Below are 72089 nucleotides of genomic sequence, written 5' to 3' on the forward strand. Positions count from 1 at the left end.
AGCCCTTGAAGACTGATCTTGATTATGTGAGTGGGAGATCTGAGTTTCAAGGTATCAGAATGCTGTTAGGTGGTAGTACCAACTATAAAATGACCTGAGGGCTGGTTCTGTTACTAAAGGCAGGGGTAAGGAAGATATAGAATTAGAAATACTTTCATTTGGGGGAAGAAAAAAATGAGTTGAGGTTGGAAGATTTAAAAAAAAGGTGTGTGATTTGCCCAAGATCACAGGTAGTAACTGGAAGAGTTAGGATGTGAATTCAATTCTTAAGACTTCAAAATCAGGGTTCTTTCTAGTATAGAACATTGGTCATTTTTTTTTGTTTGTTTGTTTTGAGGCAATTGGGGTTAAGTGACTTGCCCATAGTCACACAGCTAGTGAATACCATATGTCTGAGGCTGGATTTGAGCTCAGGTCCTCCTGACTCCAGGGCCAGTGCTTTATCCACTGTGCCACCTATCTTCCCCAACACATTGTTTTTTTAAGCAGATGTGATTCAGACAGGCGAAGTCATCTGCCCAAGATCACATAGCTAGTTTTGAAAAGGCAGATCTAGCTGTGAGGGAGGTCTTCAAATATTTTAAATATTTGAATTTAAAATTCAAATTTTGTTTATATATTTATAATTTTAAATATTTTTATATCTGTCATGAGAGAAAGGAATGAGAACTGTTCTTTGATCCTAGAAGACAGAACCAGGAACAATCAGTGAAAGTTTCAGAGAGGCATATTTAGGAATTGAGGTAAGAAAAAAAAAAAACCTTTTGATTAGAACTATCCCAAAGTGGAATGAACTGTTTTGAAAGGTCATAGGATCAGAAATTTAGACCTTATACAGCACCTTAGAGATCATAGAATCTAACCCCCTCATGTTACAGATGAGAAAACTGAAGGTCACATGAGTACTACATAGCAGAGCTGAAGTTCAAATGCAAATTCTCTGACTCTGAACCAGATGTTCTTTCCATGACGCCATAGTAATTGGTTTCTCCATCCTGAAGGTCTTTAAGCAAAGGCTGGAATACTACATATCAGATATGTCATAGAGGGGATTCTTGTCCATATGAATTGGAATTGGCATTGGAATTGATACTGGCATTGAATTTTGAGGTGCCTTCCAGACTTGACATCTTGTGGTAACCTCTACTCCATGTTGAAGAGGACTTTAGAGGAGAAAGAAAGTGGGGACTTGCAAAGAGTGATATGAGATTTCACTTAACTCCTCAGTGCCCCATGTAAATCTCTAGAACTATAACTTGCATAACAAGTTTCTATCAACACTGGTAGAAATGGTTTCTTCACTGGGAGTTCTCTACCTCAGTGAAATCACAGCTCTGGGGGAAAAAAAAACAAAAGAAAATAAATTCTAGCTGCAAGAAGCCCAAGTGTTGAAAGGAGGCAAAGTGGAAGTATTGTCCCTTGCTAGAGAGGTCAGAGGAACCATCACCACCTCCAGTTTTGGTGAAGCTGAGTCATAATTGGGCACCATGACCACAGCAATATGAAATAAGATGGCTAGGGCAGCAGTTGCTCTACATGGTGGCACATACCCACCGTATGAGGCAAACTCTAAGGGAAGGCAGTCATTCCCTGGATGTCTCCTTATAGGGAGGAAGCCTACTCCCTGAATATAGAAGAAATCTGTCTCATACGTCAGTACTCAGTGGCAAATCCCCACTAGCCATATGTTGTAACAATTCTGACGTAGTAGATGATTAGAGCAGGGATTCATAACTTTTTTATCTGATAAACCCTTCTCAGAATATTGTTTGTAAATGAATAACTTTTAAATATACAGGATTGCAAAGGAAACCAATTGTATTGAAACACAGTTATAAAAATATTTAAATAAAACAAATTCATGGTCCCCCTGAAATTAGCCATGGACTCTTGAAAACCAGAATTCCTGGACTAGAATCTTCTCCGAGTGAGAGGGAGGTTAGAGGATTTAAAAAAAAAAAAAGGTTTGATACCCACGGATTTCGCATAAAGGCAACTCCAGACAATATCAATATATATTATAAATCTGCTTTATTAGACAAGTATAAGAGATGGAAGGGACCAAAGAAACATGCCACAGGGATACAGTTTCTGTATTTTATCTGCTTGTATCACCTCTGCTTTCAGGGACACTGCAAGAAAACACCAGTACCACTTCTTTTTAGAACACAGAGATTCAATAGAGGTGCAGTTCCAGATGGCCAGCTGAAGGTGGCCAAGTACACGATGCTTCTTTCAGACCCAAAGTGAGTGTCTGTTCCTAAAAAGAACACTTGAGTGTTTTTCCAAGTCCTCTGACTTAGGAACTTAATGACAATAGGTGGATATTCTGATAGCTGGACAGGAGGGTCAGATAGAACTTGTGTGACCCCACACACTGATGATATTCTCAACAATTTTATGACTGAAAGTTCACGCTCAGGGAATGTAATCCAGTTGGTAAATATGTGGCATTTAAAATTTTGGACCCAACCCTGGGTGGAAGTGAAGATCAAAGGCTGGAGTCAGGGGGGCCATCTAGAAATCAACCCCAACATCTTCAGCAGCCAAAAGGATAGCAGCCTTGATGCTAAGGGTTAGGAACAGGAAGGAGGGGCTTGAGGCATTCCGGAGCCAAGAATCTGGTAGACACGTTAGTGCTTGTAGCTCTTCTTAGTGGAAGATGTGGTTGTGGTGTACTTTACGCTGGTGCTGCTGCCCCCCAGGGAGCCTCTCCCACTGCCAGTGCTGAAGCCACCTCCAACGCTGAGTCCTCCTCCCACACTGTAGCTGCCACTGCTACCATAGGAATAACCACTTCCTCCACCCAGACCAAAACCACTGCCAACGCCACTGCCACTGCCACTTCCATACCCACTGGAGACTGTGGAGCTCACGACAGCTGTGGAAGGAATGAAAAAAAAATGTACATTGAGACCCCACTAAGCCAGAAAGCTATGGAAAAGTGAAAGCAAAAGTGAGAACAATCAAAGATACTTACAGATGTTGACTGGTCCAACACCCTCTCCACTCATTCTGTGTGTGGAGGAAACAAAAGATTATATTTCAGAAGACTGAATTTGCAACAAAATGGGATGATTCCAGAAGTTTCCCCAGTGGCCCTTAGGGTAACCAGTTTACTCTGTGTTTTCTCAAAAAGAGCTCAATGCTCCTGAGATTCTGCTCAGTGTTTTAATGCCTGAGGCGACCCACCACGCAAAGCCCAAAGAACAAGTACCCACCTGCACTCCTCTCCCTCCAGCAGTTTCTTGTAGGTGGCGATCTCTATATCCAGAGCCAGCTTGACATTCATCAGCTCCTGGTACTCGCGCAGCTGGTGGGCCATGTCCTGTTTGGCTCTCTGAAGAGCATTTTCCAGCTCTTCTAATTTGGTCCTGGCATCCTTGAGGGCCATCTCACCCTTCTGCTCAGCTTCAGCAATGGCATTCTGCAGGTTAGCACACTGCAAAAGAAAGAGATCTTACTCTTTCTTCATTTCTACCAGGATACAATTAGGAAAGCAGCTGGAACTCATCAATTCCAGCCCTTCTCCCTACCACCAATCCTTGTTATCAGCAAGCCCCAATTTAATGCTGTTCTGTGTTAGCAATGTCAAATGTGTAAATGAATGGCAACTGGTAGGAGATGGGCCAGGCATAGTAAGGACAGGACTCTTTAATTGCTAGAATCATATGGATAGATTAGTTGTGAGGAAAGAGCTTAGTAGTTCCTACCATGGTACATGGACTGAGTTGTCACGGTAACAGTGAAGAAGATGTCCAGAAAAGAAGTGCAATCTTGGCCCAGAAAAATGGCTATAGCCTACCTGCTTCTTGACGTTATCAATCTCGGCTCTTAGCCTTTGGATCATTCGATTTATTTCAGAGATCTCATGCTTGGTATTGCGGAGGTCATCCCCGTGGCGGCCAGCTGTGATCTGTAGTTCCTCATACTTAAGGGACAGAAAAAGGAAAAGAAAGAGAGAAAGACAGCATCAGTATCACACTGAAATGCTTCCCAGATTGTCTCAGTGTTTCTTCATGGAATTCTCTCTAAATGCTCACTAGGACAATTTAACTCATCCTTCATAAGCCAGCTATTAGGGGGAATGGCTTTTCACATCACAATGTTCTATTTCCCAAATGAAAAAAGGGGTGGGGGAAGACTCTAACCTGCCCTCAACTATCTGGTAGGTTAGTATGGTGATTATAAACAACTCAGTTACTTCCCCCTTATCTCACCTTGGTCTGGTACCAGGACTCAGCCTCAGCCCTGCTCCTCTGAGCAATATCTTCATACTGAGCCTTGACTTCAGCAATGATGCTATTCAGATCCAGAGAGCGGTTGTTGTCCATGGACAGAATAACAGAGGTGTCAGAGATGTGGGTCTGCATCTGGGCCAGCTCCTAGAGGATAGAGACATTCAGTTGTGCCATCTTTAGTGAGTAGGAAGCATTCCCAGGGCACCTGAGAATTCTCCCAACAGGTCCTCTAGCCCAAACCTTTATTAGATGATATTTCAGGGCCTAATGGACCTGAGATGCCAGGCTTAAAGTTTTAATATTGAATATTCAGCATGCTTCCTTTGGCACCTGTCCTTTAGTAAACAACTTTTTTTTTTTCGGAGAACAAAGATAGAATTCTTACTGCTTCATATAAGACTTTCAAGAAGTTGATCTCATCTTGGAGGGTGTCTGCATTGGCTTGAAGTTCAACCTTATTCATATAGGCAGCATCAACATCCTGTATGGGAAAAACACAAGAAATTAGCCAATGAGATCTTCTTTCTCCTACAGCCAAACACAGAATGTTTGCCTGGACACAGGCTTCCTCTTTCTGCAGCCTGTCCCCTAGAATCAATCAACTCACCTTCTTTAGTGTCACAAATTCATTCTCTGCTGCTGTGCGCTTGTTGATTTCATCTTCAAACCTAGATAGCAGCAGAAAGGAAAGATGGTTGAGCCAATGGCCAATAGGACAGGCTGAAACCAGCCTGAAATCCAAGATCTCCCACAAAATGGACCATTCCCATGTGGATTATGAATTTCCTTTCATTGATATGAAGAGGTGAACTAACACAGGGTACGCTAGGAAATCTAAGAGATAGAGTTGTGGTCTCTGACCTTCTTTACTACTCCATCACTCCCTTTTTGTCCTCTTAGGGATGCTATGGAATAGTGTGAGATATATCCTTCCTCTATGAATCTTTTATAGTCTAGACACCAGCTGTTTCCCCCTTTCTTCTGGTCTTCATCCATCCCACACACTTTTTCTCTTGACTACTCTAGCCCTCTCACTTACTTGTTCTTGAAGTCTTCCACTTGATCTTGCATGTTTCTCAGATCAGCATCCAGAGAACCTTTCTCACGTACGAGTCTGTCCAGTTGCCCCCTGAGTTGGCTAATATAGGCCTCAAACAATGGCTCCATATTTTGCTTCACAGTCTTGGTGCCCTGTTCCTGGAGCAGTGTCCATTTGGTATCCAAAACCTTGTTTTGTTGTTCAAGAAATCGTACCTAGAGTACGAAAGAGAAAGTCAGTCCCATAAAGTGTTGCCTGAGCTGGTGGAAGTCAGTGGAAGAAGGCAATAATGCCATCAATGGTTGTATGACCTTCCCCAAATTCTAGCAGGGCAGCAAATACTTATGATGTCATATTGTGAAGAGAGGTTTTGACCATGGCAATTCTCTACTCAAATTCTACTGGCAACCCCTAATTTTCCTGTGGGGGTTACCCAATCACCATGACTACCAACAGATTTAAACAAAACCTACCCTCTTCTGCCTCTCCCTTATCTCATCACTTTAGGTTTTTTAGCTGTAATTGAATTTTAAGAAGACAATTTATCCACTCTGGAGTACAAAGTGGGTCCTAGAATCTTAATGTTGGAAGTGACTTTAGAAGACAGCTAAGTCACACTTCCCACCCAATGCAGGAATCCCTTTATACAGAACCCTTTCAAGCCTCTGATTGAAAGCAATAGTTAATTTCAATTCATTTCTATGTTTTAAAGTGTCCAAGAATTCATTGCTTCCCATCATGATGCTTCTTGAGTTAACCGAATATATCTTTTGTTTTACTTGTGTCTATCCATAATAAGATCAGAGAATTATAGTCTTAGATGAGATGAAAGGGCTCTTAGAGGTCAATCAGTGCAATCCCCTCCTTTTACAGGTGGGGACCCTGAGACTCAGAAAGGGTGACTTGCCTAAGATCACACAGGTTGTAAATAGTAGCCCTGGGATTCAAAGGCTGGTCTTCTGACTCCCAATTGGGTAGAACTTTCTCTGTACCATGCTGCCTTACTGTGCCATAGGAGCTCAATTATTATTGGCTGACAATAAAAATTTCTCACCACTCTTCTGCATATTTCAGCAATGAAAGAGCAACCCACATTTTAACTTGCTCTCTTCACATGCCATAGGGTTATTGACATCTGTGAATTCTCCCCATCCATGGAGAAGAGGAAAAGTTTCCAAGAAACTAAACTTAGGGATGTTGTTACCCTTCTTGGTAATCATCAGGCAATCATCAGTTGGGCAAGCTTCTCAATGCAGAGAGAATTTGAGTCTTTCTTCTCTCTCATTCCCAAGTTCATCTTTGGCAGGAAGTTAAGTACAGAGATATACACTGATTTTCAGGGGACTCTGAAATACCTGATGGTGGGTATGTCTTAGTGTCTTACCTTGTCAATGAAGGAAGCAAACTTGTTGTTGAGGGTCTTGATCTGCTCCCGCTCTTCACTCTTCACCCTCTGGATGGTGGGGTCAATTTGGAGGTTGAGGGGAGTCAGAAGACTCTGGTTGATAGTGACTTCTTGGATTCCACCAGGGGGGCAGACAGGAAACCCAGCTCCTCCATAGCCACCACCAAAGCCAGCTCCACCACCAAATCCGAAGCCACCGCTGACTCCACTGCCGAAACCAAATCCACCTCCTATTCTTCCGCCATATCCACTCTGGAAGCCACCGCTGCTTCCTGCCATGGAGATCCTCTTGGACCTCCCTAGGTTGTAAAGGCTTCGGCTGCCGAAACCAGCTCCCCCAGAGATTCCACAAGCCCTTCCAAAGCCACCACTGCCCCCAGAACGGCACACAGACACAGAGCTGAAACCTGACCGGTTAATGCCAGGGATGATGGCAGAGTTAGCACTGAAGCCACACCGGCCACTTCTTTGAATCCTGACTGTAGACTGAGAAGACATGATAGCTTGGTTTTGCTCAAAAATGAGAAGACTGAAGAGAGAAAGTTAAAGCCAAAGAGGACCAGAGAGGAGGAGAAGGACTGTGTGAGACTGAGATCCCAGCAATGGTTTTATATAGGGAGAAAAAATAGGGTTGGGTCCAATGTATGAAGATGAGCTTGCAGGTGGGGAAGGGCTGGGCTTTACAAATAGTGACATCACTCCCACCTTGCTGGAAAAGGTATGAAAGACCAAGGTTGCTTTTTTGGCTTCCGTTAGTCATAGAGAAATTCTCTAGCCTTCCAGCCTTAACTTGATCCCTAGACAATAAAGGCAGTATGCAAATTCACTGAAGTCATCTACGAGTCATGTTTCTAAACAAAGGAGACAAGGAGCTGATCTGTGGTAATTGTGCTCTCCTCTGCTTACTCAGATGTGTCCCCCCAAGTCTCTCCCTCTACCAGCACCACCCTCCACCCAGGTAGGGTGGGACTTTGCCATAGGGCAGTTAGGCATTTACTCAATGGTTAATGTGTGTGTGTGTGTGTGTGTGTGTGTGTGTGTGTGTGTTTGTGTTTCTAAGGAGGCAAAGAATAACTTCTCCCTAACATCCTGGTGATTTTACTTGGGTAGAGAGAAGGAGGGAGAGAGGGCACAGTTTGATGATGCCTGACAGCAAGGGAGCCCGGTGTTGCCCTCCACCCATTTTCAGCAGGTCTTTGGGGAACTTTTCCAAGACAAAAGGCAGACTTAGCCTGAACTGGGACTCTCTGACCTGGCATTTGAAGGAAGGGGTTCAATTCAATTCAGCAACCATTTATTATGCATTATCATGTGCAGTGCGTTCTGCCTTAACATTTTACTGGAATGCTATGCCATGTGTACTCCTAGGTGAATACAAGGTAACTTAGGGAGAGAATAATCACTAACAATTCTAAGATGTAATGTGAGCCCTTTAAGGAAAAGGTCAGGAGTGGACATTGTCCATTGTTCTTTCCACTTAACTCCCCACCTTAGCTTTTCTGCTAAACTATCATAGCACATTTTCCTCTCCACTTTCTGCTTCCTCGGATTGTCCACCTGCAGCTAGCATGATGAGGAGAACACAAAATGAGTTAATGGAGCAACATATCATTAAAGAAACCACTAGTGATTGAGGCATATCTTCAGAATCCGGTGTCAAGAAGGGGCATGGAGGGGCAAAAGGGTATTCAGCCATGAGTCATAGGTATTTGTCCTTACAAGTAGAGTCATTTTAGAGGCACATATCAACCATATACTTCTGATCTTGCTTGCAAATTCAAATCCTAGCAGAGCTGCTCAGGGAAGTGTGTTGGGTAGGAGGGAGGGGGAGTACTGCAATTTGAAACTGACAACTCTTTTGCTGAGGAAAGGAGTTACATGTTATTATCTCTTTCCTGACAGTATTAGCCTTCAGTGCTTTGTATCAATGTTTTTGAGAACAGTTCCAGAGATGCCCATATTCTAGGAGCAAATGAGAGAAATAAGGAAATTTGAGTGATCTTGTTTCATTCAGCACAGTGAATTTTTCTGCTACAATCTTCAACTTTTAACCAAGCAATTGGATGTTTCCAGCCCTTTTGGGTGGTCATCACCACCACCACCCGCATGGGTGGAACATTCTCTGCCACCAAAGAAGGTGCCAACTCAGCGTCTGGCTTGGCAAATGGCTCCTGAGGATGTTGGAAACAGCATTCTTCCCTCCACCCTAGTTGCCCAACGGGATTCCAAGAATGCGCTTCCACCCAGTTCTGGGAAAGAAATGTTCCTTCTCGGGGCAGGGTGTCCCTGACTAGGATCAGCGGTAAGGGACTTCAGAGACAATCTATTCCAACACCCTCATTTTACAGATGAGGAAACAAAAATATAAAGAATTTCAACGACTTGGCTAAGGTCATAGAGGTAGTAAGTGGCCGAAATAGAATTTAAATTCAGATCCTCTATCCTAAGTCCACTAATCAACCTAGCATTTACCACTCTACCAAATAGATTCTACCCCCATTGTTTTGAGATCAGTGCCTTAGACTTGACTTCAGCATCAAAAAGAAGGTAGGAAGACCTGATAAGAAGGATGATACAATGTCAGATAGCCCATGGGATATTTAGCCAACAACATGGAATAGACTTTGGGAACAAACTTTCTCTGGGTGGGGGTGGGGGAGGAGGAGCAGCCCATACCCACAAACTTGTTTCTAGGAATCTGGTATCTGAATGGCCCTAATGTGCTTGTCAAAGGCCCCATATCCCTGCTGATTGCACTCTCACATCAACACCCTGCTTCTCCTTTTCTTTCTTTATAAAAAATTAAATGGATAATATTATATTATGATAATATTATATATTGATAATATATAAATTTCTGATACTTCTTTCCTTTTTTTTTAACATCGTTGTCACTTTCCGTTGACTGTCCTTTCCTCCCTAAAATACATCATCCTTTTATAACAAATAAGTACAGTCAAGCAAAACAAATATGCCTGAAAATGTTTGCTTCACTCTTCATCTCTAAGTCACCACTCATCTGCTGAGAAGTGGAAGGCACACATGACTTAAAATCATGATTCATTAGACAGAACTTGGAAATCTTTCGATGTTGTTTTCCTATACATTATTATAGTCAGCATGTAAATTGTTCTCCAGGTTCTGCTTATTTCACTCTGAATTAGTTCAGAAAGTCTTTCCAGATCCCCCTTAATTTTAATGCCTTCACTCTCTCTGTTCGTCATCTCCAACTTATCTTGTACATAGCTTGTTTGCACACAGTTGTTTTGTTTGCAAGTTGACTCCCCCATTATGGTGTGAGTTTCTTCAGAGCAAAGACTGTTATTTTTTTGGTTTTCTTTGTATTCCCAGCACTTAGTATAGTGCCTAACACATAGTGGAAACTTAAATAAATGTTTGTTGACTATCTGACACATCTTCCCAATTTTCTCTGAATGCTTTGTAACCATCATTTCTTAAGGTATAATGCCATTTCATTATATATTACAGTATGATTTGTTTAATCATCGCTTTACTGATGGACACCTATTTTGTTTTGTGTTCTTACTGATCTAAAAAGGATCCTTATAAATATTTTTACACCTATAGGATGTCCCAAAAGTCTTAGTGCAGTTTTCAACTTTAATTACTTTAGAAGTACAAATGCTATATACCTGTAAAACATCACTTAAAAGTTTAATTATTAGGGGAGGAAGGGGGAGAGAATTTGGAACTCAAAATTTTAAAAAATCAATGTTAAAAATAGTTTTAGGTGTGATTGGGAAAAAATGAAATATTAAAAAAATAAAAAAGAAAGTTTAATTATTTAAATTTCTTGTACATGTGTTTAGTTTTGTGGCTTTTGAATAATACATTTTAATGCTAATTTAACCAGGATGGGGCATTGTATATACGACAGTTTCTGGTTACCACATTCTGAGACCAGTGAATTGGTAGCAGAGATCCATTTGCTTGGTCCAACCACTCTGGAAAGAAATTTGGTACTATACCAATGACATTATTACTAGGCACATATCCCCAAAGGTCAAAGTCAAAGGGAAATGACTTGTATGTACAGAGATATTGACAGCAGCACTTTTTGTTGTAGCCCAGAACTACATAAACATTTGGACAAATTTAAAATTTTTCTAAGAAGGCATTGGTATCTGTGTATGCCTGTGCCTCTGTAATGTTTCTCGCCCTGATTTTTTCCAAGGCTATGTTTACATAACACGGGGTACAGATTAAATGAAAAGTTTTTAAAAATCCGTCATTCCTCTGGCCAATAAATTCAATCCAACAAACACTTAAGTGCCTGCTACATGCAAAATTACTGGGCTAAGTGCTGGGAGATAGGAAGACGAATAGGATGGAGTCCCTGTCCTCAAGGAGTTTACAATCTAGTAGGGGAGCCAACATGCAAACAAATATCTACAAAGTAAGCTATACACAGGATAAATAGGAAATAGTTAAAAGAGGGAAGGAACTGGAATGAAGGGGTTAGGGAAGCCTTCCTGTAGAAGAGGGGATTTTAGTTGGGACTTAAAGAAAGTCAGGGAGATCAGTAGTCAGAGTGATGGAGGGAGAAGGGAGAAGATACAACTTCGTTCCAATCTAGAAGCCCCCACTTGCCCCCAGCAGGCCCTGACTGAGTTGTGCCCTTGAAGGAAATGGTAGTTTTAATAAAAGAGCCCCTTCTCTGCCTCCTATCCCTCATTACTCCCAATCCAATTCATCACATTGCTTAGATGATGGTCTGAATTTCTCCTGATTCCCAAGTCAAATCTTGGCAAACTTGCCAATAAAACTCATAAAAAATTTGTTGAATGAATGAATGGTATGGTAGACCCAAAATCTTTCACACCTGAAGATTAAGTCCAGGGAATCTAATTAGTAATAATTTAGGTGGAGGGGGAAAGGCAGGAAGCATCAGTTTCTTCCCTGTCCTAAGCCCTACTCCTTAGTGACATCGGGGAAATAATCTTCTTTCCAGAAGCCTCACCCCTGGAATCCTCACTAAGTGCCTGAGAATCATGAGAATGTGCCCATCTTGCTAGAGATGAGTTCATTATTCCACCCCAACATTATTTCCAAAGAGCTACAGTATTCTGGGTGTGCTACCTAGACTGTCACCTCCTTTCGTCGTTGTTATTTCCACCACCCTGCTCTTTTAAAATGCTGTTAATGACCAACTTCTGCCTCCCCTCAATCCTTGACTTACTTAGAACTGGGAAGGGAAGAGTTGGTCAAAGTACCTGGTACGGTAGGTGCTTAATAAATGTTTTTTGATTGATTCATTCTTTGAGCTTTCCAACTGGACCACAAGGCTAAGACCACAACGCTGCTAGGTTCGTCCCAACTCACAAGAACAGAGCAGATCAGTCAGTTGAAGGTTATGCCAATATAGACATTGACCCTGAACCTTCTAATCACCTGCCTCCATCAGCAGACCCCCTCAGTTACTCTGCCTAGATTTATTCCTCAGTAGTGAGCATACACCCACTCCCTCCTACTCTCCCCATCACTATGATTTTGAATCTCTAGCTGCTGAAAAACAAACTTCACTTCCCAACCTCAGTTGTCTGCTCCCTCATTCCAAACTCCCTTAACCCTAAGCTGCCCCCAATGCCACACTCCAGAGCTGCCTACCCCATCCACTATGCTCCCAGGAATACCTGCCTACATTTTGCCTTTTCCTTTTCTCACTCCTTGAACATTTTGGCACTCCCTGAAACCTGACTCCCTCCTGACAGTACTGCTGTCCTTGCTACCTTTTTCTGCACTTTCACTCATACCCCTGACTCACTGCTTGTGGTGCTGGTGACAGAGTACTCCTGGCTCCCAATTGACATTTCCACACTCTCCCTTTACCCTCATCACTCCTACTTCTTTTCCTCTGAAGATCTTTCAATCTAAATTTACCACCCAATTTAGATTCTAGTAGCTGTTACCTACTAACCATATCTCCCCCCAGACCCAGGACATTCTCCTTCCTTTCTCAATGATTTCAGTGCCTGGCTCATGCTTTTGCTCCCCACACTCTAATTTCTTCCCTTATTCTAAGGGACTTCAACATACACCTTGAGTGTTCTTTCAAATACCCAAACTTTCCCTTTCCTCACTCTATTCATACTTCCCCATTCTACCTCATCTGGTCAAACAATGTCCCACTTCCATGTTCATGAACTCAGAAATCCCCTTACCTGATCATAATCTTGTGTCTTTCCATTTCTCCCTCATTTATCCTAAACCTATTCTTCATTCTCCTCATGCCCTCTAATCCCAGCATCCCTCACGGCTATTCCAGGGTATCATTCCTGCTCTGGCAATGTTCCCTTCCCAATCTTGATGTTTTGCCAAACCAGTTCAAATCTATGTTGTCTTCTACTCTTATTTTTTGAAATTCGACTTATTATTTTCATAAAATCAGAATATGCACAGCATATGCATCTAAATGAATATAATGAGCAATTGTTAAATGTGACTTGAAATTCAATATTTAAATTCAGCAAATTGAAATCCATTCTTGCATACAACTTTTCAGTCGTTGTTTATGAATAGAAGATATTACTGGCAGATGAAATTTGCTAAAATGTTACCACTGAATGTACAAGTCACTGATGATGCCAATACAAGAAAGATAACTACATATCTGAGGTTTGCAATGTGCCAGGCATTCAGGGGAGAGGAAAGGAATCCCTCTCAAAACACACAACATATGAGAATATCAGTGTTTTAAAGTGTTTAATATCTTAAGAAAAATTTGTCAAAACTTTAGCAAGTTCAGTTTTCTATTCTGAAACCCTTGCTCCCTTATCCTATTAATATACCTTACCCATCCCAGCCTTGGTCACTCCTGCTATCTGCCTCCTTCACTCTTAACTCTAGTGCAGCTGAATGAAACTGGAGGAAATCACAGAACTGTGCTGCACTCTCAGTTCATACTAGTTAATCTAAACTGGGACTTTTCCTATCTTCTTACATTCCAGCCTTATTTATTCTACTTGCTGTTCTTTGTATGATCCTTCATCTCCACCTCTCTGCCTTTGCACTGGCTGTTCCTCATGTTTACAATACTCTCCTTCTCTGCCTCTGACTCTTAGAATCAATTCCTGGTTTCCTTTAAGATCCGGCTCAAGCTCCATCTCTACCAGGAGGCCTTTTCTGGTCTCCCCAGCTGATAATTCCATACCCTCTAAGTTTATCTTCCATCTACTCTGTATTTATTGTATATGGTCTGATGTATATATGCTATCTCTCCCATTAGAATGTAAGCTCCTTGTGGGCAAGGACTGTTTTTGCTTTTTCTCTCTCCCCAGTGATTAGCACAGTGATTAGTACTATTAGCACATAGTAAGTTCTCAACAAATACTTGTTAATTGATTAATTATTGATATGCTGTAAAATGACCTCATTTTAAATAGTATTTTATTTCTCCCAACTACACATGAAGACAATTTTAGCATTGATTTTTACAAGATTTTTAGTTCCAAATTTTTCTCCCTCCCTCTCCTCCCCTCCCCTCTTCCTAAAATGTACACAATTTGATATAGGTTATGCATGTGCTATCATGTAAAGCATATTTCCATATTAGTCACAGTTGTGAAAGAAGAAATATATCAAAAGGAAAAAGACCATGAAAAAGAATAAAGTAAGTGAAAAAAGTGTGCTTCAATCTACAGAGTACATCAGTTCTTTATCTCTATGTGAACAGCATTTTCCTTCATGAGTCCTGTGTCCTTGTCTTGAATCATTGTGTTGCTGAGAAGAGATGAGTCATTCATAGTTAATCATCACACAATGTTGCTGGTATTGTGTACAATCTTTTCCTAGTTCTGCTCATTTCACTTTGCATCAGTTCATACAAGTCTTTCCATGTCTTTCTGAAATCTGCATGTTCATCATTTCTTATTGCACAATAGTATTCAATTATATTCATATACCACAGCTTGTTCAGCCATTCCCCAGTTGATGGGCATCCCCTCAATTTCCAATATTTTGCCACCATGAAAAGGGCTGCTCTTATTTTTGCACACATAGGTCCTTTTCCCTTTTTATGGTCTCTTTGGGATACAGGGAGTATCCCTGTAGTAGTGGGATTACTAAGTCAAAGAGTATGCAGAATTTGATTGCCCTTTGGGCATAGTTCCAAATTGCTCTCCAAAATGGTTGTATCAGTTCAAAACTCAATCAACAGTGCATTAGTGTCTCAATTTTCCCACATCATCTCCAACATTTATCATTTTCCTTTTTTTTGTCACATTAGCCAATCTAATACATGTGTGAGGTGGTACCTCAGAGTTGTTTTTATTTGCATTTATCTAATCAAAAGTGATTTAGAACACTTCTTCATGTGTCTATAGACATCTTTGATTTCTTCATCTGAAAACTGCCCATTTACATCCTTTGACTGTTTATCAATTGGGAAATGGCTTGTATTATAAATTTGACTCAGTTCTCTGGATATTTGAGGAATGAGGCCTTTCTTGATCAGAAACACTTGCTATAAAGATTGTTTCCCAGCTCTCTGCTTTCCTTCTAATCTTGGTTACATTTGGTTTTGCTTGTGCAAAAATCTTTTGATTTAATATAATCAAAATTGTCTATTTTACACTTCATAATGCTCTCAATTTCTTGTTTGGTCATGAGTTTGTAACTTACTTAACTTCTCCTTTAAGGATTTGGATGCTGTACCACTTGGTGCATATATGTTTAGTATTGATATTACTTCATTGTCTATGGTACCTTTTAGCAAGATGTAGTTTCCTTCCTCACCTCTTTTAATTAGTTCTATTTTTATTTTGCTTTGTCTGAGATCAGGATTGCTACCCTTGATTTTTTTTCTCTTCAGTTGAAGAATAATATATTCTGCTCCAGCCCCTTACCTTTATTCTGTGTGTGTCTCTCCATTTCAAATGTGTTTCTTGTAAACAACATGTTGTAGGATTCTGGTTTTTGATCCACTCTGCTACCGATTTCTTTTTATGGGAGATTTCATCCCATTCATATTCACAGTTATGATTACTAGCTGTGTATTTACCTTCATCCTATTTTTCTTCCTGTTTGTCCTCTCTCTCCTGTCACACTTTCCCTCCTTCACAGTGTTTTGCTTCTGTCGACCACCTTCCTCAGTCTACCCTCTCTTCTGTCAGTTCCCCTTTTGTCCTTTACTTAATCTCCTCCACTCTTACTTTCCTGTCGGGTAAGATATTCTATATTCAACTTAGTGTGTATATTATTCCCCTTTTGAGTCAAAACTGATAAGAGTAAGGTTCAAGCAATACACATTGCCAACCCTCATCTTTCCCCTCCACTGTAACAGATTTTTTGTGCCTCTTCATGTGAAATAATTTATCCCATTCTACCTCTGCCTTACTTCTGCATCCAGTGTACTCCTTTTCTCAGCCCTTCATTATTTTTATGTCATTCCTTCAAATTTACCTTATACCCATACCCTCTATCTATGTATATTTCTTCTAGCTGTATATTAGTGGTACAATTTATAAGAATTACAAGTATCAGCTTCCCATGTAGGGATGTAAACAGTTCAGCCCCATTGAATCCCTTATATTTTCTTTCCCCTTTCTCCCTTTCTAGATTTCTCTTGGGTCTTGATGTTGGAAATCAAATTTTTGGTTCAGTTATGGTCTTCTTATGAAAGCTTGAAATCCTTCTATTTCATTGAATGACCATTTTTTCCCTTGGAATATTATGCTTAATTTCTCTGGGTACATGATTCTTGGTTGTAGTTGTAGCTTCTTTGCCTTTTGGAATATCATATTCCATGACCTCCAGTCCTTTAATGTTGTAGCTGCTAAGAATTGTATAATCCTGATTGTGGCTCCCCGATATTTGAATTCTTTCTTTCCAGTCACTTGCAATATTTTTTCCTTGACATGATAGTTCTTTAATTTGGCTATAATGTTCTTTGGACTTTTTATTTTGGGATCTCTTTCCTAAGGTGATTGGTGGATTCTTTCAATGCCTATTTTGCCATCTGATTCCAGGATATCAGGGCAGTTCTCCTTCATAATTTCTTGAAAGATACTTCCCACATACTCATTTTGATTATGCCTTTCAGGTAGTCCAATGATTCTGACCTGTTTTCTAGGTCAGTTGTTTTTTCCAATGAGGTATTTTACATTTTCTTCTATTTTTTCATTCTTTTGAATTTGTTCAATTGATTCTTGATGTTCCATAGAGTCATTAGCTTCTACTCGCCCAATTCTAACTTTTAAGGAGTTAGCTTTTATCCTTCCTTTTCCATTTGGCCAATTGTACTTTTTAGGGAGTTGTTTTCTTCAGTGGATTTTTGTAGCTCCTTTTCCATTTGGCCAGTTCTACTTTTTAAGCAGTTGTTTTCTTTTTCCAAGCAGTTGACTCTTTTTCATAATTTTTTTGTATCACTCTCATTTCTTTTCCCAATTTTTCTTCTACCTCTCATATGATTTTTAAGCTCCTCTTTGAGCTCTTCCATGAGTTCTTTTTTTCATTAATTTATTTTAAATCTAAATACTCAAACTCAAATACACAACAAGACAAAAAAAGAAACATTATAAACTGAAATACAAAATAAGAGGAAAAAAAAAGCATTGCCATGTGCACAGCAGAACATAAGAGAGGATTCAAAATATACAGCGATAAATTTCCTTTTCAAGAAAGCCTGTATAATAAATACTACACATTGTGTTCAGAACAGTCCATCTTTTCTTTGCATCCTTGTCAGTTTTCTTTTGTTCTCTACTGTGAACTTTTGACTTTGCTCTTTTTTTCCTCCTTTCTCCTCCCTTTCCCCAATAAGGCTACATATAATTAAGCATGGATACACACACATGCATATGTATATATATATGTATATATATATATATATATATTCACATATGCACATACATACATGCACTTACATATACATACATATACTTAGATATCTATAATCACACTCATCTATAGATATATACATTCACATGCATCTATGTAAGACCATACTATCCTCGTTTGTCCTCTGTGTCTCTGAGGGTGGATAACAACTTCCTTCATAAGTCCAAGTCTTTCCATATTTTTCTAAGTCCACCAACTCATCATTTCCCACACCATGGCAATACCCCAACCTTCTACTGTCTAGTTAAATAGTCTAAAACAATATTGATTAATATGGCTGATATATAGTGTAGTTCCCCTATTTTTCTCTTTTGACCACATCTATTTTAGCTTTAACTTTGTCTGAGATCACAATTACTACCCCTGCTTTTTTATAATAAATTCCACTTCTGATCTTTATTTTATGTTTGTAAATATCTCTTATTTCCTATCCCTCCTGACTCGTCTACTTTACTTCTACTAGCCACCTTGCCCTCCTATTACTTAACCTACTCTCCCTCCAAAGATCCCTTCCTTATCCTCTCCATCCACCCTTTTCCCTTACCCTCTTGTTCTTATCTGAATTTAGAAGACTTTTTATAGCTTTCAAATATATATGTTATTCCCTCTTTATCCCATTCCCATTAATTTAAACACTCTTCTATATCTCCCCTTATCCTATTCCCTCATGCTCTTATTTCTTTATAAATTTAGAAGACTTTTATTCCCTTCTAAATGTATATATTGTTCTCTTTAACCCAGATTCCATGTAAGTAGAGTTCCCTTTAAAAATCTCTCCCTTATCCTCTCCTCATCCCCATCCCTTTAGTCTTTTATTTCTTTCTGAATTTAGAAGACTTTTATACCCTTTTTAGATACATATGTATTTGTTCCCTCTTTAACCTATTCCTAATGAGAATATGATTCCAGAACTACCAGCCTTCTTCCCCATATTTAATTCCTCTGCATTAGTTCTTCCTCTCACACCTCATTTGGATAAAATGATTACTCTTTTTACCTTTTCCTAAACAATTTCACTTTTTAGAATCACATCATACTCAGGTCTACCCCAATCTTTCTTTCAAACTACTCAATTACTAATAACAATCTTAGACATATGTTTTACATTTCCTCATATAAAAAGTAAACAGTCCTTATTGAATCCCTTGTAATTAGTCTTTGATGTGTACCTTATATTTCTCTTGGATCTTGTATGTCAAATTTTCTATTAAGTTCAGGTTTTTGTTTTTGTTTTGCTTTGGTAACAAAATCTTGGAAGTCTCGCAATTCATTTAATATCCATTTCTTTTCATTCAGGATTATGCTTAACTTTGTTGAGTATGATATTTTTTGCCACAACCACAGTTCTTTTGCTCTTTGATGTGTTTCAAGGCCTATGGTCTTTTAGCATGGCTGCTGCTAGGTCTTTGTGTGATTCTAAATGTGGCTCCACCATATTTTAATTGTTTTTTTTTCTTGTTGCTCATAATATTTTATCCTTGAGCTGGGGGTTTCAGAATTTGACTATGTTATTTCTGTAGGTTTTCCTCATAGGATCTCTTTCAGGTGGTGATCAGTGGATTTTTTCATATTCCTACTTTCCCGTCTTGTTCTAATGCTTCGGGACAATTTTCCTTTATTATTTTTTTGTATTATTGTATCCAGATTCTTTTTTTTTGATCATAGGTTTCAGGTAGTTCAATTATTCTTATGTTTCTTCTTGATCTGTTCTCCAGATCAGTTATTTTTCTTATGAAATGTTTCACATTCTTTTCTATTTGTTCATTCTTTATATTTTGTTTTACTATTTCTTGGTCTCTTATAACTTCACTGGCTTCCCCTTGCCTAATTCTAATTTGCAAGGAGTCATTTTCTTCCTTAAGATTCTGGATCTCCTTTTCCAGTTGGTTGACTTTCTTTTCATAATCTTCTTGTTTTTCTTGGATTGTTCTTATTTTTGCTCCATCTCTTCCATTTGAGTTTTAAAGTGTTTTTTAAAGTTTTATGAATTCATTGTGGGAACGTGACCATTTGATGTCACTTTTTGGGGTAGGAGAGGCTTTTTTGCTTCAGTATCCTCCTCTGAAGATAAACCCAGATTTTCTCTATTCCCATAGTAACTTTCTATAGTTGGGCTCTTTCTCCTTTGCCTACTCTTTTTTAATTATTATTTGTAGCTGCTTATTATTGTAATCATCTCTAGTCCTAGGGGATGCGGGATGGTGCTTCTAGCCTCAGATCCTTCTTCAGTTCTCCCCTCTGGCCTGTAACAGAAACCAAGAACTCCACTCTCCTGTAAGTACCCACAGTCAGTGGTGTCCCTGCCCCACTACTTCTGTACTCACTGACAGACATCCGACTCCCCACACTGTCTCAGAGGCAAAAATTCTTGTGGCTGGGGCTGAGGCTACCTCCCAACCCAGCTAGCCCCAGGGCTTACAGCTTGCTGTTTCAGTGGAACTTGCTTGGAGGTGTTTACACTTCACAGGGACCAAACCTCAGTCCTGAGATTTTTCTTTGGATCTTCTGCAATTGTCCCAGGAGACCCACTCTTCTGCCCCAACTCTTGTTTATTTTTGCCACTCTACATTCATCCTGAGGTGCTATTTTGTCTTGTTTGTGGGAAAAATCTGGAGACCTTGGAATTTTCTAACCTACTCTGCCATCTACCCAGAATCCTCTCTTCCTATGAGTTCTTTCTGGGTTTGAGACCACTTCCCATTTTTCTTTGGGGTTTTGCCTATAGGTGTTTTGATATTGTTGTCCTCTTCTGAGTTTGTGTCTTAATCTTCCCCATCACCATAATAACTTTCAATTATCAGATTATTTTCTTTTTTCGGTTGTTGTTATTGTTGTTGGTTTTTGCTCATCTTTTTTGGCCTTTTTCCTTTCTTTTAAGATTGACCTCTGCTCCCAGGGCAGATGGGGCACAGTCTCAGGGTTCTTGTGCCAGTGGCTGTAGGCCCCCTCTGTTTATCTCGTGCTACCCTGATTTTATCCTGAGGCCCATGGAGGACCCTCATGTCTAGTGCTACACTGAGGGGGGTGGGGTGGGGGTGGCTGGTGCTGCTGGAGGCCAAATGGGTATCACAGGTTACCTGGTGCTAAGCTGGGGTCCTAGTGCTGGGATCTGGTGTGTGCTGAGGCTGGCAGGGTGTTTCTGCGTTTTCCTGGGACTACACTGAAGCATGTCATGGTCTGGCCTCTGGAGGCAGCCTATTTGCCCAAAGCTGTCATGGCCTCATTTTTAGGTTTTGATTTGGGTAAATCCTATATGTTAGCCACTGTGCTACCTGGGGCTCATAACTTGGCCTCCCTACTCCAAATTTGCTCCAGGAATGGGGAATCTGCAGCCTAGAGGCCACATGTGTCCCCCTAGGTCCTCAAGTGCAGCCCTGAGACTAGGGTTTCCCACCCCTGTACTAGATAGATACTGCTGGGGATAGGAAAAAAAAAATAAGATATAGCTCCCACCCTCTTGGATTTTATGTTAGCAACAGACGTGTAGGCAGAGAAATACAACTAAGGCCCCAGACTAGGGATAAGTTTCAGGGGCTCTACCTGTTCCTGGGTCAGGGAAAAGGAAGCAATTAAGTCAGGTTTATGTCAAATTTGGTGCTGGCACATAAAGGTCAGACTAGCGCCCAGCATGGAAATGTGTATATCAATGGCTCAAATGACTCCAAGAAGTTTGGAGCTGCCCAGTCAGAGGAGGCTCAGCTTCCTTCTCCTTTCTTTTTGTTTAGTGTGACCAGGCTGCTTACTATGGTTTATTTTTCTTTACTTAGTTTTAAAATATTTATTGTATTTGCACTAATTTTGTTAAATACTTCTGATTACATTTTTTTTGTTGTTGGTATACATACAAGCTCTTTTTAAAAAGTCTTTTATTTTCAATTTATGGAATAAAACAAGCATTTCCATAAAGGAGTATAATTTTTTTTAAAAATGTGCTGGCACATAAAACTGCAAATCTATTATGTGCAACTTGCTGTTCCTTTTAAATATACAATAAAGGTAGGGGCAGCTAGGTGGAGCCATGGATAGTTGGAGTCAGAAGGACCTGAGTTCAAAACCAACCTCAGACACTTGACATTTACTAGCTATGTGACCCTGGGCAAGTGACTTAACCCTGATTGCCTCACCATAAAAAGCAAAAAAAAACACAAAAAACACAAAAAACACACACATATAAAATAAAATTATCATGTAAATTTCTTTTTTTCCCTTTTTTCTCCCCCCACTCCACCCTAGAGATGGCTATCATTAGACACAAATAGGTGTGTATGTGTGTGTGTGTGTATGTGTGTGTGTGTAAAATTGTCATATACATATTTCTATTTATCAGTTCTTTCTCTGGATGTAGATAGCACCTTTCTTCACATGTCTTTTATTTTTAATTTGTGTATTTATAATAAAATGACTTAGCCTCTCAAAGTCCTTCTTAAAACAATGGTATATTAACTTATTTAGGTTTCTGATTTTGAGTTATATATAGATTCATTTTTGAAACCCAAAAGCAATTATTAGGGAACCCAAACAAATGTATATATATTTTTTGATACTTAGTAAAACAGCAAGCATATTGTCCATGTGATTTTGGAAGGGTATCGATTATAGCATCGTAGAGTAAGTGTGCTAATATCTGGACTGATGGTGCCTTTTAAATAGTTCTGAGCTAAAAAACTTTGCAAAGATGCCCTGGACTCTAGCTGGTCCATCTGTGGAAATGAGGCTAATTTCAAATAGGTTGAGAGTTAAGGCCAGGCATCATACAGACCATCAGTCTCTGACCAGCTAGGTGGCACCATGGATAGAAAGCTAAACATGGAGTCAAAAGACCTGCATTCAAATCCTGTCTCAGACACTTACCAGCCATATCCCCTAGGCAAATCAGTTAGCCTCCCTCACCCTGGATTTCCTCATCTGTATAGAGATATACATAAATAGGGATAATGACAGTTATCTGCTTTCCAGAATTGCTATGAAGGTCAAATAAGATAAAATATGTAAAGCACCTTGCAAACAATGAATTGATATATGAATTCTATTATTATTATTCACCTAGATGCCATGGCAACAACTAATTCTTTCAAATATTACACCTCACTCTTGGATTTGTTACCCCAGCTCATTCTGCTTGTAGATTAGCCTTATTAGCACACCACCTGTATAATATCCTTATTAGAACAATCTGCTGAGTGAATTTCTAGTAGAAAGTCCATGTATTTTTCCATTGAACAAATTGAATATCTGACTATTATAAGCACCACAAAAGATTATAAGTAATAAGGTTTGAGTCTACTGCAAATCGGTAGTCTTACCCAACCATCCAATTCCCTGGGGAAGACAATCAGGCATTGGTACCTGTATTCTCCCAAATGCCTTCTTGGTAGCTTCACAGCTAGGTCCTGTGTTTCTAGGACACAGAGTACATCAAAGAAGAGGAACTGAGCAAGGAAGATGTGTACTGCAGATTCCCTGGTCTCAAAATTGGACATCTAGTCCTCTGTCATTGAAGAGAGCCTAGTGGTAGACTTCATACCTGCCAGCTGGTAGTCTGGGAGGGGAGAAAAAAACATGCATACCAGTGGCTAGAATATAAGGTATCATTAGGAAGAATAATAAGAGAGATGCCATAGGACTACAGAGCAAGAAGAATTGACACATTCAGACTGATAAATTGACTGCTAATGAGTTCTACCTTCCCCACATTTCTGACAGTTGAGTCACAGTCATATTCACCCCATTAACTTTGCCCTTTGTTAGCATTTGGATTGTATCTTTAGCTTAGGGCTGGGTGTAGTTTGGCACCACCTGTTGCAAACCTGGTAGCCATGGTGCCAGGCATCATCATCCTGAAACACATTTTTGATCCCCAACACCCCCTGCAGGAACCCCATCATCCATAGTAGTCAGGCAGTCAACAAGCATTTATTAGGTTCTTACTATCTACCGGATACTGTACTAAGCACTGGCATACAAAGATAGTTAACAACATGGTTTCTGCCCTCAAAAAGCTCACATTCTAAAAGGGGAAACAATATATAAAAGATATATACAGAAAAGAGACAGCTAGGTGGCGCAGTGGATAGAGCACTGATCCTGAAGTCAGGATAACCTGAGTTCAAATCCAACCTCAGAAACTTGACACTTATTAGCTGTGTGATCCTGGGCAAGTCATTTAATCCCAGTTGCCTTGCAAAAAAACCCCAAAAGATATATATACATATAATAAATATACATATAATATATATAATATATATATACATATAATATATACAATATATAATATATATTATAATATATATATACATACAGAATGGAGGAAAGGTATTCTCAGAGGGAAGGGACTAGCATGTGGATGACAGATGAGGAGAGGCAGACAGGGAAAATGCCAGAGAAATGCCTCCTGGAATTTGAGCTGAATCACAGAAACCAGTAGGTGGAAGGGAGGAGAGAGTATTCTAAGGGGGACAGTCTATGAAAAAGCATGGAGCTGGGAGATTGAGTGTCTTGGGAGAAGATCTGTGTGGCTAGATGTGCAAGAACATAGTAGGAGTAAAGTTTAAGAAAACTTGAAAGGTAAGAAGGGCTCAAGTTGTGAAGGATTTTCAGTGTCAGAGCATTTTATATTTGATCCCAGAGGAAATAGGGAGCCAGTGTAGTTTACTGAGGAAAAAGGTTACATTGTTAGACTCAAGGTTAGACTCAAGGCAGAAACCACATTGTTAACTAAATTCCAGCTCTTTGGACAGAGTGCTTAAGCCTTTCTATCTAATTAGTGTTGAGGTCTGATGATTCTCCAGCTCAGACTCTCTATTCCAGAAGGGCAAACTTGCTCCCCCCACTACCAATATCTTCTCTTCCACTTTTCACCCTCTGAGCAAGCTTTTTCTCCTATTTATGATGCCTTGTCTGCTTACGACTTTCCTTCTTTATTTTCTAAATCCTGTTCAAAATTTAACTTCCCCAGGAAACCTACTCAAGAAAAGTCCTCAGTTCATCTCTGCTAATTCACTCCCACTCCCAATGCCAGCACTCTCTTCATTTGGATTTGTCTGTCTCAATAATCTGGGAGGGGAGAAAAAGAATCCTACGTTCTGTTCATGTTTTGGGTCTGTGTCCCATCTCACCTCCCAAATCCTTCTCTCTAACCCCATCAGACTGGGGAGATCATATCTCCTCTCCCCTCTTTCATCTTCCTCCTTCTGCCCAGCACTCGGGACAGCATTCAGCTTAAAAAAGACTTCTCAAGACAACTCTAGCAGCCCTCTTAGGACACTCATAATGGTTATTGACTGTTGCATCCTAGAATATTTTCCCACAGAATTGTGTGTGGGGAAGGCCAGGCTTGACTTAATCAGAGGAGAACAAAGGGCTGACAGTTAAGACAGCTGTGCAAAATAGACTGAAAAAAAGCAGTTCTGAATGACTCTTGATGACAGTTGAGCCATCTCCCCAAACAGATTGTCCAAATAGAAATCATTCTTGATCATGGTAGAACCTCAGGGAGCTACCTGCCCTTAGGTAGTAGGATACTGCTGCCTCCTCCCCTAAGTAACTCTAGGTCTTTTTCCCAGTGACCTATGCATTAGCCAGTGTGCTTCTTACTTTTCCAGGGAGGAAAAAAATTGAGCAATTGTAGCCTGAGTCATTCATCATCATGACAATTTGCCCGGATGGCTGCTACACTGGGTTGGGTTAGGGGATGAGAAAAAGGAGCTAACTATCATAATCATCAGAAAGCTCTGATTTAGTGCCTAAGCCTGCATAGACTCAGTCTCTGCCCATGAAAGGCATGCAATCTATAGGAATTCGATTGTGCAAACCCACAGTGGAATGCAGACATTGTCAAACCAAGACACAAATGAAGATTAATGGAATGAAGAGTAATGGAAGGATCCTTAGTCTTGGAGTCAGGGGACCTGGGTTTGAGACTTGGTCTTGAGACTTATTAGCTATGTGATTTTGGGCAAGTCTCTCCACGTCCCTCTCTGGGCCTCAATTTCCTCATATGTAAAATGAAGGGGTTGAACTAGAAGATTTCTAAGGTTCCTTCCAGCTCCAAAATTCTATGAAAAGGGGACAATAATATTTTCATCCTACCTCATAGGGTTTATATGTTCATAGATTTGAAGCTAAAAGGAGCCTTAGAATTCATGTAGTCCAACACCTTAATTTTATTTTATTTTTTCCATGTTATTTTTTAAATTCATTTTTAATTTTCAACATTCATTTTATAAGAATTTGAGTTCCAAATTTTCCCCCTCCCACCCCTTACATCTTCCCAAGATGGCTTGCAATCTGATATAAGCTATACATATTTCCACATTCATGGTGTTGTGAAGGAAGAATCAGAACAAAAGGAAAAAACCACGAGAAAGTAAAAATAAAGAGAAAGAAAACAATATGTTTCAACCTGCATTCAGACCCCATAGTTCCTTCTCTGGATGTAGATAGCATTTTCCATCATGAGTCTTTTGGAACTGTCTTAAAGCATAGTATTGCTGAGAAGAGCTAAGTCAGTCAAAGTTTGTCATCACACAATGTTGCTGTTACTGCCAACACCCTAATTTTACAGATGAGTAAAACAAGGCCCAGAAAGATGGAGTGACTTACTCAAGGTCACAGATGACAAAACAGGAATCCAAACTTAGATACTCTAACTCCAAATCAAATTTGTTTTCTATGTTTTACAAATCATAAAGTGCTATAAAGGTAAAGATGATTTTTTTCAATATTTTCCTATAAGGAAAGTCTAAGTGTATATTGAAGGTTGATAGGTAAAGTGGGGAAAATTCTGGGTTTGAGGTCAGAGACTCTGGATTCAAGTTCCTGTCTTTGCTGCTTACTTCCTTGGTGACTTTGGACAAGTCACTCAACCTTGTGGGGTCTACATTTCCTTACCAATAAAAGCATTGAATTAGAAGGGATCTCTAACATCCTTTGCAGTTCTAAACCTATGATCCTAAATACATAATTGATATAGGGACAGCATTGTGGGGAATAATGTTTAGTTTGTCCGTCAATCTTGGAAAGTTTCCTGGAGAAAGGACATGATGGAAGACTGGGACCAAAAAGCATGTTCTAGGTATAATGGGCTGCTGTAGAGAAGACTCAGAAGTGGGAAAGGAATAAGCTGATGATGGATGTCCCTGACACAGTTGTGTGTTCAGCTGAGAGAGGGGAGACGATTGCTTCTTCTCCTGACAATAATAACTTATTTATCTAGTACTTAAAAGTTTGCTACTCATGTCTCATAGCTAATTCCATGAGGTAAGCAGTGTATCATTATCCCCATTTTACAGATGAGGAAATTGAGGCTCAGAGAGGTTAAAACCACTTTGTCTATGTCTATACACCTAGTCAGTCCCAATCAACTAACTAATCAACAAGCTTTTACAAAGTGTCTGTCTATTCTGTACCAGGCACTGTGCTGAATGCTGGGGGCACCAAGCATCCACAACGTGAAGCAATCCCTACTGAAAAAAGGCTTCCATTTAGTAATGGGAATGAAAAGGGAGCCATTCCCAAAGAATGACAATGACCCACAAGAATGGCGGCCATGAGAGGACAGAAGCCAATGAGGTACAGTATAAGTGGATTTCCACTTCCTATCCCCCTGCACATACACTGTCCCTAGCTGCTTGGGCAGGCTACTGTCTCACACATGCAGCAAGATGTACATTTTAATCCAAAACCCTGAGCCACTCAGAACTCAAGCCTGTAAAGTCTTATGGACCCTTGTGGGCAGCATACTAACTTAGTTTTAAATGTAACATTATATATGTTCTATTGTATTTGTATTTTGCATTGTATTCTTATATATGTGTGTGTGTGTGTACATATATACATATATGTAGTATTTTTATTTATTTTGTTGTTATTTCCCAATTCCATTTTAATCTGGCTTGGGGTCACTGGGGATTATTGTGCAGTATTGTGATAACTCTGGTATAGGCCCACTCAAATGGCAGCATTTTCTGAGTTGCTTAATAAGAAATGAAGAATGGGGCACAGGAACCCAGGAAACTTAACTCTAACTGTGCCTCAAGAAGCAAGCAGCTGGGAAAGGGGGCAATGCCTGATCTGCAGGTCAGTGAAACCTTGGCATTCATGCACCTGGGAATTAGGGCCATACTCAGCAAACTGGTTTTCATTGATTCACCAGTTCATGAGCTCCTACCATTTTTGTGTCAAGCAGTCTGGCGAAGTCTATAGATCTTTTCTCAGAATAATGTTTTTAAATACATAAAATATGTATTACAAGGGAAAGCAATTATATTGAAATGCAGTTATCTCTCTATCTATCTACATTATCTCTCTTTTCATCTATTTAGCTGGTAGATCCCAGGTTAAGAACTTGAAGATCTCAGCCTTCTTCTACCTCTAAATCTGATGATCTCCTTCCAGGCCTTTTAAATGATGTGCCTTCATTCTCATAACTCCAAGTTTCAAGCCAGCATTCAGACCCAAATCTTTTGGTTCCAGAGATCTTGTGTTCTCTACACCTCTTGGTATACTTTAAAGAAGTAAAATTCCTAGAAAGAATGGAAGCTGATTAGGTTTTCTAATAGTTCCCTCCCTTTGAAAATCCTTTGTCATCTCATTTCAAACTGCCTAGGACAAACAACAATAACCTTTGTCTGGCTAGGCTAAGTGAAAGGCAAAAGCTCTCATCCACTGTAACTTATTCATGAAGTTTCCCTTGCACTTTTCAAACTTCCTTCTTCTTCCAGCCTTCTGGAATTCTTCACAGAAGTAGAGAGCAATACAGCCCACAGACACCTAGAGAGACAACGTGAGTGAGGAGACTGTTGCTCAAACATGGCATAGAAACATACCTGATACCCACAGAGGGACAGAGACAAGGGGATAAAAGTTTCTATTGTCATAGAAGATCAGTTTTGGAGAAGCTGCGAGTCTTTGACATTTCAATTCAATGACTCATCATCAAAGGTTTATCAAGTGCGTACTATGTGCCAGATTGTGCTAACAAAGATTTGTTAGTTTCTCAGTAACTCCAGGATAAAATATCAATTCCTCAAATGCTGTGGAGACACATAAAATCTTCCAAAATCTGACTCTGCCCTGTCTTTTCTTCAGTCTTTTCTAATATCCCTCCTTTTTGTCTACCCCATGCCTCAGATGCATTAGACTACTTCCTATCCTCGGAAATTGACATTCCATGTCTTACCTCTGTTCAAGCTGTCCTCCATGCCTGGAGTCCATGCTTGGAATATGCTCCCTTCTCATCTCTGCCTGTCAGAATCCCAGAGATAGCTCCACTTATAGGTCAGCTAAGTTGTTTCTTACTCAGAGGAGTCTTCCCAGATTTCCTCAGTTGTTACTGTTCTCTTCCCTCCACAAATTGCCTTATATTTATTTATCTTTATATGTGTTCTATCTCCCAGTAGTGTTAAGTTCCTGGAGGACAAGGATTATTTCATTTCTGTCTTTGTATTACCAGGTTTAAGACAGTACCTGACACATAGACATTTAATAAATGTTTATAAAGTTGAATAGAAACAAACAATAAAAAAAATACAGTCCTTGACCTATGTCTTTATTGTTATTTTTGTTTCCAATTCTTCGTGACCCCTTTTGGGGTTTTCTCAGGAAAGATATTGAAGTGGTTTGCCATTTTTTCCTCCAGCTCATTTTTATAGATGAGGAAACTGAGGCAAACAGGATGAGCTTGCCCAGGGTCACACAACTAGTAAGTGTCTGATATGAATTTGAACTCAGGTCTTCCTGATTCCAGACCCAGAGATCTAGCCACTTTGCAAATTAGTTGCCTCAAAGAAGTTGCTTTTAAGAAGACAATAAGCTCAGACCCACATAAATCATCGGCATTTCCATATATATTACTAACAAAGCCCAACAACAAGAGATAGAAAGAGAAAGTCCAGTTAAAGTTACTGTAGACATTATAAAATATTTGGGAGTCTACCTGTCAAAACAAACCCAGGAAGTATATGAACATGATTACAAAACAATTTTCATGCAAATAAAGTCAGATCTAAATAATTGGAAAAACATCAGTTGCTCATAGGTAGGCCAAGCTAATGTAATAAAATGACAATTCTACCTAAATTAATTTACTTATTCAGTACCTTACCAATAAAACTATGAAAAATTATTTTATGAAGCTAGAAAAAATAATAACAAAATTCATCTGGAAGAACAAAAGGTCCAGAATATCAAGGAAATTAATGAAAAGAAATGAAAGGGAAGGTGGTCTAGCCATTCCAGATCTTAAATTGTACTATAAAGCAGCAATCATCACAACTACTTGGTACTGACTAAGAAATAGAGTGGCGGATCAATGGAATAGGTTAGGTACACAAGACACAATAGTCAATGACTACAGTAACCTACTGTTTGATAAACCCAAAGACTCCAGTTTCTGGAATAAGAACTCATTATTGGACAAAAACTGCTGGGAAAACTGGAAAATTGTATGGCAGAAACTAGGCATAGACCAATATCTTACACCATATACCAAGATAAAGTCAAAATATATACAGGATTTAGATATAAAGGAGAACAAGGAATAGTTTACCTGCCAAATTTATGGAGAATGGAAGAATTTATGACTAAACAAGAGATACAGAACATTATGAAATGCAAAATGGATAATTTTACTTACATTCAATTAAAAAGTTTTTGCGCAAACAAAGCCGAAGCAACCAAGATTAGGAGGGAAGCACAAAACTGGGAAAGAATGTTTACAACCAGTGTCTCTGATAAAGGCCTCATTCTTAAAATATATAGAGAACTAAATCAAATTTATAAGAATGCAAAGCATTCCCCAATTGATAAATGGTCAAAGGATATGAACAGGCAGTTTTCAGAGAAAGAAATTAAAGCTATCTATAGTCATGTGAAAAAATGCTCTAAATCACTATTGATTAGAGAAATGAAAATCAAAACAACTCTAAGGTAACACATTGCATCACATCTATCAGATTGGCTAACATGACAAAACAGTAAAATGATAAATGCTGAAGAAGATGTGGGAAAATTAGAACACCAATGCATTGTTGGTGGAGTTGTGAAATGATCCAACCACTCTGGAGAGCAATTTGGAACTATGCCAAAAGGGCTATAAAAATGTGCATGCCCTTTGACCCAGCAATAACACTTCTAGGTCTGTATCCCAAAGAGATCATACAAATGGGAAAAGGACCCACATGTACAAAAATATTTATATTTTTTTTTGTGGTGGCAAAGAATTGGAAATTGAGAGGTTGCCCATCAGTTGGGGAAGGGCTGAACAAGTTATGGTATATGAATCTAATGGAATACTACTGTGCTATAAGAAATGATGAACAGGCTGACTTGAGAAAAACCTGGAAAGACTTGTATGGACTGATGCTAAGTGAAGTGAGCAGAACCAGGAGAACATTGTACCCAGCAAGAGCCATATTATGGGATGACTAACTTTGATAGATTCATCTCTTCTTTGCAATGCAAGGATCCAAGACAACTCCAAAGGACTCATGATAGAAAATGCTGTCCACATCCAGAAAAAGAACTATGGAGTCTGAATGCAGATCAAAGCATATTACTTGCTCTCTTTCTCTTTTTTTCCTTTTTTTCTTCTTTCTCATGGTTTCTCCTATTGGTTCTAATTCTTCTTTACAACATGACTAATGTGAAAATAGGTTCAATATGAATGTATATGTAGAGCCTATATCAAATTGCATGCTGTCTTGGGGTGGACTGAGGGGAAAGATGGGGAAAAAATTTGAAACTTCAAAATCTTATTGAAGTGAATGTTGAAAACTAACCATTAATTAATTAATTAATTAATTAAAAGATCATAAGCTGATGGGATGAGGTGGGTGAAACAACAAACAACAAACCCAAGTACAAATAATTATGAATGATAGGAGATAGAGAATGATAGGAGCAGGAGAGACATCCAGATAAAGTACTCTAGAAAAGTCTGAGGAAGGACAGAACACTTTTAGCTTATGGAACCAGAGCAGGACCTTAGCTAAGACCAAGGAGGGCTTCCTGAAAGAACTGAGCTTTGAAATAAGAGGATTTCAATAGGTATTGATAAATACAATCCAGATATCATGGAAGTGGGTTGCAGGAGGAAAGATGAGAACTAGTGGCGCACTTGGTTGGAGCATTGGCTTTATGAAGGGGAACACAGGGAAATAAAACTAGAAAGATAAGTTGGAGCCAGATCTCGTTGGGCCTGGAAGGCAAGGTCGTGGTTAGACAGTCTCCCCAGTGAAAGCCAAGGCAAATCTCTAGGATACAAAAACCTTTAGGGCAGAGTTTCAAGTCACTAATTGGCTCTCTCATCTAGCAAAATGCAAACATGGAAAGTTGCCTCTCCAGGCTGTTGTTGTCTATTTGCCTTGTTTTATAATGCTCTCTTCCCTTTACAAAGTGTTTTCTCATTTTATCTTCACAACAGGTATCATCTTCATTTTATAGGTGAGGGCACTGAAGCACAAATTAAGTGATTTGTCTCAAGTCTTAACAATTAGCAAGTTGCTCAACAGGAACTAAATTTGGTTTTCTGGGCTACTAGCTCTGAGCTCTTTTCATTACACATTGCATGCTTTCCAGGATCCTTCATGGTTGGGGGCAGTGGGAGGGTGTCAACCTCCTTACAGCAATCCAGGGAAATCCCCAGGTATCCCAATCAACTAATCAGTGTTTACAGGAACCACTCTCCACCTCACCTCCCTTACTCTTCATTCTGGAAAAGTACTAAATGTTCACTCCTCAGACTAATGCTCAATTGCCCTTATCAATTATCCTATTCTACTTAAGAATTATCCAGATATGACTCTCCAGGTTGGTTGTAGATATAGGAAAGAAATTCTGCTCGGAAAATTAAATTATAAATGTACTTTATTGAACAAACACCAAAAAGTGGTCAGAATCAAGAACAAACAATGGGGAATGGAGTTCTGTTGACATTCACCGAGCGACTTTTGCTTCCAGTACAACCAAATGCCACCTCCTGTGGAATGAAAGGCTGTCTCCCAGGAGAAACCAGAATTGCTTACAAGACAAATGACTAAATCCCACCCTCAATCACAGTGAGGAGGCCAGACACCTTTCCGCTAGACAGAGCATGGGCTGAACCACTCTTTCTGAAATCACAAGATTGCCCTAGGGTGCCCCAGCAAGAGACTTGGGGATTGCTACTCCCCAAGGGTTGAGGAGCCCAGATTCTGACTGGACCAAAGCTTTCCTTCAACTGTTTCTGGTCCTTATCTTCCTCAATTCAAGGATTTTCTAAGCCAGCATACCAATATGCACCATGCTTCTGACATCTGTAGTCAAGAGGGCGTGGTCATAGTTTTGGGCTAAGTGCTTATGTGAGAGAAGTGAATGCTGGAATGAGTGGAGTCATGGAAAGGAGGATAAAGATTACTTATAAGGCCTCCAAACTTCATTGGAAAGCATTTTCTGATGGCCTCTGGCCAGGCTGGGAGCTAAGAACCAGAGATGAGGGTGCTAAGTGCTGGAGATGACCTGGAAGGCTCATGAATACAAATCACCCCCTTAGTCTGGTCTAGACTAAACACCAGTGAACAGGGGAGGAGAGGGGGAGGTGGAGAGAGGAAAGCAGAGAGCAGCTTGGCTGCCATCCAAGCTAATGAGGATCCGTCGTGCAGTGGCCAAGGGACAGGGAGAGCTGATATTCAAGTGGAAGACACTTGCTGGGAGGAGATTTAGCTCTTGAAGCTCTTCCGGGTGGAGGAAGTGGTGGACACAAATTTAACGCTGGAGCCGCTGCCCCCACCGCCGCCCAGGCTGACCCCCAGGCCCCGGGCATTGCCGGGGCTGAAGCCAGAGACGCCTGAGCTGAGGGTGCTGAGGCCGCCGAGGCCGCCGCCGCTGCCGCTGCTGCTGGTGTAGGAGTAACCGCTGCCGCCTCCGAGCCCTCCGCCCACGCCAAGGCCATAGCCACTGCCGCTGCCGAAGCCGCCGCCACTGCCGCCGTAGCCGCCGGACACGCTGGATGTGACCACGGCTACGAGAAAGGGAGAGAAGAGATGAGGAGGCCACATTGCCCACCCATTCTGATGACAGGGGCCCTGGCCAAGGGGTGGGAGAGAGAAGGAAGGAAGTCTGACTTCTAGGACTGGTCCCACTCCCTCCCCTCTCGATGTCCAATATGACCTCGAGATTGGGAAGGGGGAGGGAGAGGGCCGTAACATCCAACCTCCACTAGTGACTTTCCTAGCAAAAAACATGAACATTACAATTGCAGCCACTCTGTGGGCTCCTGTCAGTCTATTCACCGTAAAAACTCTCCAGAACTTAATTTATATATAGGACTATAGATTCTGAGACAGAGCAATTAAACATCATTCAGTCCAACTCTTTGGCAGATGAGGAAAATGACTATGTGCAAAGAACCATTACTGCTTCTGTTTCTATTCATCATATGCATCTTCTCTTAATTCAATTAACCAAGTATGCATTGTGTCAAGCTATGTGTTAGACCCAACTTAAGACCAATATGGTCACAATTCTCAAGGTGCTGACACATGAGTTTTATACCTTATAAAACACTTACTGATGCCCCAGAGAAAAGGAAAAGGTTTAGCATAAACATGGAGGGAAGGCGCTCTTATTATGATGGGTAGAAGGAAAACTTGCTATCTATAATTTGTGAATTGTATCATCAGTTTGTATCACAATTGCTCAGGTTTGTGAGGCAGGTATTATTATTCCCATTTGGCAGATAGAGAAAACTGAGGGACTGGGTTGCACAGTTTGGTCAAGGTCCCTCAGTAAGTCAGTGACAAGATTGGAATAAGAAGCTGGGCCTCTTCCCTCCTCGTCTGAGCTCTTTTCACTTGACCACATTTCTTCTAAACCTCTTGCCCATGTGGAATTTCCAGGTGGTGTGACTGCTATCCACAGACCCTACCTTCAAAACTAGAGCCCAATGTCTGATATTAATAACATTATCACTGCTATTCTGAGCAAGGTACTTACAGATGTTGACTGGTCCAACTCCCTCTCCACTCAGCCTATAAAGAACAAAAGAAAGGAGGTGAGATTTGAATTAGACAGTGAAGCAAAAAGCAGCTTTGTGCCTTGGAGATAACCCCAAAGTCCTATAACTAACTGGTAAGATACCTTCTGTCCAACAATAGAAGGTGCACAGTGAAGACCTTCAAAATATTTTATATGTTTTATCTCATTTGATGCTCACAATTATATGACTTTGGGGGTAAGAGGATATCATTTGATGCTCACAATAACCCTGCAAGGTAGATGCCATTAGTGTTCCCATTTTATAGACAGAGAAATGGAGACTCAAAGAATTTAAGGGACTTGTTTAAAGTCATACACTAGTCTGAGGAGAGATTTGAAACCAGGCTTTCCGAAATGATTCCAGGTCCAGAACTCCAGGCACTGAGTTCAGGTCTAGCCATTACTATACCATACTGAAATGGGTTTAAATTGCAGCAAGAAAGGAGTTGGTTATATCCCAAGGGCACATTTCCTGACTACTACAAATCATTTCCTACTAGAACAGGAACCTAAAGTGGTTGTGGCAGCTGCCTCCTTAGAGACCTTTCTGGGCTGTCTGTTTGGGTTTCTGGTCCCCTGGAAGCAGGACACTGGTTCTGAGGACCAGAATTCCAATTCTGGAATTCTCTATTTCAACCTGGGAAGTAGTGACGGAAAACAACTTAGCAGGTCTCAATCAAAACAAGATCTTTCTACCAGTGACATTTGCAATCCCTCCACATATGGAATTTGAAAATCGGGCCAGCTTTCAGTTATCTGCACCAAAGGAAGGAGGAAGTTGAGTGGGTAATCTGAAACATGTATAATTAAAAACAGAAATCTAAAACTCCCAGACTTTGTATATGACTGGTGATGTTTCAAAATACATGCGATTTTTTAAAAAGTTGATTTATCTTTAAAAGAGCCTTGTGAATGTTCAATAAAAGAGAAGTAAATGAAGGCTCACCCAGGATAAATTATTTCACGTTTAGATAAGACTTTTGGGATTAGGAATGGAAAGAAGGGAGGAGTCAGTTTCCCACCTGCACTCCTCTCCCTCTAGCAGCTTCCTGTAGGTGGCAATCTCAATGTCCAAGGACAGCTTGACATTCATCAGCTCCTGGTATTCGCGCAGCTGGCGGGCCATGTCCTGTTTGGCCTTCTGCAGGGCATCCTCCAGCTCAGCCAGCTTGGCCCGGGCATCCTTGAGGGCCAACTCCCCACGCTGCTCAGCATCAGCGATGGCAGCCTGCAGATTGGCACACTACAAGGGAAAGGAGAGAAGTGTTTGGTGTGGGGCATGGTGGACAGAACCTACCCTTTTTTTCTTCCTGAAGAGCCTTAAGTCACACAGATATACCAAGAAGTGTCCTATATGAACTCAAGGACAACTGCAGCTTGGGTATTTGGCATGGTGGTGCCATGTTTCAACTCCTAAATGAATATGACTGTATTTGAGTGTGTGAGTGTATGTGTGTGTGTGTGTATGTGTGGAGGTATGTGCATTTAACAATAGAAATGTCCACAGATACTTGCACCCTTGACCCACTTGTATGCCTTCTTTCAATATCACCCTACCTGCTTCTTGACATTGTCGATCTCAGCTCTCAGCCTCTGGATCATCCGGTTCATCTCAGAGATCTCATGCTTGGTATTGCGGAGGTCATCTCCATGGCGTCCTGCAGTCTGCTGCAGCTCCTCATACTGATGCCCCCAGAGAGGAGGAAAAGGTTTAGCATAAGCAGGGAGAGAAAGCACTCTTACTACGATGAGTAGAAGGAAAACTTGCTATCTATAAGCTGTTGTCTCTTCAACACTAGGACTTAGAATCTTGAAAACAAAAAAAGCTTGTGGGGATTAGAATAATAGCCCCAATTTCTATATCCTTTAAGCTTTACAAAGTGTTATACTCATGACAATCTCATTATTTAAAGATGTCAAATATTATTAACTGCATTTCATAAGTAAGTAGGGAAACTGAGGCACAGAGAAGTTAAGTGATTTATCCAAAATCACAATCTATAAGAGGCAGAACCAGAACTTAGACTCTAAGTATTCACGGGGAAGACTAATCCCATTGTTGACCTGGTTCCCCTAACAGTTCCACCAATCCTTGGAAGTTTCTCCATTAGGTCCACCCTATACCTCTCCTTCACATTTCCACAGTTCTTTAAGCAGCAATTGTCCAGTTCTCCTAGGCTGGGTCCCAGAGCTTGGATTCCCATTACAAATTAGCACTAACTCACCTTAGTCTGGTACCAGGACTCAGCTTCTGTTCGGCTGCGGTTGGCAATGTCTTCATACTGAGCTTTGACCTCAGCAATGATACTGTTCAAGTCAAGGTTACGGTTATTGTCCATAGACAGGACAACATTGGTGTCAGAGATATGAACCTGCATCTGAGAGAGTTCCTGGGGAGAGATATGCAGTCATGTTATCTGGTTCTGTGTCATTAATTCTTTTGTACTTTCTTCACAATTACAGTCACATTCAGATGCTGAAGAAAGTTAAGAGAACAACTGAAATCTTTGCTGAAACAATTCTAAAAAACTACATGATTCCAAACATTTTCCAACATAGTGGTTTTCAAATGTTTATATCTAGTGACTTTTTTCCCACCACTCCCTCATCAAGGATCTCCATAACCTCTCAGGTTTTAATCTTGCTTCTTCCCCTCACTAATTAAAATATAGCTTCCTATTCTGGAAGGAACTAGAAAGTAGTCCATAAAGTCAGAAAACCTCATAAAAGCAGGGCTTTGGACAAGGTAATCTCAAGGATGTCTTGCAGCTCAAACATCCTATAAATCTATGAGACTCACTTCTAAGGCTCTTTACATAGCATAGTTACTGGGAGTAAATGAAGAATTTCTTTCAGGAATATAAATGCCCAGGAAATCAAAATTGGGGAATTGCAAGAGGAAGGAACAGGTTTGTACTTAGGAATATTTGAATCTGGGACAGGATTGTATTTGTTAGTCCCAGGATCTGGGGATCCAGCTACCACTTAAGCTTAATAGCCCTTTGTCTCCAGAGATCTTAGTTGTTGGCAAAGTCACCAGTTGCTATATCCTGTATGTGGTTGAGGAGAGGTGCTTCATTACCATTTCATAGAGGGCTCTCAGGAAGTTGATCTCATCAGTGAGGCTGTCCACCTTGGCTTCCAGTTCCACCTTGTTCATGTAGGCACCATCGACATCCTAGAAAAAACAGACCAAATTTTCCATCCAAACTCCAATGAGCCATGCCCTGTACCCAAAATGTAACTTCAGGTTATAGGCACATATCAATCCACACCTACCTTCTTGAGTATCACAAATTCATTCTCTACTGTAGTACGCTTGTTGATTTCGTCTTCATACCTAATGGAAAAGGGAACAGGATCAATTGATAGGGGACCTGAGATAGTCAACATTGAAGGACACAATTACACCCATCACTAAGTCAAGCACACATTGGCCTTCATATTGACTACAAGGAGGCTCATCTCTGCTGTTGCAAGATGTCTATTTCTCATCTCTTCTTTCCTACAGGCTAGGAACCTCCACTTGGGGAGAGAGAAGGAGAGAGTGAAGGATGATGGCACCTGCTATGAAGGAAGACAGAAAGGGAGGAAGTAGTCAGGGCCTGAGCCCCTGGGTCCTGGCAATTGTGGGAATTTGTCTTCCCTGTCTGCTTGGGAAGAATCATCCTATCTTCAACTGCCCACTCAGTCTGTCTGTTTACAGATCCAATTATTCTAAGAATATACTAAAAGATTCTCTATCTTACTTTTCTCCAATTCATGAAGCTATTTATACTGATGCATCTGGTTCTTCATACAGAGATCACTCAGAACATCGAAGCCCTGAGGGTATCAAATAGTTATTCATAGGATCCTAAGATCATAAATATAGAGTTGGAAAAGACCTAGAAAAGGTCATCTAATCCAACTCTCATTTTATAGAGGAGATAACCGAGACACCAGGAAGGCAGATAATTTGCCCAAGGTTGTGAAAGTATTATGTTGTAGAGATGGGTGGGATTTGAACCCAAGTCATGAAACTCCAAATCCAGAACTCCTTCCACTAAATTCTGCTGACTCTCTTGAATGAGAATAAAAGGAATTGAACTGAATCAAGTTGAATCCTATCCCATTTGATTCTATTTGATTCAATTCAGTCCAAGTAAAACCAGGAGTCCAGCTATGGGAGAGTCAAAAGAAGAGCCTTGAAAGTAAATGTTTTGTGTCTGCTTCCTTTGGTCACCATTGTTCTCTCTCTCCCTAGATAAAAGAGAGATTTTTACTGTGTGGAAAATCGGAATGAAAGGCCTTAAGGAGCAAGGACTATATAGAATGCCTGTATGCTCTAAATATGCTATAAGGGTAGAATTATTGCCATAGGTTAAATGCCAGGGGAAAGAGGTTAAGCCCTAAACAGGTTTGTTGTTGTTTGTTTGTTTTTTGTTTGTTTGTTTGTTTGTTTTTCCATGCTTGAGCAAGGATTTTTTAATTGCCACATAGTACTGAGGAGGGCATTATCTCCCAATTCCAGGGCTAGAAGGCTTAGTCCTCAGAATTGGGGGTGGGGATAGGATGGGGAGGGAGACACCAAGTGAGAGGACTCAGAAACAAAGGGTCTCCTGTCATCGGTTCAAGAGGGGCCAAACACATTGTGATGCTCTGTATAGTGCCCAGAACATTATAAGTACCCAGCCTAAAATACATGTGCACAATATATGTCACAGTTCTATCAAAGGCTGGATCCTCATTTATTGAGTGTTGGAGGAGGGGACTCATGAATATGAACATAAAACTAGAGGCAATGTCCAATTCAGGGAGCCCATGACTTAGTGGCTTTATGGCTAAGGTATATAGTTCCTGTTGTGGGGAATGTGGAGCAGGGATGGGGGACGTTTACTGGAAAAATTAGAATCATCCAGAAACTCCTAGATGTGACTAGGTATTTTTCAGACTGTCGTTTTCTGTGGTAGAAAACTGAAAAGGCAGTATAGAGAAGGCTAAGGGCTGTGGATTCCCTTATTTGCCAAACTCCCTCAAATCATATATAGTAGAAATTCAAGGATTTGTCTCAAGACAAAGCAAACCTTTATCATGCTTTACCATTTCTATTATTTTGGCTCTTTTTCCCATTCCACCATACTCCACTCCACTCCCCAGCCCATAGCTAAGATTATGTCAAGTTAGGGAGATAGCCTTCCCAGCTCTACTTACTTCTTTCTGCTTACCTCTATTTTCCCACTCCTTACTAGAAATCAGACCTTCAGTTTCTAGAAAGGAGAAACCATAGTGCTTTCCATGGTACTCAGTCTCTGTCCATCTGTCTCTCTCTCTTTTTCCCTCTTGCTTCCCCCTTCCTCTCCCTATCTCTCCATCATGAGTTTCATGTGACTGTAGAAAGACAATTCCTTACCACACCCCAACATACACACCCCATTGACTCCTCCTACTCACTTGTTCTTGAAATCCTCCACTGTATCCTGCATGTTCCTCAGCTCAGAATCCAGGTGACCCCTCTCATTCAGAATACTCTCTAGCTGCCTCCTGAGATTGTTGATGTAGGTTTCAAAAAGTGGCTCTAAATTCTGTTTCACGGTCTTTTGACCCTGCTCTTGGAGCAGCGTCCATTTTGTATCTAACACCTTATTCTGCTGCTCAAGGAATCGCACCTGGAAACCAGAAGAGACTATTTCAAGAGGAATATCTAATATAAATATTACATATAAATAATATATAAACATAATATATAATAATATACAAATACAATAGATAAATATAAATATTGTTCCATGGAATATCACAGGGTTGCTACTTTCAAGTCCTCATCTTATCAATCATCTCTCTCTTCCTCACTCATTCTCTGTCTCTGTCTCTGTCTCTCTCTCTCTCTCTCTCTCTCACACACACACACACACACACACACATCCTTTTTCCTCCCTGCCCCCCATCCCCTAGAGAAAACCTACAGGGAGGACTGGAAATGCTTCTTGCTTTCGAGGGCTTTGGTATAATGAGGATATAAGGAGAGACATAAGTTAGAGAAATAGAAAAACAAAGTGAAGAGCAGCTAGACAGAACTCTAGACATCTCTGCAAAGGGGAGAGTAAATGGATTGGCATTGCCTTCAAAATGACCTGCATACACTTTCATGCAACCTGCCCAACATTTAAAGTTTTGCCCCCAATTTCTCTCCATAACGTAGATAAGTATCCAACATGTGTAAAGTCTGGTGCTGGGTTCTAGGAGGAGCAGATTGAGAAGGATGGGAGGTTGTTCCATTCTTTAGGCTCCTAATCTAGCAGGGAAGGTAGACCACACAGACAGATGGACAGAAGGACAGGCGGACAGATGAGAGGGTGATAGAAGAGTAGAAGTGAAGATAATGCACACTCTGTACACATTTGGCTAAGACATGAAATCTCCTTCCTACCCCTTCTTGTTTTGGCCTTTAGCCCAGATTCACAGCAGTTTAGTAAGCATTTCTTGTCTCACCTTGTCGATGAAGGAGGCAAACTTGTTGTTGAGGGTCTTGATCTGCTCTCGCTCTTCACTCTTCACCCTCTGGATGGTGGGGTCAATTTGGAGGTTGAGGGGAGTCAGGAGACTCTGGTTGACAGTGACCTCTTGGATGCCACCAGGGGGGCATACAGGGAACCCAGGTCCCCCATAACCTCCACCGAAGCCAGCTCCACCACCGAGCCCAAAGCCACCACCAGCCCCACCGCCGAAACCAAATCCGCTACCTGCTCCTCCACCAAAGCCGCTACCAGCTCCTCCACCAAAGCCATATCCACCTCCTACTCTCCCTCCGTAGCCACTCCTGAAGCCACCACTGCCTCCAATGGAGATCCTCTTGGACATTCCAAGGTTGTAAAGGCTCCTGCTGCCAAAGCCGGCTCCCCCTCCAGCACCACCAATACTGATGCGGCCATAGCCGCCGCCACCACCACCACCTCCTGCCCGGGATACAGAGACAGAGCTGAAGCTGGTTCGGCTGACAGAAGGGGTGACCGCTGAAGAGGCACTGAAGCCACGGCGGCCCCCACTCTGGAACGAGACACTTGATTGTCGAGACATGGCTACTTGGGGAGCAGAAGAACCAAGTACTGGAGAGGCTTTCGGAAGAAAAGAACAGAGCAAAGTGAAGGAGGAAGACAGAGGCTCTGTTATCCAACGACTCAAATCTTTCCCTACTCTTTATATCCTTCTAAGGGCTGGGCTGGGCTGAAGAATCTCTTGAAGATCTGAATGATTAAGTGGGTTGGGCATGCCTGGGGGGCAGCTGTGAGCTCACCCCTCTCACACCTGCATAGTAGTAGGGGATACAAAAGACTCCTTCCTGGCAGACTTGGCTCATTTAGAAACAACCCTGCCTTGCAGGGCCCATATGTCAGGGGCACCCCAACAGGCTTGCCAAGCCTTCCCTTCCCCACCAGAGGCTGGGAGGAGGTTAAAGAAGATAATGCCAGGAGGCAAATGGACATTCATCCAATTCTGAAGGGGAGGTATTTATAGAGGAGGGGTTACTGTTTCCATTTTGCTCTGTATAGTGGCCTGGCATCTTGAGTATTGATTTTTCCTATTTGGGGCAGAGTTATCTAATCCTGAGGGGTGATGTGAACTTCTCCACTAGGAAGAGAAGCAAGTATCCAGTGATTTGTGTAGTAACCAGCTCTTGGTATTTTCCTGAGGGAAGGGGTGGTAGGGGCCTGAGTCCTTGTGAACTTTATCTGGCAGGGTGATGTCATAACTTTTTGCCCACCTTAAGGTAAGTTCTTTATCTTAAGGTAGGAAGACTTGGAGTATTAGAAAGATTGCCTGATCTCCATCTGGGTTCAGATCCCATCTCTCTGCTACTTGTAGTACGTGTGGTAAATCACAATACTTCTCTGTGCTTCACTCTCCACATTTATAAAATAACAGCCAGTGAGAAAGGTGATTTCCAAGGTCCTTTCAAACTATAGACACTATAACTTCTCCAAAGCAAGTTGGACTAAATCCCGTGCAGGGGCTTAAACTATCATCCTGTCACCCTTAATTTTCTTCTCCCATCTCCAGAAATGTACTCTGAGTCCAATTTGCCCAAAGACCCCCTGAGTGCGTGCCTTCATTCATTGCTCATCTTACCTTGATTCAGTTCTCCCCAAAATAATCTATTCCATGGCATTTGTCCATTATTCCTGCTTAACCAAGACTATATGGAGATAGCTCCTATCTCCCCATCCCACTTAAAAACAGCATTGAGGCACTAAGAACCAGAGTCATACATCTCATTCTTTTCCCTTTGGCAGGGGGCTCTTTTGCCTCCCCCCTCCTTTCCCCTTAGGTGTGTTCCAGCAAGCCTCATTCCACAAAAGGAAGAAATGAATCATCATATCTGTTGATACAGGCTGAAGGCTGCCACAAACACATACCTGCAGGAGCTTTCTAATCTCGCCAAAAACATGTTGAGAATCTGCTTACCTGTTATAACGGCATGCCGCATTGTTCTCCATGGCAGCAACTGACTATGCAGTCTTGAAGTTCAATCCAAGTGAAGGGAATGATATTCCTCCCCAAGGAATGGCTCAAGTTTATGGGAATCAAGGAACACAATAGAGTATAAGCTCATTAAGGCAAGGGACTGTTTGCTCCTTTTGCTATTGCATTCTCAGTATGCAGCACACTCTATGTACCTTACCCAAGAGGATAAAGAGAATTTTTCTTGATGCTCAAGAAAGAAGACAATTCAAGGTGGTTTATAAAAATTGTGATTTATAAAAATCTGCCTCCTCTTTTTTGATTTAACTTTCCCTATTTGGTGCCATAGCCTCTGGCTCTTCCCACTATCTCCGCCCCACCCTACCTTACCCCCATCTCCCTCCAGAGAGAATCTGAGCTTGCTGCAGATGTGGCCAGTATGGCTCTGGCCATAGGTAAGGTGTTGGTGAGATCATAGGATTTAGACTTGTATTGGAGGTGGAGGTAGGTGCAACAAAGAGGCTTTGGAATTTAGGTGTTAGGACAGGAGAGAGGGGTGTAAATAACTGGGGTGTGGGTATTCCAAAATGGATTCCCTGGGGGAGACCTAGGAACACAGTTCAGTCCCAGGCTCCAGCATTCCTAAGCAGCTGGCCACTGAGAAACCAAACCCCTGTGAAATGATTCAACAGTTGGTTGGAAGGTTGGCTTCCAACCAACCAACAGTCGGTTGGAAGGGGCAGCTCTCTCTGCCCGTTACTCAAGATCTGTGGTGAGAAAGGAGCTGACAGAGTAAGTCAGAGAGACAGACAGAGCCGCAGTTACAAGTCTTAAGTCATAAACTTCGGGCCACCTCCCTGGAGAGCTGATGAATTTCCCGGGTGTAGAGTGTGCTGAGTATGCTTTTTTTCAGGGATTCTGGGAACTAGAGTGGCTGTTTGCTAAAGATTGTGGCTTCTGGGACAGAGGCAGAATGGGAAAGAAAGACCCTAGCACCACTACCACAATCCCTTCTTAAAGCAAGATCATTCTCGAGAGGTTACCCCACGAGTGTTCAAGAACCTTTGGTCAGGATGACTTGGTGCCCCCCCTGGAAAAATACACACTATAAAGTTCCCCCCTCTCACCCCAGGATCCCACGTATGCTCATTGTTGCCTTCTGGAGGAGTCCCACCCCTGCTGGAACACTGGGACATTCTCTTCTGCACATCCTCCTCCCAGCTGGGTTATTAAAAGGCACAGGAGGCACTGAAAAAGGAATGCATCCCGGCCTGCTTGGGAATCACAAGACCTTGCCAAGATCTCAACCCAGATGCCGCCACCAGAGTTTGCGTGGGTGGTGGGTAAACTGCCTGATATTGTTTGGTGCCTTGCTTGAAGGGAAGAAGGCAGCTGCTCTTTGGCCCTCAGAGCAGATTTGGCAGACCAGAACCAAGCCAGAGCTCCAGAGAGATGCAGGGCACCATGACCAGGATGATCATCCCATAGGCACTGGCACCAATACCCTCTGGAGAGTTCCCACCAGGGCCTGGTAGCTAGCTTAGGGGAATTGGGGCTACAAGGAATCTTAATCCAATGACCTTTTAGACAAGGGAACTAAGGTCCAGAGAAAGGGAAAGTATTTTACCCAAGGTAACACAGGTAATAAGCAGAGGAAATGGGAAGTGAGTTGAGGTTGAATTCCAAATCTGATGTTCTTTTCACTGTCATGTGTACCAGGGGTAAAGGGGCTGTTGCCACTGTCCATAAACCTGTATCAGTATCTATGTTGGGCACCATACAATTCAACAGGCATTTTAAAGTCAATAAATCAATGTGCTTGCTATGTGCCAATTTCTGGGCTAAGAGCTGGGGATACAAAGAAAGGCAAAAACAGTCCCTCAAAGAGCTTACAATCTAATGGAGGAGACAACATGAAAGCAACTATGTTCATATAAGATTAATAATAACAATAATAACTTGTATAGTGCTTACCATGTGCCAGGCATTTTGCTAAGCGCTTTACTATAGGATTACTTGGAGGTAATTTCAGAGGGAGGGGCAGCTAGGTGGTGCAGTACATAGAGTTTCAGGCCTGGAGTCAGGAAGACTCATCTTCCTTTGTTCAAATCTGGCCTCAGACACTTACTAGCTGTGTGACCCTGGGCAAGTTACTTTACCCTGTTGGCCTCAGTTTCCTCATTTGTAAAATGAGCTGGAGAGGGAAATGGTGAACCATTCCAGCATCTCTGCCAAGGAAATCCTAAATGAGGTAACAGAGAGTCAGACACGACTAAAATGACCAAATAATCTCCTCCTGCAGGAGGTAGAATTTTAGCTGAGACTCAAAGGAAGCCAGAGAAGTCAAGAGGTAGGAATGAGGAGAAAGAACATTCCAGGTATGGGGGACAGCCAATTCATGCAAATGCATGTAGTACCTGGGAAATGAAGTGTCTTGTTCAAAGAACAGCAAGGAGGTCAATGTCACGGGATTGAAAAGTACTTCTATATGCAATGTCCCATGCTTGGGACTGAGAATGGAACAACCATTCTGTCCTCAAAGGGATCATTCCCACATGTCCCTAAGCTCAAGTCATTGACATAATAGTGCTGGAATCTAAATGCATGGTTTTGATGCTTACTAACTGTGTGACCTCAGACACATCCCATTACCCCTGGGAGCCTTTCTCATCTGGAAAGCCCCTAGCTTTCTGGTCCTTGTGAAGAAAGCTCTTTACTCTAAAACTCTTGAAGAGATAAAGAAATTAAAGCTAGTGATGTACTGCTGGGGACATTGGCAGACAAGCATAGGACACCGAGACAGATAAGCTCTGCACCACCCATGTTCCAGCTGAAACGTTCTATAAAACCTTGCTGACTAACAACCAGCCCTGCTCCACCCAATCCCTTCCATTCCCCAGTCTGGATGTTAGAGAGCTCTGTGTTGCACCTCCTGGTTCTCTCTGGGCTTGTCTTGCTGTTTGTGTCCACTGTATCTTCTGTGTGCCTCTACTCTTCTATAAAGCCAGGAGTTCCTTGGTATATGATGCTTCCTAATCCCTCTCAATCTCTGTGCCCCGTCCCCTCCCCTAACCTCCTGCATCCACGGTAGACCCCTGTACAGAGGGGAAACCAGTCAGTGTAATAACAAAAACAAAACAAAACAAAACAAAACCAGCTGGGTTAACTTTTTCTCTCCACCAATGGTCACATGTTGACTGATCCTTAATCCCTAGGAGTCCTATCAGGAGAAGTCAGGGTCCCCCTCCACCCCAAATTTGACTCCGTTGTTTTGCAAACCTTCTATTCCGTTGGAACTTCGGTTGTAAGCTGAATTTAGTTCGGTGAGTCAGACTATTCATTGGAACGGGTGCCTGAGCCAAAGGCAGCGGGATGGGGAGGGCAAGTATCAGCCACTTGCCAGTCACAGACAACTGTTAACAAAGCTCTAGCCTCAAGGGGGAATGCGAGTGAATATTTTTCTCTGGCTCCACCTAAAACTGTGGGATCCCCCACCCCTACCCCAAGTCTCAAGTTTGGACTCAACAAGAATTCTTAGAGCTCTCAAGCCTTTACATGGATGAGAATAGATTGGAAACTGTCAAGAGAAGTAGGAGGAAGTATGTATGAAGGTTGGAAAGGACCCCTGAACTTAGGAGTCACCAAAACTGAGTTCAAGTTTTGGCTTACCATTAGCTAGCTTTGGGACCTTGAGCAAGTCATTTCACTTCTCTGGGACTTGGTTTTCATATCTGTAAAATGAGAAGGGTCTCTAAGAACTCTTCCAGCTCTAATATTCTGTCATATTGCCTATTTCCTGCAAAGTGAAGTGTCTTATAGCCCTATGATGTGATTCTAGGAAATCACCCAATCTCAGTGAGTTTTAGCTACATAAAGGAGATGTGCTTTGAGATCACACAAAGAAAAATGGTAGCATGAATGTGATAAAAAGGGAAACCTCAAGGTCTTAGGGAAGGATTGGATAAGAATAATTGAAATAAAAATAACAGGGGCAACATTTAGGGCTTAGCCTAGACATAGCTAGGCTGTGTGGGGGGAAACTTTCTGCTGGGATTCTTAGATTTCTGGTGGAAAGCCTCTCCCATCTTTTAGTTTATGCTGGTTAAAAAAAAAAGTAGCCCTGAGAAAATGGCCTCACATTAGACCATGGCTGATTCTAATTTGGCCCTAGTTTGCTGTGTGACCACAACAAAATTGCTTAGCTTCTCAGGACAGTGTTTTCCCTGTGTGTTCCCTGGAAAGTGTAATGCCTGGAGTGACAAGAGAAATGTGGCAAAACACACAAAACCACCAAGGGAATGGGATTTTGAACTCTCTTGAGGGGTCATTAAAAGCCTGAAGACTTAAATGTCATAGATGGGGTGGGGGAGGAAAAGACAGAGGAGAGTGTGTATAAGGGAATCAGGAGCAACTGTAACTCTTGTTACTTAGACCTAGCCTTTGATGAGAGCTAGCTGGGTGAGAGATTAAAATTGAGTGCTATGCCTTTCTTCCAACAGGCCCCCACAAGTCTGAGGAATGCTCTTCCTTCATTTGGAAGGGTGTTGTGCCAGTGGTGTACTAAGCCCTCAGAAACCCCCCTTCCGGCTTTGGCTAATGAAAGCAATACCCTGAAAACCAAGAAGAGCGAACTGGTCCCAGAATAAAAACAAGATAATGAAGTCAGTTCTCAGTTCTCTTCACTGTTAGAGAACAGTGGCATAAATAATCCAAAATCAGTAAATTATTCAGAGAAACTTCTAATTATATCTGAAATTTGTTCTTTAAATAGGAATGTAGGTGTGTTTGATTCCCAGGGAATTTCCAACCCTTAACACCAAGTAATGAAGTCCCCTAGTGAGAACATAATTCTAGAGGATCTGGAAAGCTATCTTGCTTTCCCCATCCTGATCCTATCAAGTGACTCATTCCTCTTACCCCACCATTCTCCATATTAGAGATAGACAACATCTCTAACTGATGGGACACACCAGCCTGACTAAAATTGCCCTTTTTCTCTAAGCTTTTGTCTGTATAGCTCACAATCTCCCTATATGGTAAATCATGAGGTACAGGTATACCCTAACAAGAGCTATGCATTTTGTTTCTAATGTATTTGCCTTCCACTTCTTTCTAACCTCCAAGCTAAGTCCACAGAGGTAGTTCATTTAACAGACAGACAGAAACTAGAGTTGAGGTTTGTGGATAGGAGGAAGGATAAACATAGAAGACTGAATGCATAGGTTGGTAGGGAAGGATTGGGGTGAGTGGGGGGAGAAGTCTGTTTATCGTGCAACTCCTCCATACCCATCCCTATCCAGGGAACCTTGGTGCACCAGAAATAGTAGCTATGGAGATGAATTATAAAAAGAGTTCTTGAAGGAGGAGCTCTCTAGTAATGGAGATAGTAGACCAAGCTTCCTAGAATAAAGAGGAGAAATAAATTTATTATTCTGAGGTCCCAAACCTTGCAAGCAATGGATGAAGACCCAAGAGCAACAAGAGAAGAGAAGTCGATGCACACTTTATTCTTTATTAGTATTAGACCGACATCAGCCATATTCTGATATTCCCAGAGGAAACTCGTGCTGCCCCGCCCAGGACACTGGTTAAAGTGAGTGATTCCCACTCCTGCCCCACATCTCCACTGAGTCAAATTTGGTCTGTGTAAACCCACAGCTAGATTTCTGTGCCATAGCTTACTACCATTATTACTTATAATAAATAATTATTGATAATAATTAATAATCAATAATAAATACTACATTCAAATTAGGCTTTATACTCTTCCAAATCCTTTTATATTTTTGATCTCAATGGTTATTAGTACTCTTTTCCTCCTCAAATCACCTTATATTTACTTTTAAGTTTGCAGATTGCATTCCTACCTAAACAGAATTTATGCTCCTTGAATTAAGGGACTATCTGTTATTTGTTGTTTGGAGTTTTTTTGTCTTTGTATGTGTCTAGCCTACTGCCTCATACATCATAATAATGTGGAATAATAAGTGTGTGTAGATTCAATTGAATTGGATTATGGGGTGATAATATCACCAGATGGCTTGAGTAAAATGAGCAGCTGATATTGGTATTGAAAAGTGATGAGCTTTCCTATAGAAAGACTCAAATGTGAATGAGTCAGTGACAGCATTGAAATGGAACTTCCATTTTCTCCCCAAGGGAGACCATTGATTTATAAAGTTATCAAGGTAAACTGGAATTGGCTGGCCTCTCCCACCCCACCCGGAGTCTCCCAACCCCCTAGACACTGATTACTCCCACAAGACCTTTTAACTCTTCATCCCCTCCATTTGCCCACTCCTTGCCCCCTTTTCCAGGGTGTGTTGTTTGTGAAATTAGTGAACAGCATCAAAGCTGAATGCTGCTTCTTGGATGGACTATAAGATGAAGGAGGGAGGAGTTCATGGTGTGTATTTTGTCTCTGTCAGGAAGCAGGAAAGTTTTGGACCTTTGAGCTTGATCCAGTGTTAGAGGTGACCCAAAGAAATGGGAGCTTAAAGGTACTTGTGCCTCAGGAATAGTGGAATCTCTGTGCTTCTGCAGGAACACCAATTCACTCACACTTGTTAGTATGCCTATTGTGTTCTGGGCATGTTTCTTATTCTGCTTCCATTTTTCACTACCTCCCCCCCCCCCCCACATCAAATACCCCCATGAGGCAGGCAATGGTTCCCTGTCTTCTTCTAGTGCCTGGACAAGATTTTAACATGGCTGGCTAGAAAGGGAATGCAGATGTTGAAAGCAAGATGTGGGGTGAAGGCTCAGGATAGAGGGAAATTATTTGGCTACAGTGGAAGCTTGATCCCAACAAAATTAACTGTGTGATCCTGGGCAAACCATTTAACCTCTGTTTCATCTATAAAATGGGGGTAATAAGGCAAATCGTTTAACTTCTGCCTCTGTTCCATCTATAAAATGGAGGTAATAATAGCACTTATCTCCCAGGGGTCTCTTCAGGATAAAATAAGATAATAATTGTAAATCACTTTGCAAATCTTAAAGCACTATTTAAATGCCTGCTATCATTATTATCATCTTGGTGGTGGTTGTGATTTATCAGCCTGGAGCGGGTCCTTCCAATTCTAAGCCTAAGTCAAAGCTACCACTAAGGACTCTCTCCACTTCTGCTATATCCTCCTCTCCAACTGGAGCTGGCCATGGCTGTAGAAAAGAATGAAAATCATTGGGAATGCCTTTTCCACTTCCATTTATCTTACTCAGGGCTGTCTGTACCTTCAGCCTGATGCTATTCCACACTGGCTCAGAAATCCACAGGGGCTCCCTGTTGCCTCTTGAATATATACCCTCTATGATGGCTTTCAAGAAATGCTCATGTCTCTTCCTCTTCCTCTTTTTCACTTCCCTCCCACCCCCTGAGCTGCTGGCCCAGAGTTCCCATTGTAGAAATTTCATTTGTCTCCTGTCCTGAGCTCCTCGCTTTCACATAACCTTCTCTTATCCCTTCTCCCAGGCTATTGTGCACATAACATTAGATAGAAGTATACTCTCCCACCACCAGCACCTCTCCATGGGAATTCATGCCATGCTTCACTCTCTTTGGTAGCTGAAACCTTCACATAGGCTGCTATGCCCTCTACCCTTATCTTCCCTCAGTCCTGCCTCTTCTCTCTTGCCCCACTCTATTCCTTATGAATTTAAGATTCTTCATCTGGGAAGTCTTTTTAAAAAGTATTTTATTTTTCCCCAATAACATGTAAAGACAATTTTAACATTAATTTTTTTAAAACTTCGAGTTTCAAATTTTCTCCCTCCTTCCCTCATCTCCCTCCTCCCTGAGACAGTAAGCAATTTGATATTTAATACATGTGCAATCATGCAAAACATATTCCATATTAGTCATGTTGTGAAAGAAGACACAGACCTAAGGGGGAAAAAAAAACACAAAAAAAAGTGAAGTGAAAAATAGCATACTCAGGAAGTCTTCTTTAACTAACCTCACTCCCAGTTGTATATCCTGAAACTCCTCCCCTTCTCCCCTATATACCCATCCTATTGGATCTAGAACTCTGCCCAATCAATCAACAAGCACTTATTATTTGCTTATATGTTGCATGAACTATTGTAGGCATTAGGGATAGAAATGCAAAAAAAGAAACAAAATCTACTTACAAGGAGCTTACATTCTAATGGGGAGACAATGACAAGTATGTGTGTCTGTAAACATATATATGTAAATTTGTGTATATACATATACATATTTATACATATAATAAATAAATATAATGAAAATAAGTACAAATAAATACAGAGTAGTTAAATACAAGCTAGTTTGGAAGGGAAGTTACTAGCATTTGGAGGAATCATGATTCTCTGAGACAGAGCTAAGGAAGGAGTCCATTGCAGTTCTTTATAGAATCACCAATGCAGAAGCACAGAAGTCAGTGACTGGATTGTAGATTGAGGAAATGGGAATGATGTTCAATGATTCCAGAAAGGTAGGCTGGGAACAGATTATGAAAGGCTTTAAAAAGAATATTTCTTTTGTCCTAGAAGCAACATGAATCACTTCTGTCTTTGTCTCTTTCAGTGTCTTTTTCTGGGGTGTTTGTCTTCCTCTGCTAAATTAGGAGCTCACCCAGGTCCATATCTCCTCCTCTGGCTGAATTTTATTTCCTTTCATTCCCTAACCCCATTCTCCAGGACTAGGCTCATAGAATAGAATGGGTGTGGAGTTTGGTTTGAATTTTTACAAGGTAGATGGTTGATAGAACAGAAAACTCAAGTTTGCTCATTCATCTTTATTAAGAAGCCAGATGAGTTACTCATAGATACTCCCTAGTGTGATTCTTTCTTCAGCCAACCTAAGAGAGCCACGAAAACATTGGGCCTTAGATTCACTGAACATGTCAGAAGTTATTAGCTCTTGTAAGCAAAGGGCAAGTCTCATTATGTATAGAGACAAAGAGAACATTACCTTGACTGAACACAAAGGAAGTAGAAGAAGTAAGGCTCCAAGCCAGATCATCCCACCGATAGGATGGGCAAGTTTCCAAAATATCAGGACCGTGGATAGAGACTGGACTTTGCAGAGAGAGAACATAAGAGGATTTGTCAGCTTCGTAAAGACCAGGACAAACTTTCTATCTCCCTCAGTGCCTAACATAGTGATCTGAATACAATAGGTGCTTAACAAATATTTGTTCAAAAGATAGCGTAAAACTAGAAGGGACTTTAGACATCAATTAATCCAACTCTTTCATTTTACAGATGAGGAAAATGAGGTATGATGACTTGTCCAAAATCACACATAGTAAATAGTGAAAATCAATTGAATTGATAACATCCTTTTTGTCAGAAGGGAGAATGGAGCTTAGTCATTGAGTGCTGTTTCTCTCTTCCTACCTTTCCCTCAGGAAAGACTAAGATTAACAGAACCACTAGAAAATTCCTTTCTCCAGGTAGTATCATTCTGAAACTATGAGATTTTTCTTAAAATGTATATTTAAAAAATTCTCAGCTGATTTTTCATAATTGGCCCAACCTCCATTGTCTATAGGCTTTTCAAAACTGTTATTTGTCCTCCACATCTCACCTGTTTATGCAGGTATCTGAGACCAACACATTCAGGCAGCTCTCACGGAATGGGAAGACTCCAGAAAGTTATTCATTAGTTTTAGTGCTGAAATTAGGGAAAGAACTTTAAAGAACATCAAGTTCCACCTCCTCATTTTACAGGTGAAGGAACAGAGGCACAATGAAAGTAAATAATTTGCCTGAAGTCACACAGTAAATAGCAGAGCCAATACTTAAGCCCAAATCCTCTTAGCCTGATGAAGTAGCCTATGCCTGAGCCCCAGGTAGATCAGTATCATAAGGATTGTAAGAGGCCATGCCACCCAAATAGGAGATGATTCCATTTCATTCATATCTATCGTCCAATTTCTCTTTTAGTTCACTGCTTGATTTTCTCCAGCCTTCCTTTGCTAGATGGGAATCCATAAGCTCTGGTGGGCTCCACCCAATGAAAGTATTCTTGTGCTTTGGAACTCAGCCCTTCCACACCAAGAGTATTCCAAAGTGAACAAAAGTTTCTATTCATGATCCTTCTGCCCTTGATCCCAATGCAAGGGACTGGGATACCCAACAGGTTTATAAACTGGCCCTGTGGGGCTGCTGCTTCACCCAAATGTTCTCTAATCCTTCAGAAGCTTCACAGAGATGCTGTTATCAAAGTCCAGGGCCAGCCAGAGGCTCAGAAGGGCCTGATAACCACAGAGTAGGTGGGTGAGTAAAGCCCAACTTGGCCTTTTGCAGGGTCTCCTATAGTTCATCCAGCTCCGCCAGGGAGTTTTTGAGGGCCAACTCTCCAGCAGCCTGTAGATTGGCACACTGCCATCTGAAGAGAACAATAGCACATTATGGTCTTGGAGACCTCAGACTTATATAGACCCATTGTTCTGAGTCTGGGAAATCATCTAACACATCTCCTGGGAACTCTGGTTATGCTCAAACCCCCTTCTCACTCCACCTCCCCTCCAGTCAAGAATGTGCCCTGGGTTCCCTAAGCAATTCAATTTAGCCCAACAAATATGTACTAAGCACCCACTGTGTCTGTCACCGTACACTGCACTAGGAAACACAAAGGCAGATGAGCTACAAAGTCTGCTTTTAAAGAACTTAAAATCAACTTAGGAGTCTTGCCTAACAATAACAATACAGTGCTTTAAGGTTTGCAAAACACTCTATTGGCATTATCTTGTTTGATCTTCACACTAACCCTCTGCTACAGTTATTATCATCACCATTTTGGAGATGAGGGAGCTGAGACTGAGAAAGGTTCCATGATTTGTCCAGGGTCGTACTGTTGGTAAGTGTCAGAGGTGGGCTTCAAACCCAGATCTAGATTCCTGACTCCATGTGTACAAATGATTAGAGGGACTATGATATCATAATATGGGATATTCAGGGAGGACTAGCACCTCTAGTGTGAGGGTTTGTTGAACACTTTTCAGAGCTGCTCATCTATCTTTGGTGCCCACCTTCACCCACCTCTCACCTGTGGGTCCAAGAAGCTGTAGCATGCCCAGCAGCCACACCCTGGTAAACCATCTTGGCAGACGAGCTTAACCAGGTTGAGGGTAACTGATAGGCCTTTCAAACCCATTGGTGAGTTGGGGGGGTATCTACCCTAAACATGTGAAAACTTCACCTGACAAAAAGAGTGGACAAGAACAATTTGTTCAAATGGACATGAGATAGCTGAAGCAGGCGCTGCAGAGCGCTTAGAACTTGGTCAGACATCAGAGACACCAAGATCATCTACTGCATCCCAGGCCATCACCAGTCATCCTGACATCTTGCCACTGAACTTCAATGACTCTAGAAGAGAGAGTGAGGCCAATGATTTTGTGCAACTCTGCCTCACTTAAATCCAATTCACGTGTGAGTCAAGACATCCCCCCATGATGTGCTTGGTCCTCTATGAAACGAAGTATAAACAACAACAGACTATAGTAGATGCCAAAGGAGAGGTCCGGGCAAACTACACTAGGGAAACTGAGGAAAGAAAAGATCATTTTCACTTTCCTGCCATGAGACTCTTATTGACCTTGCAGTGTTAATCCCAAGTAACGTTGTTCTAGCAGCACTAATGCAAGGAAGCACTAACTCTGCCTATTTTTTTGTACAGTGCACACTTTTGGTAGGGCAGGGGAGCTTCTGGGGAGATTCCACCCTGTGATCAGATCTGACTGGACTGGAGGAAAGCATCCTAACCTTACCAGTATGCTTCTTGTAGTAAGTCTTAATAATAGCTCACACTTCTGTAATAATTTAAGATTTGAAAAGCACTTTTGTCACAACCCCTTCAGGTAAATAGGGCAAGAATCATTATTCCCATTTTACAAATATAGAAACTGAGGTTTAGAGAATTGAAGTGACCCATGGCTGCACCATTCTCAGAACTGAGGCTCAAATGTGAGTATGTGGCCCATCTCCCTATCAAATTGGGATCTCAGGCCAGGTCTCCTCCTTCTTCTGGATTCCTTCTCTTACCCTCCTTTCACTGTGTCACCAGTGAAGGTTTATTCCAGATAGTCAGGGACTTAAGAGAGCTAGAAGAGACCTTAGAAATCATGTAGTACAATTTTCTCACTTTATAGATATGGGAACTTCATGCCGAAAAGTTGTGACTTGTCCAAGGTCATACCAGTAGTTAGTGCTAGAGATGGGATGTGAAATCCAGTACTGGATCTGAAGCCATTGTCTCATATCACTGACTGACTTTTGGGGCTGATAAAGCAAAGAACCATAGACAGTACTAAATTTGGGTTTTCTAAGGACCTATGCAGAAAGTATGGAGCTTAATTTACCTGGACAGCATTTGGAGCAAAGTGGGAGATGTTATCACTGGCTTCATATAGAACTCTCAAGAAGTTAATTTCATGGGGCAGCTAGGTGGTGCAGTGGATAGAGCAGTGGCCTGGAGTCAGGAGTACCTGAGTTCAAATCCAGCCTCCAACATATGACACTTACTAGCCGTGTGACCCTGGGCAAGTCACTTAACCCCAATTGCCTCACCAAAAAAAGAGAAAAAAAAGAAATTAATTTCATCCCTCAGTGAAACCACTTGGGTTTGTTCACCTAGGTAGCAGCTCCCTATGAAAAGAGAATGCATCAGAGAAGGATATCTGTGTAGGAGAGAATGTGAAGCTCCTTCCTCTGCCCCCTAGCCCCTTCCTTCCAAAACTCCCTTAAAAAGTGGCCAAGGTCACCCAGCTAATAAATGGCAAAGCCAGGGCTTAAGTCTAAGCCCTTTGACTCCAAATTCAATGCTTTTCCCAGTGTACCACACTTCCTTCATTCTGGCCCCCTTTCCATCACTAATCCTGAGGATGCATCCTCTTTCTGAATGCCAGTTTCATGCAAAATAAGGCATAAACCTCTTGAAATCTAACCCTATTCCATCTTGCTGCAATGTCAGCATATCCATCATGGGAAGATTAGAGAAACTGACTGGCATCATCTTTATCCTAACCTTTGGTAAACCTGAAAGCTGTTACTGAGACTCTCACATCTTCTTTATAAACCCTTTAACCAATTTTAATCCCTACCCCACCCTAATTTCAGCTATACCTTGCAATCTTTCCCCTAGTGACTCAGTGTGAATGAGAGGAGAGAAAAAGCCTATTGCAATTTCTATCCAGAGAGTGAAATGAAATACTTGCTTATTCTTATTGTGGCTAAACACTGGAAAATCTTGCCTGTTGACTTTATCGCCTGCTTATCTTGGGCTGCATTAGAAGAAGTCTGGCATTCAGGGTGAGAATGGTTATAATCCTACTGGACTCTGCCCTGGTAAGATTTTTTCTGGAATATTGTGTTTTGGGTACCACATTTTCAGAATGACATTGACTAACAGAATCATGAAACAGCATGGTGAGAGGACAGGAAGCCATGACACACATGGATTGGTTGAAGCAATTAGGGAGGTTTAGCTTAGAAGTTCTAAGGTTTAGCCTAAAGAAAGGAAATCCCTGTCTTCAAATATTTAAAGCCCTGCCATGGGGGAAAAGGAATTTGATTCATTTCAGAAGATGTAACTATAGGGAAACCACAGAAACTCATTTTAATTTTAATATCAAGAACTTCCCAACAATTGAATTTGTCCAAAATTAGAATGGGCTATCTCAGGAGCAGTGAGTTTTTCTGACCCTGGAAGTCTTGAAAAGGTAGAGGTTAGATTGCTATCTTGAAGGATGTGGTAGACAGGACATATCATAAGGGGTTTGCCCAGACAGATTCTGAGTATCCTTATGAATCTGGAATTCTATGATTCTGTGACATCAGCACCCATCTTACATAAAACCTACTATCCAGGAGGAGCTGTGAAGGAAGGACTTGCAAATTGTAATACTGGGAGGCTTGTAGTTAAGATGGAAACCCAAAGAGTTCTAAGAAGACCCAGCTTCAGACCCAGAATTAAAGCTCCACTTGAAATTTTAAAACCAAAGAAAATTTTTGTTGCACTTCTCCATCCTATAAGAGATGGTGCAAGAAAATCTAGATCCATGACTGCAGTTGTATAGAGGCCTCTCACTTGAGACAGGCAAAAGAATGGGGCTAACATCACCAGTAGCTGGGACCTGAGGCTCCACAGTATCAACTTCAAAGCAGTGCCAACCATGGTGGCTGAGGCCTGGGATTTTCATGGACCTCTAGGTAGATGGGAAATGTCAAATACTAGAATAACCAGGGTCTAAGGTCCCTAAAAAGACCAGATTGAAGCCAGCTGATCCAGGTCAGTGGCAACCACAAAATCTCTGTAAATGGCTACCCAAAGACTGACAAGGACAATGCTTCCAGTTGGGACAGTTCCAAAAGACAGAGGGACAATTGCAGGCTGATGCAGTAGGAGACTCCTAGGACTAATGCAGCATCTAGCTTCCCACCTCAGGCCAGGGCTGTAATCCCAGGCCAGTGCTGTGGAAGGTGGCAGGGCCTGGCCTCAGGTAGCCTTTTATCCAGAGACCACAAGGCAGTAACTTTTAGAATATAATGAAGGTAGAGCATACTCCTGGGATAGCATAACTCCACTCCAGAACAGGGAACAGGACCTGGACATAACTATCCCTATCTAACCATGCAAGAGAAAGTAGAGTTTGGCTGTAGCACAAAGTCCTAACTGAAGAATTGTCATGGTAGATATGAACAAACAGAAGGAAAAAAAAACACTCTTCCAACAAAGAAATAATATCATCCCATGAAAAAAGCCCAGAGGAAGAAAATAATTCTGAAATAGTTTATAGAACTCTCACAACAAAAGGATGGGTGAACCACAAGAACTCCAAGTATGGATGAGAGAAATTAGGAGTGGAAATAAGAGATTAGCACATTTGGAATGAGAATAAACAGCTTGGGCAATTTTTAATTAGCAGACACCTGAGAAATATGGAAAGACTTCTATGAACCGATGCAGATGGAAATGAGCAGAATTAGAACAATTTGCATGATGATCACAAAAATATGAGTAGAAACCATGCTGAAAGACCTCTGAACTTTGATTGAAACAGCAGCTAATCACAGATACAAAAGCTTGATGAAAAAGTGTGTCTTGAACTTCTTAGTAGGTGGATTAGATGTACAGAACCAGATATATATTCTCCAATATGGTCAAGATCTTGGATTTGCTGAACTATACATATTTGACATAAGAGGTGAATTTTTTTCCCCTTGGGAGGAAGAGACAAAGGTGAGGCTATGTGGACAGTGATCGATTTGAAAAAAGAACATCAATAAAGCATTTTAAAAGTTTAAAAAGGGACTCAGATTTTTGTAATCTAGCCAACAGCTCAGTAATGTTCAGATTCCTTAAGAGTCTGGCCAATATGCTGGATTTTCTAATAAACCTTATCTTTGGCTGAAAGAAGGGTTCAGTTGAAATCATTAGGGCAGGACCTGAATATTGTGATTTTGGAGTCCCAGCACCCCTAAACCTCTAAACCTCAACATTTTGGTGGCCCATATGGGGAAACTGCTTAATCCCAAGTTCTTCTCCAGCCAAGACTGGAAGGTAAGCCTCCCTCCCTTTTTTCTTGCCCTGCAGTTGAGGTCGCTCTCCAAGCACCCAGGAAGGCTTGGAGGTGCTTTTTGGGCAGACGGTTACAAAGCTGTCTTGCATTCTCAGGCTCTCAGTCCACTGGTTTGGTTCAAGGCCATGGACCTGGGCACACCTTCCACAGCATAGAGCACAAGTACAGATGCCCTATCAGGAAGTGTATGCCCAATTCTGTTGATTTTCTCAGGGCTACAGAATTGGGAAAATAGCAGGTGCTTTTTGGTCCCTGATGCTTACTTACTCCCTTCCCTCTATACTCCTGAATTCTCCTTCATGGAGGTTACAGGGAAAAATTAGAATAGCTAAAAACTTCTCAGCAGATTCTGGAGGTTTTGTGATCGAGCATTAAAGAGTTTTAAAACACCTCCTAACAACCCTGGTCACTCCCTTCTCCCACTCATTTCTCTTGAGTCAAGAGGGTATCTTTGTTAACCCTTCTTGTAGGAGAAGAGTTTCACCCTTCCCCCTCTACCTTCTAATTTGCCCTCCCCCGCCTGGCAAAAGGAAGGAGGGGAGGAGGGGCAGCAGCTACAGCACAGGCCCCCCTGGCAATGGGGGTACCCCCTTGGGCCCTGGGGTAACCTTTGCCTGGAAGCATCACCCAGGTTCAGCACATCCTGCTCACTCCCACCTCAACCCCCAGCAGCCATGGGGAGAGAGGGAAGGGGAATGGGTCAGGGTAAAGACACTAGCCAGCCTCTGAACTTGGACTACAGGCCATTTACCTATAGTTGGTAGTAAACAGCAGGTACCAACCTATGTCCCCCCATCATTCCCTGGATACAGCCTGTGCTCAGTTCCAGTCAACCTTCTCTTTGGGATCCCTTGAAGCAGGGACAGCTCTACACCCCTTGACAGCAGGAAGCAGTTTCAGAAGCCAAGACCTTCACCACTTACCCCAAAAGAATTTGGGTCCCATTTGTTTGAGGGGGGAATGATGAGAATAGGATCTGGACCACAAAAAGGAAAAATCCTGGTCTTCAAATCACTGGCATTCACCTGAGACTATGATCTCATCAACTGGCCTTTCATTATCTCCCATGCCCAATCTCCCAATTCTGTTACCTAGCCCTCCATTGTCTATTATCTCCAGATGGCCTCCGCCACTTCCCACACTTAATCCTATCTAGGCTCCATTCTCCCGTGGCCACTTGGTCCAGGTCCCTGGTCCAGGTTCCAGGTCCCTGGTGTTCTATTACCTCACTGTCCCTGCCCCCCCCCAAGACTACTTGGCCACTTCTAGATCCCTCCCATAGTCTTTCTGTACATAAGCCCATCTTGTCTCCATTAAGGGGCTCATGTTCTTAAAATCTAGTCACTGCTCAGGTTCTTATAATCTAGCCAATAGTTCAGTAATTTTCAGATTCCTTAAGAGTCTGGCCAATATGGTGGATGTTCTAATAAACTTGTCACTGGCTGAAAAAAAAAAGTTTAAAAAATGTAACATGTTCTCTTTCTGCTATTATGAGGATATTCCTTGATGCAGGCAGATAAGAGCATGGTAACAGGAAAGACAAAAAACTATCTTTTCCTTTTTTCACTGAGAAGGAAGCATTGATTGTACATATGCCAGTGAGGGATCCCAACATCTTGAGTACTACAAGTTTACTCTTTTCCTTTGTCTGATTGGTTATCTCATCTTCATGCCTGTAATAGAAAGGAGTCATTTTATCCTACACTCTCATTCTTAGGTCTATGAAGTAGAATGAATGACCCAGTAGTTTTGGGAGTAGAAGAAATTGATCTTTCCAAGAAATACTCCAAAGGGAGTGCCTTACTGCTGAATACCACTCCACACCCTGCAAACATGCCACACAGGCCCAGATGCCCGAGGTCAGACTAAAGAACAGTAAAGGTATCTGAAAATTTCACCTAGTGCCCTTGGACCATAGAGGGAATTAATCATATAAAGATGCTCCTGCTTCTTTTTACATTTCAATTGTTTATTTTAAAATGCATGTATATATACCTACAATGCACATATCAAGAGTCAGGTAGATCTGGATTCTGGTCTTGCCTCTAATACATACTGACTAGGTAACCCTAGGGAAGTCACTTCCCACCTACTCCACCCACCTTCAGTCCCTTCAGGCAATTGTCTAAGTCAAGACTTGAAGAGCATGTGCTGACCTGCACTTGTAGAGAAAGTTCCTCCTCAAAAATCCCCCTATACCAATGAAATCACAGGTCTAGTTTATGCCTGCACATACACACCTATGCATGAGTGTATGTGTGTGTGTGTATGTGTATATGTATATGCATGTGTGTATATGTGTGTATATAGAAACAAATATATACATACATACATGTAAGGAAAGCATGAGGTCAAGGCATCCAAACCCCACTGAGAAGGGGAAAATCAGGCTTCTGGTGCTCCTTGGCTCCTGTCTTTGCTCTGTTCCCATTGACCTCAGCCTCAGACCTCTCTAGTGGCCACTATCAGACACTGATTCCCTGCTATGCTCCATTTACCAGCTATTTTAGGAGAACCCAACACCCTTCTGTAGGACTAGTAGAAGCCTCATCTGTTTTGCAATCTTAGAGTCTTGACCCAGAAACTTACCATCTCTTGAGCAAATTAGCAGGATCATGTATAAAGCTGTTTTACAACAAATAGTGCGTGTGTGTGTGTGTGTGTACATATATATATATATTATATATATATACACACACACACACATATAGTATATGCTATATTATATCATATATACTATATGCACTATTATATATTATAGATTATATTCTATATAAATAGTATATATTACATGTATGTATGTGTGTACATATGTATATATATGTGTGTGGCTGTATGTATATATGCATGTGTGTATATAGATGGATAAATGAAAGATAGGTAGATAGACAGGGAGATAGAAGACGGATAAATGATAAAGAAACAGACAGGTAGATGATAGATAGTAGAGACAGACAGATAGGGACTGGACCTGCATTACATTGATACAGAAAGCTTCTGAGGAAACTCTCTCTAGCAATGCAGGTCAGTATCTTCTCTGCAATTTAGATCATCTTAGCTCAGTAGAGCACTAAGAGAAGGTAAATGATTCGCCAAAGTCTACAGAGCCAACATGTGTCAAAGGTGCAACTTGAACCCTAAGAGATCTTGGCTTTGTGGCCGGCTCTCAATCCACTGATCATATTGGCATTTCGGCATGTGTGTGGTCATGGGCATAAAACATATACATAGATGCACACATACACATTGCAAACATAGACTTACGCACAGATGTGTATATGTACTAACTCTATTAAGAAAATAACAGGTGGCCCTTGTTGGTTCTACTTTCCCCTCTGAACTTTTTTTATCCTGTTCATTATTCTTGTTATTTTCCTAGTGATAGCTACTGTGTATGTTTGCTGCTTTTGTTTGGCTTTCTTTGCTCTGAATCACTTCATATTTTTCCCCATGTTTCCTTGTAGTTGACATGTCTTCTTGTGCTGTAATAGGATCATGAGAGCTGGAAGATTATCTCTCATGAGAGATAATATCCATTATGTTTGTCCCTCACAACTGACTTAACCTTTCATGATACCTCTCTTTCAAGAAGGGTCCAAGCCATGTATGATATAATAGTGAGTCATTTTTTCCTCAAACACTTTGAGAATTGGCAGGGGTCCCTTGTTCCCTGTTTTATCCATCCCAGATTCAGCTTCGTCTTCAAGGTCTCCTCTTTCCCATCTAGCTATCTTGTGACTCAGTTCTACCCCAAACAAGTCACTTTGCTCCCCATTCTTACCCATACCTCTTCCTCCTCTACTTTTAATCTTTTGTAGAGACTATTTCCTAAGATGGTAAACAACATGCGACATCATCTCATTGGAAACAATCCTTTGTCCCAGCTTACAATTTTATGTCCCGACACTATTTCTGGCACCTCATTGGAACAAAATAACTATCTACAGCCTGGGTGGGGTGAAGAGCTTTCTTTCCACCCCACCACCTAAATCCTAGTCATGTCCTTCGTTTCTGGCTGTACTTTACATGTCCCTCCCATGGGATGCCTTTTTGGGTTAGTCCCCTGACTCTGTTTTCCCAATGTGCACAGAATCACAGAATCATAGTTGAAAAGAACCTCAGAGACCATCTACAATCCAACCCATTCCCAAGCAGGAATTCCCCTCTACAACATCTCTGACAAGTGGTTATACATCTTATGCCCAAGGACCTCTAATGAGGGAGATCCTGCCACCTCTGGAGGGGCAGTTAGGTGGCACAGTGGAAAGAGTGCCAGGCCTGGAGTCTAGAATACTTGTCTTCCTGAGGTCAAATCCAGCCTTAGACACTTACTAGCTGTGTGACTCTGGGCAAGTCACTTAACGCTATTTGCCTCAGTTTCCTCATCCATAAAATGAGCTGGAGAAGGAAATAGCAAACCATTCTAGTATCTCTGCCAAAAGTAAGACAACTGAAAAATGACTGAACACACACATATCTCTTTCAGGAGGTGATTGGTATATTCTTTCAGTTTCTCTATTATCCTATGGATCTAAGATATAGGGGCAGTTTTCCTTGATAATTTCTTGAAATATGATGTCTAGGCTCTTTCTTTGATCACAGTTTTCAGGTAGTCCAATAATTCTTAAATGATCTCTACTTGATCTATTTTCTAGGTCAGTTTCAATGAGATATTTAACATTTTCTTCTATTGTTTCATACTTTTGATTTTGTTTTATTGTTTCTTGAAGTCTAATGGAGTCATTAGCTTTCACTTGTTCAATTGAGATTTTTTTTCTTTCTTTCTTTTTTTCTTTTTTTGCAAGGTGCTCAATTCAATCTGTAGATAGTTCTATTTGTTAAGAAGTTTGCTCCTTTCATCAAGACAAAACCTACATCTCTGTGGCTCCCTCCCATTGTTCTCACTTCTGCCTTCCAGGCCAAGTCAAAACAAATCTAATCCCTCTTCCATGTGACAGGTCTTCATAGACTTGACAGCTATAGCTCCTCTCCCCCAAGTCTTCTCTTATTCTGGTTAAACACCTCCAGGTCTTTCTTCTGATCCTCTCATGGGTCAGTTTCCGCCAGATGCTCTCTAGTTTAGCAATGTCGTTCCTAAATATGGCATCTACAACTGAGCATAATTGTTCGGGTGTGGTCTGACCAGAGTAGAGTACAATGAATGAGGCTACATTTCCTCTGTTTTTGACACTTTGCCTCTCTTAATTCACTTGCACTAACATTTTTGGGCTAATACTTCATACTCTGGCCTTATGTTAAACTTAACTTTGAATTTACAATCCACTATAGAACATCAGCAGTGTGGCATTTAAAAAGGTTTGAGAGACATAATTTCTGGGTAATTTAATAATTTTATTAATAAGGCCAATATGTTTATTAATGAAAAGATAGTCATTTGGCCATCTCTCTTAGACCAAAGACCCATCATGGCAGTGGGTTCATAGTTTATATGCACTTCAAAGAGTATATCTTCCTGAGGATGGTGATCAGCTCTGACTGGTTAACACCTAATGAGAAAATGAATGTTACAATGAGAGGGTAGGCTATGTTACAATGAGGATCTTGGGGTACGTGACTTGGATTACCCAAATCTCGGTCAAAGAGACTTATCAATTTCCATATTACTTGTCTGACAAAAGGGCGGGTCCACATTTTCCCAGACCTGTCTGAGCAAACACAATGAGCAGGAATGCATCCATTAGCCCAAATTCAGAATTTCTCTTACTGTCTTTGACTAGATCTTGGCCTCAGTACATCTTTGAGAGAGATTTCTCATGCTGGTTGATTTCTGAATGAGGAAGTAGAAAAAGGGAAAAACCTTGGTCCTAATACAATAATTAGTTATTAATACCAGAGAAAAATAAACATTTCTCACAGTTGAGAGAGTAGACACACAGAAAGGGACACAATTAGACAGATAGACATGTGAAGAAAGCGTGAGGTCAAGGCATCCAGGCCCCACTGAAAAGAGGAAAATCAGGCTCCTGGTGCTCCTGGGCTGCTGTCCTTGCTCTGTTCCCCTTGACCTCAGCCTCAGAGTTGCCAGTGGCCACTCTCAGACTCTGTTTCCCTGCTATGTTCCAGCTATTTTAGAAGAATCAGACCCTTTTCCATAGGACTAGTAGAAGCTTCATCTGTTTTGCAGCCTTGGAGTCTTGGCCCAGAGGTTTATCGTCTCATGAGCAAATTCCCAGGACCATGGATAAAGCCCTTTTACAACAAGTAGTTTTGTCACCCCAGCAAACTATTGTTCTCAGTTTTTGTGTTTTAATTTTTTTTTCAATACTCTTGCTTCTTATAGGGCTAGGTGACTTTGGTCAGAAACCTCACCCTAGTTTTTGATAACTAACCAATATACTCCCTAAATTTGCATCTCAACTGGCCAGGCCTTAAACTGTTCTGGTATTCTGAGTTCTCCCAATTTTTACATAGAATTTCTCCCACTTGCCCATGTAAATGAGTGGACTGTGAGAAGAGTAAAGAAGCAGTCTACACACAGGAAGTAAAATCATTGTCTCTGCTAAGTGCTCAGTGAATTCCTAGCCTTTCCATGAACACATGCTTCTTCTCAAGGTCTGAAAGGAACTCTGTTGTACACCTTTTCCAATAAGCCAACCTTAAGGGACGGCTCTTCCCATATGAGACCACTCTGCAACAGAATCCCCTAACTCTTCTTAAGGGTATCCTTCATCAGTAGTAAAGGCATTTTCTAGGAGATGCAAAGGAGAGTGTCTATGCCTATAATATAACATAATAGATATGATATGATATAGAATATTCTTTTTTTCTATTCCCATTTTGTTATGGAAATGCTTATTTTATTTCTTAAGTTCAGAATTTTAAAAAGATTCTAAAAGTCACTACCCTGTATCACCATCAATTTGATCAGGGAACTCCCATGATCAACTTCCCAAAGATGATTCAGAGCTTTCTATTGTAGCTCTCATCCCTGCATTATTATCTCAGAGTATGCATTTGTATCCTGTCTCCAGTAGACCAGGAGTTCCCTGAAGGAGAATCTGTTTCCTCTTTATGAACCCTGCCTTACCTCCCCTTCCCTAGACCCTTCTCCTAGTGTCCAAGATTGAGGAGTCAGATACGGGACAGGCAAATGCATTGCCCGACAGCTTTGGGAGATCTGAATGTGAACCTGATTGGACACCTGACTGAAAGGCAAGGAAGTAATGAATTCTCATAATTATATGATTTGGATTTCTGGAAACCACAAGTGGATACTTAGGAAGTCAAATTACAGTTGTTAGAGAGGGCAGAAGGGAGGATGAATTTAAGGTAAAACAGATCTTTGACCCAGGCAGATAAGACAGCCAAGGCAATGAAAAGGCACGGGGGATACTTGGGGTTTTCTCAGTCTTTGATAGTCTGTGGATTCCTGGGGCACTCCCTTCTGCTGGCCTTTAGCATCTCCCTGCTTCCACCCTCTGGTGCTTGGCTCCTGAACTAGGGCCAAGTTTTGAAAATGTTTTTCATTGTTCAACAAGGGCTACTTCAAAAACCCTAAAAGAATCCCAATCTCAAAACCATGAGCCCCTTTCCTTTCTCTGCTTCCTCCCCCTTCTCCCAGAACTTGCAGTCCTTGACAAACTGTCAGTTTATACAGATTCAAAGAAATTAAGAGTTATAAGCAGCTACATGCTGGTAAATGTTTAATAATGAGCTTTCCATGAAAAAAAAATCGGACACACTTTTAAGTTTAAGCATTATTAATATTTACTCCATCACTTTCTCAAGTCTAGACAATCAACAGAATCACCATTCAAGCCCTAATTAGTAGTGTTTGAGGATGTCTAAGATGTAAACGCTCACACTGAAAATTTAACAATTGGCTTCAGCACACCTCAGACTGTAAGGGACCTCGGCAGCAGTCCAATCCAACTGTTACTAGAAAGGAACACTCACCATGACATACTTAGAGGGGGTCAGTCATACACCTTTAGAATCACTCCAAGGAAGAATAACACTCCTCCCCCTTCACCCCCCAACCCTCCCCGCCTCCCTCTCCCACCCTCCCCACCCCACCTGCCTCCACTGAGGCAATCCATCATCCCATGTTTCATTCATTTCATTCAATAGCCACTTGTTGAAAAATGTCTTCGTTCTAGACTCCTTGTTAGGTGCTGGGCTAGATACACAAAGATCAGTTGCCACACTATCTCGGAGGGGAGTGGAAGTATGATAATTTAGAATGACAGATTCTTATAAGAGCCACCAAGTGCAAAAAGGATTCAAGGAAGGGAGAATCTGAGAGGCTTCATAGGAGAGGAGAGGCGTGAGCTGGCCTTTGAAGAACAGGTAGCATTTCATGAGGCCGATGCGAGAGATGAGGTAGGGATTGACCCCAGCATAGGCATGGAGGTGGCGGAGGTCAGGACAAGCTCATAATGGATCAGGATAAATGCAGCATCAATGGAGTTCATGGAGTTGGGGGTGTTAAAGACCTCTCAGCTGGGCATTTCTGCTAGAAAATTCAACTTTAGTATCATAATAGAGTCAACAACTGCCAATTAACCATGTTAATGGAAGGAAGGGAAAACAGAAGAAATGTTAGAAATCTTAGTGTGTCTTTCATTCAATCTATTTAGCCAAAATGTATTGTCTACAGTATGAAAAAGCACTGTCCTAGATGCTAAGGGAGATATAAAGTTTAGAGGGGACTCTGTTCTTGCCCTCATGGTGCTTACAGTATGGTAAGGGGATAGGACATAAATATAAACTATAACAATAATTTATATAGCTATATACAGATAAACTGTAACTAGGGTTTCATATATATATATATATAAACATAAACATAAATTATAACCGTAATCAAATCATAGTTTTCCATAATAGGTGCAATACAGCACAAAATAATAATAATAATAAATAAGATTTGCATAGTGCCTGCTACGCACCAGGTACTATGACAAGTGCTTCACAATTATTATCTCATGTAATACTCACAACTCATTTGATACCCTGAGAGGTAGGTGTCATTATTATCCCCATTTTACAGATGAGGACACTGAGGTAGACAAGGTTAAGTGACTTGTCCAGAGTCGCACAGCTAGCAACTGTCTGAGGCCACATTTGAACTCAGGTCTTCCTGACTGCAGGCCCAGCACTCTATACACCTACTTGAAGTTCAAAGGAACATGTGATGGGAGATAGATGGAAATCTTCATGACCCCATTTGGAGTTTTTTGGCAAAGATACTGGAGTGGTTTGTCATTTCCTTCTCCAGCTCATTTTACAGAGGAGGAAACTGAGGCAAACAGGGTAAAGTGACTCGCCTGGGGTTACACAGCCAGTAAGTGTCTGGGGCCAGATTTGAACTCAAAAAGACGAGTCTTCCTGACTCCAGGCCTAGCACTAGGTGCTGAGGATTAAAAAGATGTAAGTGAGATGTCTAGTTCCCATATTCAATGAGTTTGTATTCAACTGGATCCATGTCACATGATGAATAACACAGGTAAGTATATGAGCTAGGAGGAAAGTATTAACAATTGGGTGGGGGAGGGACAGAGAACAGGAGAAGCTTCCCAGATAATACCTGAGTTGAGTCTTCAAGAGAACTCTACAGCTCCAGTCTCTAAAATCCCTCTGGAAACGTCCTTCCATCTCTGCCCCCCACCCAACATCCTGACTCTCACTTTCCCCACTCATGTTATTCACCCTTCGATTTTTAATAGTATTAGGATATTTAGTTTTGCTATGCCATTCTTCCTTCTGGGAAGACTGGAGATGGATGGTGGGGTTCTTAGAATGTCTGCTGCCTCTAATGCCTCCTATAGTGACTTCACGCTGGTCTTCTCTGAGCCCTTCCTTGCTCCCAGCATTCCTTTTTCTCTTTCTTCCCTCTTCCTCCACCAATTTGGATCATCATTGATTTAAAATAATATTCCCAGTTGGCACAGACACTAAGAACCATCAGGACCTGAAACCACAGCGTGGAGAAGGGATTTGTTCATTTCTGCCTCTAAATCATCACCTAGGTCATTCATTCCTTCCTTACCTCAGAGCTGCCCATTCCCCCACTGCCCAGGCCAGGCTACCCTGCTTGCCCTGCTTTACTTCCTTTCCTTTAAAATTTGGTTCCAAATTCACCTCCTCCAGGAAGACTTCCATGACTTATGGTTTCCAGGCTCCCACGATCTGCACCATATTCTTCTGAATTTGTCTTTAGGCTTTATGACCTGGTCCTGCTGACTTTACTAGAGCGCTTTAAAGTTTTTGTGGCTTGCTCTCTTCTTGCCAGAAGAGTCCATGCTCTGGCATGTCCCACCAAGCTGAGAACACTTTCAGTATGGGCCTGGCAATAGACTGTATGTGTCCAAAGGCCAACCTTGCTATGGTCAGAAATACTAATGACCAGGCTGACTGCAGGGTGAAGAATAATAATAATTTTAATAATATCTAGCATTTATATAGTGCTTTAAGGTTTGCAAAGTGCTTTACAAATATTATCTTATTTGATCCTTGCAACAATTCTGGGAGGTAGGTGATATTATTATCTCCATTTTACAGATGAGGAAACTGAGGCAGGCAGTGGTTGAGTGACTTGCCCAGAGTCATTCAACTAGTAGGTATCTGAGACTAGATTTGAACTGAGGTCTTCCTGACTTCCAAGTCCATGTTCATGCACCCCCTAACTCAACTATGGTAACTCTTGAAGATTTGTCTATTAAGTGGAGAGGGGTTGATATCAGCATTGGTAAGGGATTAAACACTGATGGAAATGACAGATTTTCCAGGATTAAACTCTTTGATCCTCTGTAAATCCAACTGTTTGCTCTCCCCAGTTCAATTGAAAGGTGTGGGATCAAGGACCAGAAGCTCTTTCTCCTACTTTTAAACCCCTCTAAAGAGTCCGTTGCATAGTCTCGCATGAATTGAACTTGTTCTCTCATTATCCCCCTTCCAGTACTGATATCTAACAGAAGCTGAGAGTTACATGGAGAAGTATGCTGGTAAATATTTAACAACCAGCTCTCTAATGTCGTAATTCCACCACTTTGCCTTGTTCTGTGCCCTGGTTATGTAGCCAGTCTTCTATATAAGATCGGGAACCTTCCTGTGGGCAGGGTCTCCCACTATGGATGTTCCTTTCTCCCTCTTCCTATCACTCTCCTCATCCCTCCCTCCCACCTTCTTCACCAATCACTGTATGCCAAACAGGGTAACTCTTCAAAGCCATCCTCTCACCTAATCCAAGAAAGGCAGACTTATTGAGGGTCTTGATCTGTTCCTGTGCTTCTTTTCCCACCCTTTGAATCTGGGAGTTCATCTTCCGGTACAGCAGATATTATGATGAAGGGAATTCTGTCTGGGAAGGGGAAGGGGGAAAGAAAGAACAAACCCTTCCAGGTGTCTGTAACCCATCCACTGGGCCAAAGCTGATACCCTCAGACAGAAGTCCGAAGGAGCTCCAACACCATTCCAAGGCTGCTTGGCTGAGAATGACGATTGCCTTGACCCATACCCACAGTGTATATGTACCCTACCCCAGGGGAGCCAGAGTCAGGCCCTGGGCAACCTGCCACTCCTTCTATACCAACCCAGAACAGCTGCCTAGAGCAGGTGAAATCCTACAGCTAGCACTCCAAGCCACCATGGAATGGCTCATCGGGTGCGGTTGAGGAGACGGGAGCAGCAATCTGAAAGGAGACCAAGGGACTGGAGCAGGGCGCATGGGCATCCCCTTTTATCTCTTCAGAGAAGCTTGGTATGGAGCATTCAGAGAAATCCAGGGTTATGCACATTGCAGAAACTTGTCTCCCCTCGCCCACCCTCCTCTATAAACAACCCTTATTAGAGGAAAGGCAAGAGGGGGCTTGCCAGTCACAGAAGCCAGGAAAATCACCTGGCCATTTTCCCAATTCAGTTCAGCAAACATTTATTAGTCACCTACTATGTGCAAGGCTCTGCTAGAGGGACTGGTAGTACCAAGATGCTGAGCAAACATCCCAGCCTCAAGAAGCCATTGTTCTCCATAGTATGTGTTGGGGTAGCGGTAGGGGAGAGGTTTGTTGTACAAAAGTATAATACAAAGTGGAATGTGATGGCAGCAGAACAGAAATCCAGACAATGGGCACTAGAAATGGTTGGAGGAGAGAAGGAACATTTGCATCTGGCTGGGGTGTAGATCAGAGAAGGCTCCATGTGGGAGGAGGGCACCTGAGTGGGCTTTGAATGATGAGGACACTCTGAAAGGGGAAGGAAGTACATTCCAACCATGGGGACCTGCACTAATATGGTTAGGGCCAGCCCAAGTTGGTTGATGGTTATCGTTAAAAGTTATTTCTATGGCACTTTACGGTTTGCGAAGTATAATAATAATGTTGATGATGATGATACTTATGATAATATATATTATATACTAATATATACTAATAATAGCTAACTAAAATATACATATACTAATATATATTACTATATATACTAATATATATACATATATATATATATATATATACTAATAATAGCTAACTAAAATATAGCATTACTATGTGCCAGGCACTGTGCTAAGCACTTTATAATTATTGTCTCATTCAATCCTCATAACAACCCTGGGAGGGAGGTAGGAGGAGGTAGACTTTTTTTAGATGAGGAAACTGAGGCAAACAGAGATTAAGTGATTTATCTAGGGTCACAGATGGAACACACCAGTCACACAAGTATTAAGGTATCTGGGGCCTGATTTAAAGTTGGGTCTTCCTGACTCCAGGTCCCCATTCTATCCACTGCACCATCTAGTTATACCTATACTTATTACACCCACTATACTGATGAGAGGACTGAGGTTTAGAGAAAAAGGAACTTGCCCAAGGTCCCCAGAAATTAAAAGGCAGAATCCAGACACTAATCCATGTCTTGACCCCAAAACAATTGATTATTGTGCTATCCCTTGATATTTCTTGCCAATTTCAAACATGTCTTCCCACTAGGAAGCCTTTCCTTAGTTCTACAATTCCTTTATCTAGCTATTTATTACTGACAAATCCATCTCTACCCACAGTGGAGCTGGATCAAAGTCATTTTTAGTCAATTCAAACCAGACAATTCTATATTAAGCACCTACTGTATACAGGGAACAGGGCTGGGTACTGAAGTTAATACAAAGGTTTCAATGACACAGAGTCCTGCTTGGCATGGAGAATAAACCTTTCAAAATGAAGAGTCATTCATCAGTTCCCTTCTCCAGGCACCAGCTTTCTCAGCTCTCCCACTTTCCCTCCTCAGGGCTCCTTTTTCTACCTCCTGCATCTCTGGCTTTTCCTGGACCCCCTCCAAGTTTCCAGACCCTCCCTCCTCTTTCTCTCTCTCTCTCTGGATCTCCAGAGATTCTCACCCCCAGGACTCGGTCCTTAGCCAAACTTTAGCCTGTCTGTTCCTGCCCAGAGACCCTCATCAAAGCTAGGACTGGCAAAAGCATCAGTGGAAAGATCCATCAGTGCTCCAGCCTGCACGTTCGCTCCTTGGGGATAAATCCATCTTATGAGTCATCTTCTGGCACCTGTTTTCACAAGCACTTTTTCAAGGGAACA

The 72089-nt window shown here is 41.5% G+C and overlaps 2 protein-coding genes across 2 annotated transcripts; both read right to left on the reverse strand.

The window, feature by feature from the left end:
* Positions 1-2012: 2012 nt before the first annotated feature.
* Positions 2013-7276, reverse strand: LOC114029688 (keratin, type II cytoskeletal 6A-like). Its single transcript, XM_027844302.1, has 9 exons — positions 6665-7276; positions 5281-5495; positions 4849-4909; positions 4627-4722; positions 4221-4385; positions 3806-3931; positions 3222-3442; positions 2981-3015; positions 2013-2881 (listed from the first exon to the last, which is right to left on the reverse strand). The coding sequence occupies exons 1-9, from the start codon at positions 7181-7183 to the stop codon at positions 2634-2636; spliced, it is 1686 nt and encodes a 561-aa protein (XP_027700103.1). The 5' UTR covers positions 7184-7276; the 3' UTR covers positions 2013-2633.
* Positions 7277-32389: 25113 nt separating this feature from the next.
* Positions 32390-41611, reverse strand: KRT5 (keratin 5). Its single transcript, XM_027844473.1, has 9 exons — positions 41027-41611; positions 39989-40203; positions 37835-37895; positions 37638-37733; positions 36781-36945; positions 36113-36238; positions 35578-35798; positions 34514-34548; positions 32390-33539 (listed from the first exon to the last, which is right to left on the reverse strand). Exons 1-9 carry the CDS (start codon positions 41609-41611, stop codon positions 33238-33240), a joined length of 1806 nt encoding a protein of 601 aa, XP_027700274.1. The 3' UTR covers positions 32390-33237.
* Between the last annotated feature and the right edge of the window lie 30478 nt (positions 41612-72089).

Source organism: Vombatus ursinus, unplaced genomic scaffold, assembly GCF_900497805.2.
Source record: "Vombatus ursinus unplaced genomic scaffold, bare-nosed wombat genome assembly UNPS02014941.1, whole genome shotgun sequence".
Taxonomy (NCBI): Eukaryota; Metazoa; Chordata; class Mammalia; order Diprotodontia; family Vombatidae; genus Vombatus; species Vombatus ursinus.

Bases quoted from the DNA above. Each gene is read 5' to 3' on its own strand.
- LOC114029688 (XM_027844302.1), bottom strand. From the start codon at position 7,183: ATGTCTTCTCAGTCTACAGTCAGGATTCAAAGAAGTGGCCGGTGTGGC. The intron at 4,723-4,848 runs GTGAGTTGATTG...TTTCCCATACAG, and splicing joins AATTTGTGACACTAAAGAAG to GATGTTGATGCTGCCTATAT. The intron at 3,443-3,805 runs GTAGGCTATAGC...TTTCTTTTGCAG, and splicing joins TTGATAACGTCAAGAAGCAG to TGTGCTAACCTGCAGAATGC.
- KRT5 (XM_027844473.1), bottom strand. From the start codon at position 41,611: ATGTCTCGACAATCAAGTGTCTCGTTCCAGAGTGGGGGCCGCCGTGGC. The intron at 35,799-36,112 runs GTAGGGTGATAT...TTTCCCTTGTAG, and splicing joins TCGACAATGTCAAGAAGCAG to TGTGCCAATCTGCAGGCTGC. The intron at 34,549-35,577 runs GTGGGAAACTGA...TGTTCTTTATAG, and splicing joins CTAGAGGGAGAGGAGTGCAG to GCTGAGTGGAGAGGGAGTTG.